The 72089-nt window shown below is 37.4% G+C and overlaps 1 protein-coding gene across 3 annotated transcripts; it reads left to right on the plus strand.

Annotated features, from left to right (window-relative positions):
- Positions 1-715: 715 nt before the first annotated feature.
- CD2 (CD2 molecule) lies at positions 716-48355 on the plus strand. 3 transcript variants are annotated; one of them, XM_074188537.1, is made up of 6 exons: positions 716-1104; positions 1396-1698; positions 3169-3417; positions 24956-25078; positions 32484-32622; positions 43765-43850. In XM_074188537.1, exons 1-5 carry the CDS (start codon positions 1044-1046, stop codon positions 32615-32617), a joined length of 870 nt encoding a protein of 289 aa, XP_074044638.1. In that variant the 5' UTR covers positions 716-1043; the 3' UTR covers positions 32618-32622; positions 43765-43850. The 3 variants fall into 3 exon arrangements, with proteins under 3 accessions (XP_074044638.1, XP_074044637.1, XP_074044636.1); XM_074188535.1 differs by lacking the exon at positions 32484-32622 and having other exon boundaries at positions 718-1104; positions 43765-48354; XM_074188536.1 differs by lacking the exons at positions 24956-25078; positions 32484-32622 and having other exon boundaries at positions 43765-48355.
- Positions 48356-72089: the final 23734 nt, after the last annotated feature.

Consider the following 72089-nt stretch of genomic DNA (forward strand, 5'->3'; position numbering starts at 1 on the left):
TTACTGTACCTTATTCTGAGGAGTCCATAGGCTTCATCACACTACCAAAGGGGCCATGGATTATTTAAGAACTTCTCCAAGCACACATATTAAGAGAATCCAACATTGCAAAGTATGTATGTGAAGAAGTAAAGAATAACTTAAATAACTAGAGGGATTAATATAGCGCTTTGGGATGTGATGTACAAAGAAAACAAAAATTTTCTACTCAAATTTTTAAAAAATGTTGCTGTAGGGATCAAGCAAAATCATGGGTAGAAAGCATTCTGCAAACTCTACATAAATATTGGTCATTAGTAAAACCCTTCACAGTGGGGCAGCTAGGTGGCACAATGGATAGAGCACTGGCCCCAGAGTCCAGAGTACCTGGGTTCAAATCCGACCTCAGACACTTAAAAATTACCTAGCTGTGTGGCCTTGGGCAAGCCACTTAACCCCATTTGCTTTGCAAAAACCTAAAAAAAAAAAAAAACTTTCACAGAAACAATAGGAGACCACTTCTCTATCTTCAAAGGGTTTGTAATTGGCCTAAGGTCAGTACTTAAAGGTAAGAAACCACAAAAACAAGTAAGTATGGGTGCAATACCATAATTTCCAACACTCGAGAGCTTTTACAATAGATCAAGTCTGGTGAGGCCACAGTGCCCCCCTTTAGCTCCATTTCCTGCTTGCTGTGTGAAAAAAGGGGGGGAAGGATTAGTAAAAGGGAGTCAGAGGGGAGAATGAGTTTTGGGAACCCTTGAATACTCTAATTCCTCCCCATAATCCTGCTGTTTCACTTTACTGAAAATCTGAAGGTAGTTTTGAGTTTAGAGAATCTTTTTCTCCCCTTGGGTTCACAGAACATTTGGCATCCTTCCCCTAGTCTCCACCCTCCCATCCTTCAATCCCCACCCACCCAGTCAAATTAGAATACTGTACTTTGTGTAGCTTGAATACAGAAAAAGAGGAGGGAGCAGAGCTTGAGGTCCAACTAACTGAAGAACTGCCACTTCAATCTTTGACAATTTTTTGGTAGCCCAAGTTGGAGATACCTTCCAGAGATGAAATTTCAAAGTCATCTTTTAGTGACCTACCTGCTTCTTTTGTTCTTTTCCCCAAGAGGTAAGTGAACTGTTCCTCTTTCTTCTTGTGAGATTTTGAGAAATTGCTTTTAAAACATCCAACTTCTGAATATATGATCTAAGGGGATCTGAAACTGTTTCCCTTCTTTGTGGGAATGTCTCCTGACACATTCTGTTGTCTTCTTCTCTTTCCTGGATTAGGAGTTAGAAGACCTGCAGTCTAGACCCAACTCAATCGTTTGTTCTTTGGCTCTGAGACCTTGGGGGGATTCTGTCTCCTCAATGGCTTTCCAATATTTGGTGATTCCAGTGTCCCTTCTTTCTTTAACAGGTGTCATGGTAGAAGAGAATATGGTTTGGGGTATACTGGCTCAATCTATCTCTTTGGATATTCCTGATCTCCCAAAGGGCCAAGAAATAGATGATATACGGTGGTCAGAAGGACAGACTCTGATTGGAAAAGTAAGCTCAGATAAAGTGACTACTGGGAAAAACACAAACTATGAGATATTCATAAATGGAACCCTGAAAATTAGAGAGCTGAAGGCAGTCTCTGAGCAAAACTACACAGTGTCAGTGTATAATAAAAATGGAAAAAACCTATTGAAGAAAACATTAACTTTGAATGTGATGGGTGAGTATCCCTTTTTTCTCTCTCCTTCATTGATGGTTGCCAATCAGTAGATGTTTCTATGGCCCCTGCCTGGCTAAGGACTCAAATAAAAAAACTAGCCAGTATAGAAAGGAATAGGAGGCAGATGAGGTTCTGATTATGGACAGATGCCCTGGCTAAAATTTCATGTCATATATTTTAGGTTTCCTCCTTCCCCATTCTTACTTTGTTCTGTGGTTTTCCCCAAATTCTCAGTAATCCAAAAGCAGGCTTTTTTAACAGAAGACAACTTATTAGCTGAAGAAGGATGTTAGCAATGAAAAATGAGTGGACTTTCCTAAATATCTCCAGACCTTATGATTTCATAAGTGTAGGAAAGTAATGGTGTGATGTTTCTTATGTGAATGAAGATTGTCCACTCATTTATATTTAATAAGCTGAGTTGCCTATAAGTTGCAACTCAGTATGAATCAGAGGCAAGGCTTTTCTTTTTGGGGGCTATGTAATTGGAGTTAAGTGCCTTGCCCAGGGTCACAAAGTCTGAGGCCCAGTTAACTCAGGTCTACCTGACATCACAACCAATGCTCTATTCCCTGTACCACCTAACAAACCAGAAACAAAACTTGAATGCGGGTCTTGTCAATTCCAAAGCCAATTCTCTCTGTTAAGACACAATGGATAAAATAATCTCAATTAAAAGACTTTATAGATTACTTCTCTGTACCTTACCTATGGTAGGGGATTCCTTCTATAATCTCACTGATACATGGTCATGCAACCACTTCTTACACACTGCTGGCCATGGAAAAACTCCTACTTCATTAGACATCCATTGTTTTTTCTTTCTAGGACTTCTTGGCCACCCTTTTCCCGCTCACTCCCTTTTATCCATTTAATACCACAAGGTTACACTTCTAATCTCAAATTCCTTTGCTTTTCCCATTAACCAAAGGAAGTTATCTTAATTTTGAGTTATGTAAAAATCTTAATATAAATAGATATATATTCACATTCAAGTCAGCTTCTCTATCTTTTATGCTTTGGAAAATACTTATTCCTAAATGGTCCTACCAGACTGTAAATTTCATGAAGAAAAAACTGGTTTAACTAAATCTTTCATCTTCCATAGCACCTAGGCCAGTATTCTCAAATTTAATTCAGCAAACCTTTATTGAACACCAATTATATATGACATAGTGATTGATGCTAAGCAAAAAAAGACAAAAACAAGTGATCCCTGCCCTCATGGAACTTATACCCTACTGCAATGCAGCAGGCATTAAAATGTTTGATGAATGAAATGGAATTGGAGTGACTGTCATCCATAGGATTTTCAAACCTCACCAAGGCCTGAGAGTCACATCTCATTCCTTAACCTGGGGCCAATTTTGCTTCGAGTCCATGTGGACTACACAAGCTAGAACACATTTTCCATTCAGGGATATTCTCAAAGTAAATGGGATTTTTTTTCTTTAATTTTTCTTTTCAAAGAGGCGGTTTCAAAGCCAGAAATGACATGGAACTGCACCCTGAAAAGTATTTTTTGTGTGACTCAGAATGGGACTAATCCCGAAATGACCTTATATATCAATGGGACACATCCTTTAAAGAAGGGGACCTTGACAAAAGAAGGACTGAAACTCAAGTACACCTGGGAAGACCCACTGCCAAGAGAATTCAAATGTGTGGTGAAAAACAAAGTCAGCGAGGAGTGGGTTGTGGGCCAACCCTCCTGTTCAGGTGTGTATTTGGCAGCGGGTATGAAATGGATATATGCATAATAATCATAATAACTGACATTTATACAGTCTTAAATAGATATAAATATCTGTTTATATAGAAATATATACATATATATTTTTAAATGAGTAAAAATAGTTTCTATACTTTATCTTACTTGAGACATAACAATTCTGTGAGATAAGTACTAGAAGCATTATTATCCCCATATTACAGATTAGGAAATAGAGACTCCGAGATAAAGGGTTAGTAGATATTAGAGGCAGATTTTTGTGCCCAGGCCTTTCTGACTTTGAGGCAAGGCTACAGCACTAAGACTTCTATAGTCTTCTATCCTCTATGCCAGGCTGACTTGGTATTTTTTTTCCCCTTTGATCTAGAACTGTCTCCTGATGAAAAAACTTTATCTAAGTAGATCAACAGTTATTCTGTATCTTAGTCTTTGTTTTTTAATTCAATTTTATTTTATTTTCACTTCTCTAGATCCTTCTCCCCCCCACTGAGGAAGTGAGAAAAACAAAATAATAAATGTATATAGTTAATCAAAATAAATTCCTTCATTAACTATATAAAAAGAACAGAAAAGAAGAAAAATACACCTTATTCTTCATTATGAATCCATGTAGATTGTAGAATGTTTCATCATGAATTCCTTGCATTTGTGGTTGATGCCTCTCAGTTGATCAGAGTTCCTAAAACTTTTGAAGTTATTTGTCTTTACAGCATGGTGTTTCTTATGATCTTTTTAAATTTAATTTTTATCCCTCTTATTTCATTTTTTTCTCAATTATGTAAAAATTTTAATTATTTGGGGTTTCAAGTTTTCTCCCTTTCTTCTTCCCCTCACCACTTGAGAAGGTAAGGCAATTTGGTATATATTAAACATGTGAAGTCATGTTTCCATATTAGCTATATTATGAAAGATATAGACCAAAAGTCTCCAAGAAAATTAAAATGAACAAAATATGCTTTCTTCTGTATTCAGACTCCATCAGCTTATAGGGGTGCCTAGGTGGCACAGTGGATAGAGTACTGGTCCTGGAGTCAGGAGGATCTGAGTTCAAATCTGGCCTCAGATACTTAATAATCACCTAGCTGTGTGACCTTGGGCAAGTCACTTATCCCCACTGCTTTTTTTTTAGGTTTTTTTTTTTTGTAAAGTAAATGGGGTTAAGTGGCTTGCCCAAAGCCACACAGCTGGGTAATTATTAAGTGTCTGAGATCAGATTTGAACCCAGGTACTCCTGACTCCAGGGCCAGTGCTTTATCTACTGCACCACCTAGGCACCCCTCCCCACTGCTTTTAACCATATAAAAAAGACCAGACTCCATCAGTTCTTTCTCTGGAAATAGGATTTTTTTTTATCATAAGTCCTTTAGAATCATCTTGGATAATTGTATTGTTGACAATAGCTACATCATTTACAACTGATCATCTTACACTATTGCTATTACTGTGGATCATGTTCTCCTGGTTCTGCTCATTTCATTTTGTACCAGTACTTAAAAGTCTTTCCAGATTTTTTTCCAAAACCATCCTGCTCATCGATTCTTATAGTACAATAGTATTCCACCATACTCATATATCACATCTTATTCAACGTCCCTCAATTGATGGGCGCTCCCTCAATTTTTAATTCTTTGCCACCACAAAAAGAGCTGCTATAAATATTTTTGTACAATGGATGCTTTTTTCTTTTCCTCAATCTCTTTGGAATACAGACCTAACGGTGTATTGTTTCGTCAAAGTGTATGCATAGTTTTTAATAACTCTTTGGGATAGTTCCAATTTGTCCCCTAGAATGCTTAAATCAGTTCACAACTCCAACAAGAATACATGTGTCCCAATTTTTCAAAATCCCCTCTGACATTTGTTATTTTCCTTTTCTGTCATATTAACCAATCTGATAGGTGTTAGGTGGTATCTCAGAGTTGTTTTAATTAGCACTTCTCTAATCAGTAGTGATTTAAAGCATTTCATATGAGGATAGATAGCTTTGATTTCTTCTTTTGAAAACTGCCTGTTTATATCCTTGAATTATTTGTCAAAATTTGACTCAGTTCCCTATATATTTGAGAAATGGACCTTTATCAGAGTAACTTGCTATAAAAATTTCCCCTAGTTTCTCTGCTTTTCATTTTCATTTTGGCTGTACTGGTTTTTTTCTGCAAAACCTTTGTTATTTTAATGTAATCTATAATATCCATTTATCTCGATAATCTTGTTTGATAACAAATTTCTCCCTTATCCATATATTTGACAGGAAAAATTTTCCATGCTCCCCTAATTTATGTTATTTCCCATTATATCTAAATTACATACCCATTTTCACTTATCTTAGTATACCCTAAAGATGATGATCTATAATTTCTGTCAAACTCATTAGTTTTCTCAAAATTTTTTGTCAGAGTGAATTGTTCCAAGGTTAGAGCTCTGAGTTTATCAAACACTACATTTCTATGTTCATGTACTCCTATGTGTTGTATATCTAATCTATTCCACCAATCCACCATTTTATTTCTTAGTCATTATCAAGTTGTTTAGGTGATTACTGTTTTATAATGCAATTTGTGAATTGGTACTAGTAGGCCACCTTCCTTCATATTTAGTTATTAATTTTTCTTGATATTCTTGATCTTTTGTTCTTACAGACGAATTTTGTTAGCATTAAGAAATAATTCTGGGTAGTTTTTTCCCTTTTGTTTTGTTTTTTGGTAAGGCAATGGGGTTAAGTGACTTTCCCAAGGTCACACAGCTAAGTATTAAGTGTCTGAGGCTGGATTTGAACTCAGGTTTTCTTGACTCTATGGCTGGTGTTCTATCCACTTTGCCACCTAATTGCCCCAATTTTTTTGTTAGTTTAATTGGTTTGATACTGAATAAGTAAATTTATTTAGGTAGAATTGTCATTTTTTATGATGTTGATTTGGCCTAACAATGAGCAATTAACATTTCTTCAATTTTTTGGATCTGATTTTGTTTGAAAAGTACTTTGTTCATATAGTTCCTGGGTTTGTCTTGGCAGGTGGACTCCCATGTATTTTATAGTGTCTGCAGTTATTCTAAGTGGAATTTCTCTTTCCATCTCTTCCTACTGGATTCTATGGGCACTACATTAGAAATTTTGATGATTTGTGTGAGTTTTTTTATGTGCTGCAAATTTGCTGAAGTTGTTCATAATTTCAACTACTTTTTTTGTTGATTGTCTAGGAGTCTCTAAGAACACCATCATATCATCTGCAAAGAATGATCAATTTGTTTTGCCATTGTCAAATCTAATTTCTTCAATTTCTTTTCTTCTCTTATTACTCTAGCTGGTATTTCTAGGACAATAATGAATAATAATTGTAAAAATGGGCATCCTTGTTTAACTCCTTATCTTATTGGAAAGATATTGTTGGGGCGGCTAGGTGGCAGTGGATAAAGCACTGGCCCTGGAGTCAGGAGTACCTGGGTTCAAATCCGGTCTCAGACACTTAATAATTACCTAGCTGTGTGGCCTTGGGCAAGCCACTTAACCCCGTTTGCCTTGCAAAAACCTAAAAAAAAAAAAAAAAAAAAGAAAGGAAAGATATTGTTTGCTGGTGGTTTTAGATAGATCCTATTTTAATGAAAACTCCATTTATTAATGTTTTTAGTGTTTTTTAATAGGAATGAGCATTGTATTTTGTCAAAGACTTTTTGTATCTATTGATGCAATTATATTATTTTTGCTCTTGATATGGTCAATTATGCTTATAATTTTTCCGATATTGAATGAGTCCTACATTCCTGATATAAATTCCACCGGCTATGATCTTTGGGATATGTTTCTGCAATTTTATAGTTGGTATTTTATTTAAAATTTTCACATCTATATCCATTAGGGAAATTGAGCTATAATTTTTCTTCTCTGTTTTGGTTCTTCCTAATTTAGGAATCAGTACCATATTTGATTGATAAAATGAATTTGGTAGGATTCCTTTTTTGCCTGTTTTTCCCAAATAGTTTACATCATATTGGAATAAACTTGTTCTTTAAATTTTTGGTAGAGATTATTTGGAAATCCATCTGGTCCTTAGGAAATTCTTTTATGGCTTGTTCAATTTTTTTTTTCCAAGATAGGGTTATTTAAGCATTCCATTAACTCTTCTGTTAATCTAGGTAATTTATATTTTTGTAAACATTCATCCATTCACTGAGATGATCAGATTTTTGACATATGGTTGGGCAAAAACTTCTAATGATTGCCTTGATTCCATCTTCAATGGTAGAGAATTCACCCTTTTCATTTTTGATACTGGTAATTTGTTTTTCTTACTTTTAAAAATCAAATTAACCAAGGAGTTATCTATTTTGCTTTTAAAAAATAAAATCAGTTTCTAATTTTATTTATTGGTTTTTTTTACTTTCAATTTTATTAATCTCTGCTTTGATTTTCAGAATTTTCAATTTGGTCTTTAATTAAAGATTTTTGATTTGGTCTTTTCCTACTTTTTAAAAGTGCATGCCCAATTCATTGAGTTGTTCTTTCTCTATTCTTCTTCAAAGATATAAATTCCCTCTTAAGTTCTGTTTTGACTGCTTCCCATAAGTTTTGGTATGTTGTCTCATTGTTGTCATTCTCTTCATAAAGCTACTGTTTCCATTTATTCTTTATTATTAGATTGTTACGTTTTCAATAAATTTATTTTTGTTTTGTTTTTTGCAAGTCAATGGGGTCCTACAGCTAGGTAAATATTAACTGTCTGAGGCTGGATTTGAACTTAGGTCCTCCTGACTCTAGGTTTGGTGCTCTATCCATTGTGCAACCTAGTAGTCCCTCCAATAAAATTTTAGCCTATAGTTCCCTGACCCTTTATTGAATGCAATTTTTATTACATTATGGTCTTAAAAATGCGTATAATAGTTTTTCTTTTTTGTATTTGATTGCAAAGACTTTTTGACATAATGTCACGAACCACTGAGAAAAAAGTAAACTCCTTTCTATTCCCATTCACTTTTCTCAAGGGGTATATTGTTTCTACCTTTTGTAACATCCTATTCATTTGGGGTGGCTAGGTGGCGCAGCAGATAAAGCACCGACCCCGGAGTCAGGAGTACCTGGGTTCAAATCCGATCTCAGACACTTAATAATTACCTAGCTGTGTGGTCTTGGGCAAACCACTTAACCCCCATTTGCCTTACAAAAGAAAAACCTAAAAAAAATTCCATTCATCGCTTTGGCTTTTTAATTTACTTTGTGATTAAATTTATTTAGTTCTGAGTGGGAAAAGTTAAGGCTCCTCCTGTAACTCATTTAAATTTTTCTTTAAGAATTTGGATATTTTCCATCTGGTGCATTTTTGTTTTATATTGCTATTACTTCATTGTCTATGGTACATTTTAGCAAAATGTTGTTTCCCTTTTTTTCTTTCTTAATTAGTTCTATTTTTGCTTTTACTTTGTCTGAGATCATGATTGCTACTTCTGATTTTCTTTAAACTTCATCTGAAGTATAATAGATTCTGCTCCAGTCTTTTACTTTTGATGCCTTTCTGTTTTACATGTGTTTCTTGTAAAAACATATTGTTGGATTTTTAATTTTTAATCTGTTTTGTGGGTGACTTATACCATTCATGTTCATAGTTATGATTACTGTGTATCTCCCTCCATTCTATTTTTTTCCCCTGCTTATCCTTCTCTCTATTTGTCTCTGTGGATCTCTCTGTCACTCATTCCCTTCTTTATGCCTCTTTATGCTTCTGACCACAGTCTCACTTAATCTGCTCTCCCTTCTATCAGCCCTGCATCCTTCTCATCTCCTTCCCCTTCTACTCGTCTGTAGTCTAAGATAGCTTTCTATTCCCAACTGAAAGGGCCTGCCATTCACTGCTCTCCTGGCCTATGTTCTAGTCTTTATCTACAAAGAAGTCTTCCTCTCCTGCAGCCACAAGGGTTGACACTCCTCTTGACCCTGAAACTGCGATCAGGTCCCTTGCTCTCTTGCAGCCACTAGTGATAGTGTTCCTTTTTGGTCTTGGCACTGTGACCAGGGTCGCTGTTTCCTTGCAGCCACTCCTCTTCACCCTTGAACTTCATCCTGGAACTGTGTCTGGGCAATGCAATAGGTTCCTATACCCAGCTCCTGCAAAAGATCCCCTATAATCTTTTGACCAATTCTCTAACTCCCTTACCACCTGTAGGCTGAGAGCTCTGAATGCTGCTGATACCACTTTTGCAGGTGTCTCTAAGGTCTGCTATTAGCATTGCCAGGGCATGGTGCCACCTTCCTTAGACTACCATCCAATATAACAGACCCTTCTTGTTGACCTTCTAAGTTATCTTGGTCTGGAAATTTGTTTCAACCCATCTTTTAATTGATTCTGCCACTCCAGAATTCTATTTGAGGTACTATTTGAAAGTAATTTATAGAGGAATTAGGGAGAGTTCAAGTGAGTTCTTGTCTCTACTCTGTCATCTTGACTCCACCCTCTTATCCTTCCAGTCTTTTTTTGGTTTGTTTGTTTTTTCCAAGGCAATGGTTAGGTTAAGTGACTTGCCCAAGGTCACATAACTAAGTATGTATTAAGTGCCTGAGGGCAGATTTGAACTCAGGTCCTCCTGACTCCAGGACTGGTGCTCTATCCACTGCTCCACCTAGCTGCCTGTCTTTTATGGTCTTGAAGAGTTGTCTGGCATATCAGGAGTATGAGTGACTTGCCCAGGGTCACAAAACTGGTTTGAGTCAGAGGTAAGATTTGAACTCAGGTCTTCCTGACTCTGAGACAAGTCCACTATCCACTATATCATGTTACCTTTATGCGCCCTAAGATGACATGTCCATACCTCTGGAGATGTTAGTTCCAGTTAATCAACTGATCAATAGAATACATACCCATTAGATGCTAGACACTGCTCTAGGGGCAGGGGAAAAAAAGAAAAAATAAAATAATCCCTGTCCTCAGGAAGTTTATATTCTACCAAAGATGAGTGATAGATTTAGGCAGGACCATATTGCCTAGAATATAAGGTAAAATGTTTAGGGAAAGTTGCAAGGAAAATGGCTCATGTTGATAGAGCTACAAATGTTGGAAATTCCCCACAGCACTCAAACTGATAAGAAATCGAAGAGATATCTTTCCCCAATCACACTCATTTTCTCTCGGAAAGAAATGATGAGTAATTAAAAAACATCTCTTGGGCAAGTAATGCCAACTCATACTGGAAGCAGGGATGGAACTCAACTGCTTCCTACTGTCTGTCTTTATTGATTGTGCCAATTGAAAGCCTTACTTTCTAACCCCTTCCCTATCTACTTTAACCAGAGTGTACTAAAAGATTTTAGTGAAGTTTTAAACAATCTCGCTGTGACTTTTGGGACAGGCTATATTGCAGCAGGGGTGGTCAGGCTAAAATGGAGTTCAGTTCCAGGAGGCTTCTCAATATACTTGATGTGAATATGGGATGTGGACTTCAGTAAGAAGGATGTCCCTCCCTCCATTGGCCATAGTGACTTGCTGCCAGTTCAAGGGATAAAAAACTTTTGATATGGGGAAAGCAGAATTCTTTGCTAGTTCTTTCTTCTAGACCCAAAGGGGAGTCATTCATTTTGAAATGATTCAGGAATTGCTGCTTCCTTCAAGCCCCACTCTCACCCCACAGGTCTGATGAAGTTTTAATCACTGAGTAGCCGTTGATCAATATGTTTCTCCTGCCAGGTGCTCCAACACCCATGTATCTAACTCCATAGGGTGTGGGTCCTTGAGGCAGAAGGTCCTAGGCTCTAATCCCATCAAGGAGATGAGACTTGAGGAGATTTATCAGATTGGGTTTTCATGATTACATTTGTACAAATTTCTTGTGTATGTCTGTCTTTGTATTTGGCAGCTAAGTGGCTCAGTAGATAGCATGTGTCTGGAGTCAGGAAGACCTGATGCCAAACCTGGACTTGGATGTTACTAGCTGTGGGGCCTTAGCAAAGTCATTTAACCCTGTTTACCTCAATTTCCTCCCCTGTAAAGTGAGATGAAGAAGAAAATGGTAAACCACATTTGAATCTTTGCCAAGAAAAGTCATGAAGAGTCAGACCTGACTAAAATAACCAATTAATAAACAATTTACTTGGATATTGGTTTCTTCTCCCCAAGCAAAAGAGTCAGGATCCAAAAAGAAATGATGAATGTGAATGAGAGAGTTTGGGGGAGACTGTTGGCTGTAAGTGGAGCTGTGCTCCTTTCACACTGAGTTGCTAAGGGGATGTGATAAGAGGAGGTCAGACTGACACCGCTTCCCAGCCAAGCTGCATTGCAAAGAATTGGTCATTTTTGCAAGATGAGTCAGAAAAAGCCTTTTGTCTCAACCTGAAGTCCATGTAGAGAGAATACAAGCTATAATGGACAGAGGACTGGGCAGGAAGGAAAGACATGAATGCTCATTCTTGTTTTATCCTTAACAGTGCTGTGACCTTGAATAATAATGGTATAACTGACATATGCATATATATATATATGCATGTATATGATGCTCTAAAATTTATAAGATACTTTATGAACATTATCTCATTTGAGTCTCTCAATTCTGGGAGGGAAGGAGGTATTCATAGTTACTATTATTTTCATTTTTCAGATGAAGAAACTGAAAATGAGCAAGGTAAGGTGATTTGTCGGGGGTCTTCCAAGCTACTAGGTGTCAGAGGCGGTATTTGAACACAAGTCTCCTGGACTCCACATCCAACATGCCACCCTCTCTCTCCAATTCATTCATCTCAGTAGGCTTCAGTTTTTTAAATAATTAAACTCAAACAATGGCCAAGGCGTAGCATACTTGCCTTGGTCTAGGTTTTAGGGTCCTCTCTGAGCTGCCAATAAGAGGGCAGGGAGGCAGCCCAGTGAAAATCTTAAGAATTTAATGAAGTTCACATCATCAACATCTAACTCTTTTGTCCCCTTTGTCCCTAAGATGGAGTGAAGATTACCTCTCAGATCTGTGACTTCCTTTCATCTTCATTCAACTCTTATTTTGTCATCTCATCCCGGCAAGGAAGTGACTCTGGGTTCTCAAAAGCTGTGCCAGAAAGATGAGAACTCGGGCCTCTTCCTACATCATGGAAAGACGCAGCATCTAGGCTCAATAAGGGACTGTGTCTATGTAGACCATGTAATAGATAGATGTAGACCAGTCTAGCTCAATGGAGAGGGTCAAAGACTCAGAGGTTTGCTACAGCGATAAGAATACTAAACATTGGAAGATGTTTATTTCCTGTGTAGCCTTTGTCAAATTATTTAACTTTGTTGGGCCTAAATTTTTTTTAATGTGTAAAGTAAGAAGGTGGTACTATACCATCTTTGAGGCCCCTTCCAGCTTTCCATTTTTAATCCTATAATTGTCTCCCTGAGGGTGAATTGGGGGGGGGGGGGGTCTTTAATTTATGAAGATTATCTACTTAGGAAGGGAAAGAAAGAGTAGGAAGGGGAGGGAAAGGAGGAAGGACTTGAATTCTCCCTCCATTGTGTTTCAATAGAGATAGAGATAGAGATAGATAGAGAGAGATAGAGATAGAGATAGAGATAGAGATAGAGATAGAGATAGAGATAGAGATAGATAGGGATAGAGATAGAGATAGAGATAGAGATAGATATTGTGTGTGTGTGTGTGTGTGTGTGTGTGTGTGTGTGTGTGTGTGTGTGTATGTGTATATAGTTTCCTTCCAGAGGTTGCCCTTTATGTTCGTTTAAATATTAGATCTTTTGGAGAGCTGGAAGTTTGGGGGCTGAGTTATAGTGTCCTTCTTTATTTTCCCAGGGCTCCAACAACTCCTTAAGGATGGGCCTGGGTGGAGCTTGTTGTTACTGTTGCTGTTGTCCTTCCTACCACAACATTAAGTGAATTGGATTTATGTGAAGGGGTACTCTCCTCTGGAACCATCTGGCCAGATATGGATCAAGATGATTGGAGTTGATTTGAGGCCAGATGCAGTAGGAGACCTTGTCCTTTTTAAGTTAAGATCCTTCCCAGGTTTCAGTTTGAGTGAGGCAACACCCACTGTGTGATCGAGGATAGATAAAAAATAAGACACTCTTGTCTTGGGCAGTGGGGGAAGGAACATAAAAGAAATAATCCCTACTTTCATGTGGTTTGTGGCACAGAGCTGGGAGGGGCCTTGGAGATTATCTCCTCCAAACCGGTCCCAAGGAAGGCAATTGGGACCCTAGGATGATTGGACCATTTGTTCAAGGTCACAGGACTGGGAGGGAAACAGAGCCAGAACTAGGTGACAGAACCTTCAACTTTCATTTCCATGTTCTTTCAATTTCATCAACTGTCTCTGTCTCTAATTAGGGAGGCAGTGTATTAGCACATGAAATAAGAGATCATTTACATAGCATCAAGTCAGCAAGTGTAAAATCATGTACCAGAATGCAAAGTAAGCATATATGTTTAGAAGGGATACGTACACCATGAGAAGTAGTCAAGAGTGAAAAATGTGTGTGTGTACAAGAATTGGAACTTAATTTTCAAATTATAGATTTAGAGCTAGAATAGACCTGTGAGGCTATCCAGCCTAGCCCCCCCTCCCCCATTTTGTAAATGAGGAAACTGAGTCACAGGGAGGTTTTAGTGAGTTGGCCAAAGTTAAACAAATACTAGATATGAGAAGTGAAATTTGAACACATATTCTCCACATATGAGACCAGGGTTCCATCTACTATGCCTTGCCACCTTCTGGCTTTTTTTCTTTTTTCCTTCCTCCCTTCCCTCCCCTTCCTACTCTTTCTTTCTTTCCCTTCCTTCCTTCCTTCCTTCCTTTCTTCCTTCCTTCCTTCCTTCCTTCCTTCCTTCCTTCCTTCCTTCCTTTCTTTCTTTCTTTCTTCTTTCTTTCTTTCTTTCTTCCTTCCTTTCTTCCTTTCTTCCTTTCTTCCTTTCTCTTCCTTCCTTCCTCTCTTCTTTCCTTCTCACCCTCTCTTTTTTCCTTCCTTTCCTTCTTTATTTCTTTATTCATCTAGTCATTTTTTATTCATCCATTTATTTGTTTATTCTAAATCTGACACCAAATAAGATACATGTCTTCGCACACATATTAGAGGCTTGAACACAAAGCTACAAATCTCTATGATGGAGAGCTTTCAATCCTATTTTTATGTGCCTTTGGTTTTAAGAAAGTGTGTATAATGTTCTGGTGGCTACCTCTCAAGATAATCAAGAGGAACTAAAGAAACAGCTAACAACTGGAAGGGTGACCACTGAGAGGAGGGAATTACAATACAGAGTCAGCTTGACAAAATTAGATTCCTCCAGTTTGTAACAGTAATATCTGAGAGAGGACATGCTGAAAATAGAGAAAATCATGGATGCTATGCATATGTGAACATGGATTTATTGAGACCAAATCCCATAATTCTTTTTTGTTGTTCTTCTTCCTTTATTTTCTTTTTTAAAAATTATATAAATATTTTATTTGTTTCCCAATTAAGTACAATAGTAGTTTCTACCAATCATTTTAATAAGGTTTTGAATTTTTATTATTTCCCCCTCCTTCCCTTTCTCCCCCCTTCCCCTCAACAGAAGGGAATCTGATAAAGTATTTACATTTGTTTCCATGATATGCATAGATCAAAATTAAATGTGTTGAGAGGAAAAAAAACATATCCATAAGGAAGAAAGAAAATATTAGAGATAGCAAAATTATTTAATACATAAGATGACTTCTTAAAAATTGAAGGTAATATTCTTTGGTCTTCCTTTAAACTCCACAGTTCCTTCTCTGGATACAAATGGTATTCTCTATCATGGTTCCCCTAAAATTGTCCCTGATCATTGCACTGATGGAGTGAGCATGCCTATCATGGTTGATCATCATCCCATGCTGTTGTTAAGCTCTGTTCATCTCATTCAGCGTCAATTCATGCAAATCTTTCCAGGTTTTTCTGAAATCCCAGCCCTCTTGATTTCTTATAGAGCAATTGTGTTCTATCACCTACATATACCACAGTTTGTTCAGCCATTCTCCAATTGATGGACATTTCCTTGATTTCCAATTATTTGTCACTACAAAAGAGCTGCTCTGAATATTTTTGTACATGTGGGTTTTTAACCTTTTTTTTAATGACTCTTCAGGATACAGACCCAGTAGTAGTATTGCTGGATCAAAGGGTGTGCACATTTTTATTGCCCTTTGGACACATTTCCAAATTACTCTCCAGAAAGGTTGGATCAGTTCACAGTTCCACCAACAATGCATTAGTGTCCCAGGTTTCCCACATCTCTTCCAACATTGATCATTATCCTTTCTGCTTTCTGGTCATATTGGCCAATCTGAGAGGTGTGAGGTGGTAGCTCAAAGAGCTTCAATTTGCATTTCTCTAATCAATAATGATTTAGAGCAGTTTTTCATATGATTATAGATAACTTTTATTTCCTCATCTGAAAATTGCCTTTACATATCCTTTGACTGTTAATTGGGGAAGGTTTTTTTTTTTTATAAATTTGACCTAGTTCTCTCTATATATTTTAGAAATGAGTCCTTTGTCAAAAATACAAGTTGTAAAAATCATTTCCCAATTTACTACATTCCTTTTGATCTTGGTTACAGTGATTTTGTTTATGCAAAAGCTTTTCAATTTAATGTAATAAAAATTATCCCGTTTGTTTTTTATACTGTTCCCTCTCTTCCTTAGTCATAAATTGCTCCCCTTTCCATAGACCTGACAGGTAAACTATTTCTTGTTCTCCTAGTTTGCTTATAATATTGTCGTTTATGTCTAAATCATGCACCCATTTTGATCTTATCTTGGTATAGGGTGTGAGATGTTGGTCTCATTTTAGTTTCTGCAATTCTGTCTTCCAGTTTTCTCAGTTGTTTTCATCGAAGAATGGATTCTTATCCCAGAAGTTGGACTCTTCGGGTTTATCAAACAGCAGACTACTATAGTTGTTTCCTGTTGTCTCTTTTGTGCCTAGTCTATTCCATTGAACCACTACTTTGTTTCTTAGTCATTACCAGACAGATCTGATGACTGATGCTTTATAATATAATTTTAGATCTGGTAAGGCTAAGCTGCCTTCTTTTGAATTTTTTTCTTTAAATCCCTCAATATTCTTGACTTGCTATTTCTCTATATGAATTTAGTTACTAGTTTTTCTAGCTCACCAAAGTAATTCTTTAGAAGTTTGGAATAGCACTAAATAAATAGTTTAATTTAGATAGAACTGTCATTTTTATTATGTTAGCTCGGCCTATCCATAAGCAATTGATATTTGTCAAGTTATTTAGATCTGATTGTATTTGTGTGAAAAGTGTTTTGTAGTTGTTTTCAGTATTTTCAGTCTGCCTTGGCAGGTAGACTCCCAAATATTTTATGCTGTCTGACATTATTTTAAATGGGATTTCTCTTTCTAATTCTTGCTGCTGTATCTTGTTGGTAATATATGGAAATGCTGAGGATTTATGTGGGTTTATTTTTTGTTCTATGACTTTGCTATATTGTCAGTAGTTTCTGGTTGTTTTTTAGATGATTTTTTTAGGGTTCTTTAGGCATACCATCATATCATCTGCAAAGAGTGAGAGTTTTGCTTCTTCCTTCCCAATACTAATTCCTTTAATTTCTTTTTCTTTTCTTATTGCTAAAGCTAACAGTTCCAATAAAATATTGAATGGTAGTGATGATAATGGACATCTTTTTTCACCCCTGATATTATTGGGAATGCTTCTAGCTTATCCCTATTGCATATAATGCTTGTTGATGGTTTCATATAGATACTGCTTATCATTTTAAGGAACAATCCACTTATTCCTATGCTCTCTAGTATTTTTAGTAGGAAGGATGCTGTATTTTTTCAAAGGTTTTTTAAGCATCTATTGAGATTATTATATGATTTGTTATTGATATAGTCAATTATGCTGACAGTTTTCCTAATACTGAACCAACTTTGTATTCCTGGAATCAATTCTGCTTGGTCATAGTGTAGTATCTTAGACTTGCTGTAATCACTTTGCTAAAATTGTATTTAGGATTTTCTCATCCATATTCATTAGGGAAATTGGTCTATCATTTTTTTTCTCTGTTTTGATTCTTCCTGGTTTAGTAATCAGCACCATATTGGTGTTATAGAAGGAATTAGGCAGAGTTCTATCTTCACCTATTTTCCATATAGTTTATATAGAATTGGAACCAATTGTTCCCTGAATATTTGAGAATTCACTTGTGAATCCATCTGGCCCTGGAGATTTTTTCTTAAGGAGTTCATTAATGCCTTATTGAATTTCTTTGTCTGAGATAGGGTTATTTTGTTATTTAATTTCCTCTTCATTTAACCTGGGAAGTTTATATTTTTGTAAATATTCATCTATTTCACTTAGATTATCAAATTTATTGGCATACAGTTGGTCAAAATGGTTCCAAATTATTACTTTATTTCCTCCTCATTGGTGGTGAATTCACCTTTTCATTTTTGACACTAGTACATTAGTTGCCTTCTTTCATTTTTTTAATCAAATTAACCAAAGGTTTGTCTATTTTATTGGGTTTTTTCATAAAATCTATTCTTGGTTTATCAGTTCAGCTTTTAATTTTATTAATTTCTCTTTTAACTTTTAGAATTTCTAATTTGGTATTTAATTGGGAATCTTTAATTTTTCTTTCTCTAACTTTTTTTAGTAGCATGCTCAGTTCATTGATTTCTTCTTTCTCTATTTTATTCATATAAGTATTTAGAGATATAATATATCCCCTAATAATGACTTTGGATGTATCCCATAATTTTTAGTATGTTGTCTCATTATTATCATTGTCTTTGATGAAATCTTTAAATCTTCCTATGATTTGTTGTTTCATCCGTTTATTCTTTAAAATGAAGTTATTGAGTTTCCAATTAATTTTAGTTCTATCTCTTTGTGGCTCATTATTACACATGATTTTTATTGCATTATGGTATGAAAAGAATATATTCAATGTTTCTGCCTTTTTTGAACTTGATTATGAGGTTTTTATGTCCTAATGCATGGTCAATTTGTGCCATGGACTACAGAAAAAAGAGGTATATTCCTTTCTACCCCCATTTTTTCTTCTCCAAAGTTCTATCATGTCTAAGTTTTCTAACATTCTATTTACCTCCTTAACTTCCTTTTTGTTTATTTAAATGTTAGATTTATCTAATTCTGAGAGAGGGAGGTTGAGGACTCCCACTAGTAGAGTTTTTCTGTCTATGTCTTCCTGTAACTCATTCATCTTCTCTAAGAATTTAGATGCTATATGGCTTGGTGCATACATATTTAGTATTGAAATTACTTCATTGTCCACAGTATTTTTTAGGAAGATATAGTTTCCTTCTTTATCTCTTTTAAGGAGATCTATTTTTGAAGCTGCTTTCTTTGTCTGAGATAAGGATTGCTACCCCTGCCTTTTTCACTTTGGCTGAAGAATAATTTGTTCTGTTCTCTCTCTCTCTCTCTCTCTCTATACACACACACACACACACACACACACACACACACACACACACACACACATATATATCTGCTTCAAATGCACTTCTTGTAAGCAGTATAATGTAGGATTCTGGCTTTTAATTCACTCTACTATCTGCTTCCATTTTATGGGAAAGTTCATTCCATTCACATTCAAAGTTATAATTAGTAACTCTTTATTGCTCTCCATGATATCTTTCCTTCATTTGTATTTTTCCCCTTATCCTTATCCCCCTGTATTTTGTTTCTGAATACCATCTCCTTTGTGTATTTACCCCTTTCTATCCAAGTCCCCTCCCTTTTCTTTGCCTCTTCCTTTCTTCCCTTCCTTCTGTCAATTCCTCCTTTCCTCCCCACTCTCACTTTCCCCTCTTAATACTTAAAAGATAAGTTTCTAAACTCAACTGAGTGTGTGTGTGTGTGTGTGTGTGTGTGTGTGTGTGTGCTAATCCCTCTATGAGCCAAATCTGATGAAAGTAAGATTCAGGTAATTCTCACCTCCTCCCTTCTTTCCCTCTATTGAATAGTCCTTTGCACCTCTTCATGTGATGTAATTTACCCCATTCAATCTCCCCCCTCTCTTTCAGTTCTTTATTGTCTCCCCTTTTTAAGGAGATATTATTTTATATCATTCCATTACAGTCACAGATGAGTCATAAGTGTTCATTAGCTCTGGCTAAGTATATTCCCTCTAACAGCAATACAATTCTCAAGAGTTATGAGAATCTTCCTCCCATGTGGGGATGTAGCCAGTTTCATCTTATTGTATAACAGTTTTTTAATTTGTTTACCTTTCATATATATATCTCTTGAGTTTTCTGTTTGAACACTAAATTTTCTGTTTAGAATAGAATCTTTTCACCAGGAAAAGTTGGAAGCCTCTTATTTCCTTAAATGTCCATCTTTTCCCCTGGAGGAGAAGTCTCAGTTTTTCTGGATAGTGAATTCTTGGCTTCATTCCAAGCTTCCTTGCTCTTCAGAATGTCATATTCCAGGTCGTTCGATCCCTTAATGTTGATGCAGCCAGGTCCTATGTAATCCTGACTGTGGCTGCTTGGTATTTGAATTGTTTCTTTCTGGTTGCTTGCAGGATTTCAATATTTCTTGGTGTTTTTATTTTAGGATCCCTTTCAGGAGGGAATTGATGTATTCCTTCAATGACTATTTTGCCCTTTGTATCTAGGATACCAGGGAAGTTCTCCTTCACTATATCCTGAAATATGACGTCCTGGCTTTTTTTCTCTTCAGGGTTTTCAGGAAGTCCCATGATTCTTAAATTGTCTTTCCTGGATCTTTCTTCCAGGTCTGTTGCCGATGAGGTATTTTACATTTTCTTCTACTTTTTCATTTTTTTATTTTGTTTGATAGATTCTTGGTGTCTCATGACGTCATTAGTTTCCATAGATTCCAGTCTTTTTTTTTTAGAGAAAATTTTCTTCCTTTACCTTTTGCACCTTGTTTCCAATTGGTCAATTTTATTTTTGAAGGCATTGTCTTTTTCCATTTTCCCAATTTTGTTTTTGAGACAATTATTTTATTTTTGTACTTGTCCAATTGTATTTTCAAAGGATTTGTTACTCAGATTAGTGTAGTAGAAGGTACACAGGACTTGGGGCCAGAAACTTATCTGAATCTCAACCCTGCCATTTACTAATTGTATGACATTAGATGTCTTCACCTCTCTCAGCCTCAGTTTGATCTGTAAAATAGGTACAACAGTGCTCACCACTTCACAAAGTTGCTTTGTAACTATGATGCACCATGTAACTGGGAATTGTTGTTATATACTGAGCTTTCAAGGTGGTCATTAGTATAGACAGCCCTATTCTTCTAGGACATGATGCTTGGTGCATCTGTGAATGACAGAAAACTGAGCTATCTTGGCCATGAACTGATTCAGTGTGGTGATACCTTTGTTTCTGAATGTGTACTTTTTAATGTATGTATCTGTATCCTTCGCATGCAAGATGAATTTATTAGAGAAAAAGAACCTGAGCCCTTTTCAAGTCCTCCCTGACCCACCCATTTAAAGGATATGTGTTGGGGCGGCTAGGTGGTGCAGTGGCTAAAGCACTGGCCCTGGAGTCAGGAGTACCTGGCTTCAAATCTGCTCTCAGACACTTAATAATTACCTAGCTGTGTGGCCTTGGGCAAGCTACTTAACCCCATCTGCCTTGAAAAAAAAACCTAAAAAAAAAAATAAAGGATATGTGTTTTGGCTTATACCTAGACATTTTGACTACATGTAGTTAACCATGGCATCTATAACCACACAGAGAAGAATTCTTTCCCTTCCCCTCAAACTGCTATTTGTTTCATTGATCAGTCTATCTATGTAAAACGGAAAGGGAATTAGCATTTATTAAGCAATAGAATATTATTAAGGGGCGGGGAGGGGGGGGTTGTACAGCTAGGTGACACAGTGGATAGAGAACCAACCCTGGAGTTCCAATTCACCTTCAGACACTTGATACTTACCAGTTGTATGTCCTTGGGCAAGTAACTTAATCTCATTCCTTGCAAAAAAAAAAAGGGAAAAAAGAATATTATTAAGTATGTGCCAAGCAGTTTACAAATATTATCTCATTGATCCTCACAACAATCCTGTGAGGTAGAGACTGTTATGATCCTTGTTTTACAGATGAGAAAACTGAGACAGACACAAGTTGAGTGACCTGCCCAGTCTAATAACTGTCTGGGGTCAGACTTGAACTCTGGTACTTCTGACTCCAAGACCAGGTGTCTTTCCACTTTCACCTAAGTGCCATTAGCTAAGAAGTGAAGAAAGAGCTCATTATCAGCAACTTTAAAACTATTCTTGTCCAAATTATGCTTCAATATTCCACTGATTTGTGATTTCAATCCAAGATCAGTTTAAAGTATTGTTACTGAGTTTGATCCAAGGTGAGATTATAGTACACAGGAAAGAGCTCAGGGGGCAAGGATTCAAATCCCATCTTGTATATTTATGATATATTTTATGTGATTAGTGGACTTGAAGTCAAGAAGGTCCTTATTTAAATACTGCCTCAGATATTACTGGCTGTTTGACTCTGGTTAGGTCACCTCAACTGTTTCCTCATTTATAAAATATGGATAAGGATAGCATCTACTTCCCAGGATTATTGTGAAAGTCAAATTAGACAGCAAGTCTGATATGGTGCTTTGAAAAAAGTGATGTAATTTTAAGCTATATATTTTTTTCCATTTTTAGATCCTAAGCTTATTTGGGGAGGGCCAAATTGAGAGGCATACAAACATACGACTTCTTTAGGGCAGTTGGGATAGAAAAAATTCTCAATGAACATGGCAAAACTTTGTAATGAATATTCTTAGCTTGTGGTACTAAGGGCATGTTTTAGTCTTGTCTACAAGCAATCAGAAATATTTGATTACCATGTACTAGAAACTATGTTAAATTGGTGATAAAAATATAGGACACATGAGATCTAAGGCATCCTTAACCTAAACTTTACAACAACTGATGATGTGGGTTCCCAGAGTTCTCCCTATCACAGTTCTAATGGTACCTCGGAGGAGCCCCCTCCATTGTGATTCCATCTAAGATTATTGGTGGAGAATTTTTTAGTTTACCAGTCTTAAATAGCTTTTAGAAAAGGAGATTTACTCAACTGGTACAATAACAGTTGTTTTAAAACAGCCCCCCAAATGTCTGTGACACATTCTCCCCAAAGTACATAGAGTCCATGGGGAAAGTGGTCTCACTTTCCCATGAAAGCACATCTTCAAAAGGAATAACTCACAGTTCCTGTTTGAAGTTCATTTCCCCCTTAATGAAGTATTCATTTAGCTCCCCTTCTGTAGTGAATCTGGGTTTGTCCATCCTTGGCAGATAGTAGGGATATCTATCAAGGGCACCAATGGAAAAAGGTCCAACATTTCCCAGACACTACAAAGCTTTCAAAGTCCTACTCAAATGAAGGTTGGCGAAAGAGAAGTGACCAAGGCCAACTCTGAAGCCTCTCTTTCCTTCCTTCCTTGCCTCCTACCACCAGGTGATTCTTCATCAAGGGTGTGCTAGAAAGCCATACTTGTTTTTCTGGAATGATTCCAGTTCTCAAGCTGGTTAATGTAGAGACTTATAGTGGTCAAGTTTCTTTGGTTTATCCAAACATTATTCTCATGTAATATCACTACAATTTGAAGAACTTTTCCCACACTTTCTCTAAAGTCTATGCTTGATGGATTGAACATCTTATTTTCAGTGGGGAAGGGCTGAGTAAATCAATCCCCTCACATCTACACAAAGAAAGGATAAAAACAGTCTCTGAACTCAAGGACGATACATTTTAATACTGAAATACCATGTGAATAACTAGATCAGTTAAACTATGAGTAGATGAAAGTAATCTCGGAAGGAAAATTTTCCATTAGTAACTGGGGCAGGAGGTGGGTGGATGGGAAAAGGAAACAAGAAACTTTCCTACAGAAGGTGAGATTTCAACTCAGTCCTGAAAGGATAAGTGACTTATCCGTAGTCATACAGCCATTGCGTGCCAGATACAGGAAACCCAGGTCTTCTCAACTTAAGGGCTTAGGTTCTCTTATATCATAATGATTCTCTAGGGTTTTGTATTATTAAACTGTATTCTTAAAACATTTATTTTTTCTTTTAGCCTTATTGTTTAATTGTATCTTAGTTTATTTGAATTGCTCTCCTATCTCCACATTTTAAGTTAAACTCATAGTAGTACCTGACCATCATATCAAACCAGAAACATGGTACAGTAGAAATTCTAGATTTATAAGTAGGAGTTTTAGTTCAAACTAGGTCAGTTTTGGTCACAACCTTGCCACTTACTACCTGTGTGATGGTTTTTTTCCCCCTCTCCAATTTTCAGTTTCCTCATCTGTAAAATTAGGGGTTTAGACTAAATGATCCTTAAAATGTCTCCTATCTTTAAGTTTGTCATTCTTTGATTAGCAGGCAGCAGTTAGCAGTTACCATTGCTTTCCTTCAGCTCCCCATACTTTGACTAAATTGCTTTCAGGTCTGCTCCTGAGTTCCAGGTTCACACTGGGAAAGTCTAAGAATCTGGGTTTATATAGAACTCTTGGTCTCCATGAGGGTGCAGCAACCATGGACCAAACCATCTCTGTATTCTTTAAAACCAGAACCACAGTAACCAAATGACTTGACTTGACAGGCATACTTTAAAGGGCTTGGAGGATGTGGCTTCAGTTTATGGTGGATTCAAACTAACCTAGCCCCCCGACTCAACTCTATTCAAAGGATCCTCAATGTTTTAGTCCAATTTCACCAAGCTTTAGGGATTAGCCTTGCTTTCTTCTTCCCAGTGGACAACCTAAGACATAATACAGCTTATAGGCAAAAGGCAAGTGAGCATAGAAAAACAAAGCCGTAATTAATAAGCCGCTGTAGTTCCTATTCGGAGGGGGATATCTCTTTTTAAGGAAAATCCTTTAAGAAATCTGATTTCTATTCCTTTGACTTTCCCTCTGGAGTCCATTACATTTCCTGCAAAAGAGTAAGCAAATTTCTTTATCTTATTGATTTTTTGTGGAAACATTCAGCTGAAGAAGCTATTTCTGTTTTGATGCCCTGATGGGTCAGATTTCATGATACATTATTAGACTGATAGTTGTATTGGTTGTAAAATGATACTTCTAAGGTCAAGGTTATGAGTTCAATCTCTGTTCCTCCCCATAGTTTTGATCTAATTTGCAGTCATGTTTTTTTCCCCTCCTGACCCCTGTTGGCTATCACACAAATAGAAGGGTGGGGATAATTCATTGCCACACCTCATCCCTACTGGAAAACAACTCTTGGAAATACACTCATTACTTGTTGAGCAGCTTGGCATATTTATATAAAAAACATGTTATTAGTCTGAAAGAGAGAACAATGACCCAGAGAGATTCCTAGGGTTCTTGACTATCAAGATGCTTTCTAATATTAATTCATCTCTTATGTGATTTAGTGAATTTGAAACCACTTTTTCTCATTGACTTACCTGAGGAAGAATTAACATGCCTTTAACCTGGATAACCAAAAGGTGACTTTTGTCCCTGTCCACCTATCACCAGTGAACTGTCTCCCCCCCACCTCCTTTTTTTTTAATCTCTTACAGTAAGAGTCCTGGACATTTATCACATCCTGAGTATTTGTGGAGGTGGAGTAATCCTGTTAATCTTTTTGACTCTTCTCATTTCCTGTTGCCTGAGGAGGAAAAGACAAAGTAACCAGACAAATGGTAAGTTTTGTTCAATCCTGCTGCTGAATACCAACTTGGGTTAGCAGGTTCCCCAGATGAGAAGAGATGATAAAGAAAAGATTGGTGAGCTGGGCAACTTTGACTGGTGGGGCTGGCGACCTGTGGTTGTGTGGAAGATTTTACAGTTTGCTTAATTGTGAAAATTAAGTATGTATCAGTGGTACTGTGGCAGATTCAAAAAATGGAGCTCAAGTGAGCCCCAGAATACTAGCTGACTCCAAGCCACAGAGAAAAGTTACATGGAGATTTAAACATTTTAAAAATATTTTTACTTTTCAATTGAATTTTCTTTTATTTTTAGTTTTGAATATTCTCTCCAACTTTTCCTTCCTCTACCCATTGAGAATATAAAAAAATAAAAACTTGTTGCAAATATGTTTAGTTAAACAAAACATATTCTAGGCAGGAAAGAAAAGGAAAGAAAAAACAAATTCTTCAATCTTCAGGATTAAATGAAATAATATGTCTAAAGCAGCTAGCAGTGTCTAGCACATAGTAGGCATTTAATGATAGTTCCCTTCCTCTTCCTTCCTGCACTCTGAGTCCATTAGCTCTCCATCAGGAGGTGGGTACCATATCTGATCATAAGTACTCTTGATTTATGGTTAGTCATTGTATTGATCAAAGTAACTTTGATTCATTCCGTTATTTATTTTATTCAAACATACCTTTTATGAGTAATATACCATAGAAGATACAATAATAAATAAGATAGAGTGTTTTGTTCTTTGAAGGGCTTACAATCCGGGCAGGAAGTGTTGGGGAAAGTAACAAGCAACTTCCTGATACATGTGATGATAAAAAAAAAGTACATAAGAAAATACTAAGCACTGAGAGACTGGATGAGGTAATGATTCCTTCTATTTAGGAGACCTGGGAAAGGCATCCTGAAAGAAATGGCCTTTGAATTGGGATTTGAACATGGGTCAGATGTCAGCAAGCAAAGAGGGGAGGGAACATGCCAGACGAGGTATTGACAGCATGAGTAAAAACACAGAGGTGGAAAGGCCTAGGGACATAGTAAATAGCCTATTTTCATTGGATTATAGAGTGCTTGAAGGGAGAGAATTGGGAAATAAGACTTAAAGGTTGCTGGGTTCAGTTCTGAATGCCAGACTTTCTATAGTATTTACAGATAGAGCTTTATATGTGTAGAGAAACTAGTCCCCGGAGACATATCTCTCTTCTCTTGCCATACTGTTTGCCTAGGTTAATTTATCAGTTTGGATGAATTCAATTATCATCTCTATGTAGATTACTCCCAGATCTATATATTTGGATCTAGATTGAGTCTCTTTCCTATATAAGTGATTACCTCTTAGGCATCTTCAATTGGATGTCTGATTCAGTCGTTCAAATTTTTCAATTGTGTCCAACTCATCATGAGCCCATTTGGGGATTTCTTGGCAAAGATACTTGAGTGGTCTGTCATTTTCTTCTCCAGTTCATTTTACAGATGAGAAAACTGAGGCAAACAAGATAAAGGGACTTCCCCGGGCTCACACAAAACTAGTAAAGTATTGGAGGCTGGATTTGAATTCAGATCCTTGTGACTCCAGATCCAGTACTCTATCTACTGTGCCACCTGGTTGCTCTGGAGTTCTTGTAGACATTTTTAATTCAAAATGTTCAAAGAATTCATTGTCTTCTCTCTCAAACCTATTCATCCTCCAGGTTTCTCTATTTCTGTTAAGGCTTTTATAGTCCTCTCTGTCACCTATGCTCAATTGATCCTTCACTCTCCATCCCCTATTATATCCAATCTCTTTTCAAATCTTGTAGATTCTACCTGACCTCTTTCTTTTTCTGTCCAGTCACAGCACTACTAATCCAATCCTGATCCCCATTCTTCCCCACTGCCAAAGTAATCTCATGAAATTCAAGTAGCAACAACAATAAAAAATAGCATTTATATCATGTGATCCTCACAACAACTTTGGAAGTTAGGTGCTATTTTATTGATGGAGGAAACTGAGGTATAGTGAGGTTAAGGGACTTGACCAAGATTACATAGCTGGTGTCTGAGGTCAGATATGAAGTTTACACCTTAAAATTTACAAAGCACTTTATATATGTTATATGTGCATATACATATATATATATATATATATATATGTTTTATATATATGTAATTATATCTCATTTGATTCTCACAACCACCCTACAAACAGTGTGCTACGATTATTTTACAGAGAGGAGGCTGAGGGAGGTTAGGTGATTTGCCCAGGGTCATGTTGTTTGTAAATGTCTAAAGCAGGACTCAAATTCAGATCTTGTTGACTATAAATCCAAAATTCCAGGCACTGACCAGAGAGTCCCCCTTTCAAAAACAGGGTTTCGCTTACAAAATCCAATCCTCCATCTTCTCATTTAAAAGACTTCATCATTTGAATTTAGTCCATGTTACTCCCCTACCCAAATTCTACATTCTGGCCAACCTGTTTACTGAGCGTTCTCTAGTTTTGGTATTCCATCTGCCATTTCTATGGAATTCATTCATTTCTTTCTCTTCTTTCTATCTTCAAACCCCTTTTTTTTCATTCAAGGATCAGCTCACATGATATGTCTGATGAGGAAGCTATCCTAGGCTCCCCAGCTGTCATTGCTCTGTCCTTCCTCAAATTATTTTCCATTTATCTGGGTACATGTTGTACCCCCCTCCCCCATAAAAGGCAAGGACAGATCTGTCCTTCAGGACAGATACTATATTTTTTGAGTCCACAAGGTTTGCAGTATATGTAGTGATGAAATAGAATGAATGAATGAATTAAAAAAAATATTATTAAATATCTATTATTTACAAAGTATTTTGTTAAAAGCTAGGGATATAAATACAAAAAGTGAAAGAGTGACTAACCTCAAGGAGTATTCTAATAGGAGACAACATACACACACGTGTGTGTGTGAATATATATAAATGCAAATATAGATGTATATGCAATGTATATATAAACAAAATATTATATATGTAAAGGATTAGGAATTTTAATTGAGTCACAGAGATATGAGGAGATAGATATGATAGTCAATTGGCACACCTTTACTAGAAATAATGGTAAACTTGGTTTAATTTCTTTGGTCAGAGCTATAGGCAAGAAAGAGATGGGGGGAAGAAGGGTTGTTAGTATTGTTCTGTTGAGACCAATCTGGAGTTTTCTTGGATAAGATTCTAGAGTGGTTTGTCATTTCCTTCTCCAGTTCTTTTTGAGGGTGTAGAAACTGAGGTAACCAGGGTTATATGACCTGTCCAGGATCCCATAGTGAGTACATATGCCTGAGGCTGGAATTGAACTCAAGTCTTCCTGAATCCAGGTCTTCTCTGTCCACTGATCCACCTAACTGCCCTTGGAGGCAAGGAGGGGTTCAGCAGGGCAAATGGCAAGAGGAGGGCCTTGATGGGATGTGTGAATCATGGTCTGGTCTGGACCTGATGATAATGTAAACTCTAAACTGCTCATTCCTAAATGTATCAAAATGATTATAATAAAAATTGAAATCTAAGAACATAAAATATTCTAGAATTTACTCTGAGCTCAGATCTCAGAGAGATCTTTTTTGGAGCTAGAAAAGGAGGGGAAGGGTTCAGGGAAATTTCGTGACATTTGATCTAAATCGATCAATGGAAGGATGAAGATTTAAAGGGAGAAATAAATATAAGAAACATTATGAACCATGAAGGAAGGAAAGCTTGGGACAGAATTCAGGGAACAGCAAATTATCTTTTTTTTTTCTGGTGCTCAGGGAACAAGAGATAAGAGAGGAGGTAGAGTGAGAAAATGCTGGAAAGGTAGGAGGTGGTGGATTTCAGTGTCTGGGAGGGTAGACTAGGAAGAAAGTCATGGTCCTTGATGTTCCCCCAACTTACATTCTCTTTGCTACCTCCAAACTTTTGTCATATTCCTGAAATGGTTTCCTCCATATAACCTTCATATAGACTTTTCTGTCTGCTGAAATACTTCTTCTTCTTTAAGGCAGAGTTTCCTTATTTGGAATCCACAGACCCCCTCCCCATCAAAGGGATCCATGAATAGATTTCAGGGGTTTATGAATTTAGATGAGAAAAATTACATCTTTTATTTTCACTGATTTCTAATTGAAATTGAGCATTTGCTTCTATTATTTATTCACATGATTCTGAGAAGGGGCCCATAGTCTTTATTATACTTCCAAAGGGCTCCATGGCAGAAGAAAAGTTATGTACCCCAACTTTAAGAAGTTTTTCTCCATGAAGTCTTCCCTGATATCTCCTCCAACTACAAGTGACTTCTTCCTTTTTGATTCTATTATATCACTTCTTTTGGACCTCTCTGGCTTACAGATTCCCAGAATGCCAAAGGATTTAGAACTCAGATGGCCTTTAGAGAGTATACATTGCAAGTTTTCAGTTTTTACATGTAGAGACCAAGATCACCTGATTTACCTAAGATCACTTAGGGAATAGAAAGTAGTACTTTCTATTTTTGAAGGTCTTCAAACAAGAACTGAATGATCATTGGTTGGATATGACATAAAGGGGATTTTTCAGGATCATAGATCTAGAGTCATGATGTCAAACTCAAATAGAAATGGGGCCACTAAACCAAACATAAGACTTCCTGGGAGAGTTGGTGCCACATATTGACTTCTTGTTGTTGTTTGTCCTTCATTCTTTTTTGTTTTACAAGGCAAATGGGGTTAAGTGGCTCGCCCAAGGCCACACGGCTAGGTAATTATTAAGTGTCTGAGACCGGATTTGAACCCAGGTACTCCTGACTCCAGGGCCAGTGCCTTATCCACTGCACCACCTAGCCACCCCTGTCCTTCATTCTTGAAGAAAACCATGACATCAGGAGAGATGATGCCATGATAAGCACATGAATTGGATTTGAATGAGGGGGTGCTGTGTTCAGTCACCAACATAATGACTTAGAAAACCACAGATTAGTATCATCTATGTTCTATTGTATTTTTATCTATTTTGTTTAATATTTGTTGATTCACATTTTAATCAGGTTCAGATCATATAGGGCTGCTTGACCCAAAGTCAGCTAACCCAACCCTCTCATTTTATAAATGAAGAAAATTCAACTCAGGGAGGTCAAAACATTTGATCAAAGGGACCAAAACAGTAAATATTCAAGGCAGGATCTCACCCTAGGTACTTGAACTTCAGAGTCAAGTATTTATTCCACTGTACTATATGGTTGAGTAGGATGGTGACCTCTGAAGACTCTTTCAATTTTGAGATCCAATGTTTGATTAACTTGGAAAAGAGCTATGGCATTGCTGTATATTTTAGGCATTTCTGTTTTTGTTCTATTCCCTACAAGACCCTAAGTTCTTTGACATCAAGGATTGTGTCTTGTGTCAACTTTGGATCCCCGGATCCCACCATAATGTGTTGTCCACATAGGGGATTCTGAATAAATCTTTAATTGAAAATTAAAAAAAAACCAAATCAAATAGAAGGTTCTTGAGCAGGAGAATATTGTATTCAGAACTCTTTCTTAGGAAGCTCAACCTGGCAATTATGTATAGACTAGATGGGAGAGGAAAGTGAGAGACAGATGGAAACTGGTGAGAATGCAAGTGATTGGACCCAGATTTGAACAGGAGAAAAATGGGTCAGGTGATAGAGAAGCTATACATCATTTTTAGTCATCCCAAATTGCTTTGTGATATCAGGCTTCATTTTTTGAATACCAATATCACAAGGTAGAGGTGTCAAACCACAGAGGTCCAATTACATTTTAATCTGATTCAACAGCACTTCAAAGTCTTGACCCCCTATGTGCCCTCAAAGCAGATTAAAATATAATTTGAGAAATGTCTAATGAAATAAAAGTACAAAAGAATATAGAAAATGTTAATATACAGTTTTCTAAACCAACTTGCAGCCCTCTGAGATGCTAATGGCTGGCTTATTGATCAACATTTCTGTATGAGTTTGACACCATTGGTCTAAGTCTATGATCATGGAACTCGACAATTTTGGAGAATCACAGTTTCAGGTGATCTGTTGGAGCATCCTTAAGATAAATAGACTTCAGGATATTATTCCCAATTTATTGAAAGAAGTAGTGACAAATCTATTCTTAGGGGAAATGCATAATGAGAAAAAGTAATTGATTGGTCATATAGTGAAACTGAGAGGTAACTGAAATTATGTACTGCTATTCACAAAATGTGAAAATATTAATAATAACTAACAATTAGAAAGGGCTTTTAGGTTTACCAAGAGTCTTACACACCACACACACACACACACACGCACACGCACACTGACTCTTCTCTCACACACACATTCAAACACATATGTATAGGCTCAAGGTGTTCCAAAAGTTCTAGTACTATCTTGAACATTGTTTAAAATGTCACCAAGGTTATATACAGTTATATCTTTGTAAACATAAGTATTCACACATCTGTGTTTATTTGTGTTTATGGATATGTATTTTATTATATGAAATATTAATATAATGATGTATACTTTTATTTTCACAAAAACCTTATGAGGTAAGTGAAAGGATTAACCCCATTTTACAGATTAAACTAAGGATGAAAAGGTTAAATGACTTGCCTGGGTATCCTGGGAGGAGTTTCATATTGGATGCAATGAATCTTGAAAGTGCATATAAGTCATTTCTTTAATACATCCCAGGTGCTTGTCCCAGGGCAAAAACAACCATCAAGGAGTTTTTATGAAATTGCAAAAGCCTAGTCTTCAATCCAAAAAGTAGTCCATATATATTCCCAAAGGGGACAATTACTCTATTTTAGGTCATTCTACCAGATGACAAAGTTAACTCACACTGTCCTGGGTTTGTCCCATAGCTTCATGCTCTCAACAATTCTGGGATGGGAGAGAAGTGCTGAGGAGAAATTGAAGCCTTCTAGGATGCACATCTCAGTGTTTGCAGTTAAAGGGGTATGTGACGGGGAGAGGCAGTGAGTAGTCAACTGAAATTTCCCAGGATGCTCATCTCAGTGTCTGGGATGAAAGGGGGTGCAGTGAGGTGATGGGGGAGAGGAAGGAGTACTTCAAGTTGTTCTGAGTCTGCATCATAGCATCCTGGTCCATACTAGGGTCACAGAGATAACAAATTATCTAAGGTAGGATTCCAATCCAGATCTTCATGCCTCCCTAAGAGGAGCCTCGGAGGAAGTCTTCAGAGGAAGGCTTCTACTGTACTGGCTAGATATGCATCGAGAACTTAAGGGAAGGTTGTGAGGAGAGGAATTCTGAGGAATGAGAAGAGGTTTTGACTGGGTCATGGATTGTTCATTCAAGTACCTCTGTGGTGGCCAGATGCTAGCATTCCATCACTGCCTGGAGTGAAGGCTCTTCTGAACCAACTGATCCAAGGAAAAGAAATAAATCAATGTTTCACTGATTCCCCCTTAGGATCTTGGTTCAGACTCTACTTCCAGGACTCTATCAAGAGTGGCCTACTTCTTCAGGAGAAAACAGATGATGAGCTGCAAAGAAGCAGAAAGATGGGAGGAGGCTTCTGTTCCCCAAGCATTGGGAGAGAATAGAAAAGGTAGGATGAGGGATGCAGTGGTTGGTCACGGATTCAGTCACCACACCAGCTGGCTTCAGTTTCTAATGATTCATTGGCAGGGAGTTGCTAGTTTGCATTCAGGGAGCTGAATTCACTAGCACTAAAAGGCAGTTAGTTCATCATAGGAATTGGCCATGAAAGTGTGAACAAGAACATAGTGACGAGAACTAATAATTCACTGCCAGAAAGGCAAATGAGGTGGTGCACTGGTTAGAGCACTGGACCAGAAATTAAAAAGAATTAAATTCAAATGCAGCCTCAGAAACTTACTAGCTGCATAACCCTGAGCTAAGTCACTGAACCCTTGACTGCCTCAGTTTCTCCAATTATAAAATGAGTATAATAGTAATAATATCTAATAGCAGTTAAAGTGGTTTAGTGGATAGAGTGCTAGGTCTGAAGCCTGGACTACTCTTAGGGACTTCAAATCTGACCTCAGGCATTTACTAGCTTTGTGACCCTGGGCAAGTCACTTAACTCTGTCTTAGTTTCCTCTTTTATAAGATGCGGCAAACCACTCTAGGATCTTTGCCAAGGAAACCTCAAATGAGGTCACAAGCATTGAGTATGACTGTAATGACTCGACAGCAACAATATCCTAGGGTTATTGTGCAGATAAAATGAAATAATATGTGTAATGTTCTTTGTAAACCTTATAGCACTGCAAAAATTCTAATTCTAATTATTATTATTATTATTATTAAGCAAGGGAAATTGTATAGCAATGTAAAAAGAGTGTGATGCTTGTCTCCCTACCATTGTCAAAGAATTGCTATGTCCCCACAGAATAGGGCAGTTAGGTGATACAGTAGAGAGAGTGTTGGGTCTGGAATCAGGAAGACAAATCTTCCTAAATTCAAATCTGACTTCAGGCATTTAGCTGTGTGACCCTGGGCAAATTACTTAATCCTGCTTGCCTCAGTTTCCTTATCTGTAAAGTGAGCTGGTGAAGGAAAAGCAAACCACTCCAGTGTCATTATCAAGAAAACCCCAAATGGAGTCACGGAGAGTCAGATATGACTGAAATGTCTGAACAACAAAAATGCATAGAATTAGTTCTCACCCTTTTATAAGAAAGGATGAAAGAAGCCAGGATAAAAATTCATAGAATAACCAAAATTATGCAGAAAACAAAACAGCATTGGAAGAACACAGAGCTCTGATCGATGCCCTGACCAATCATGACTCCAGAAGACTCTTGTTGAAGAGATCCTTCCTCCTCTTAGGAGAGAAGTGGTGTGCAGTGGTCAAATATGGCCACTTTGTTCATTTGTTTTGCTTCCTTCTTTGCCAGAAGGAAAACTTCTCCTGGGGTAAGGAATTACTGAGAAATGAGAATGATATAAAAAAGAATGTCAATAAACACTATTTTCTTTTTCAAAAAAGAGAAGCAAAATTGTTCAAGAAGAACCAAAGTCATAGAACTTGTAGCCAGAAGGGGCATCAGGGCGCCTGGCTCCATTTTATAGATCAAGGACCTGCGATTTGGTGAGGTTAAAGGGCTCGATCAAGACCTTAATGTCAGGGTTTTAATCCAAATTAGCTGACTAGTCAACTAACTCCAAAGTAGACTGAGGCAAAAACAGAAAAGGAATCTGGAGACTGAAGAAAAACCTGAAACAATCAGGAGATTAGAAGAAAGAAAAATATGACAAGCTAAATAAGGAATGAGACTCTTCCTGGATAATAGAGAACTGAATACTTTGAGGAGGAAACAGCTTCTTGCCCTGGAACATCATTCCACTCTTGAGGGCCTTCCTCTTAGTGGTCTATTTCTCTCTGTTTCCTTAACTGTTAAGATGAGTTGGAGAAGAAAACAAAAAGCATTCCAGTAACTTTGCTAAGAAAATTCCACATGGGGTGGCACAGATTTGGGCGTGATCAAAAAACGACCCAACATCTTAATTTTTTTTGGTGGATAAAGTACATTTTTCCAGACCCATATTTCAGCCATGAGTCTCATTTTATCACGTTCCAGTGGCACCTGTAATGTCAAATTTGCCTCCTTATGATAGGCATTCTAGTATTCTCTGCTTATTAGTGATATGTTCTGCAATTTTATATAGATATCTAAGACCTTGGATTTTATTTGGGGCTTCTTTCTTGGATTTAAACTCTAATGAATGAATGAATGACATTAATTTTATGCAATAGCTGCTATTTTCAATGATCTCTAGCTTGATATATATTAAAGTTTTCTCTCCTCAAACTGAAGGACATGAGAATCCCTCTGCATCCTATCTTGGTCAGATCATATTTGGCATATTGTGTTCAGTTTGGATTTGGAGGGAAGCTGGTAATATATTGGTTAGGCCTGGAGTTAGGAAGACCTGAATTCAAAATGCAACCTAAGATACTAACCATCCTGGGCAAGTCACTTAATTTCATCTGTTAAATGAGTATAGGAATTGCCAAATATCTCCCAGTAGCAAGGCTCAAATGAGGTTATTTATAAAGCACAGTGATTGGCAACTAGTAAAGATAAAATAAATATTATCCATTATCATCACCAACATCATCACCATATTTTAGAAGGGATATTGACAAATACAGGAGAATCTAGAAAAAGGCAACCAAAATGATGATGTGGACTGGAATCCATGTTATAAAAATAACCATTAAGAGAATGTAGGGGTGTCTAGAGAAGACATAAAGGGAAAGATTTTGATTTTAAGGTATATGAATTACTACCATGTGATGAAAGGACTAGATTTTTTTCTTTTAACCCCAGAAATCAGTTCTAGTCTTGTAGGAAGTGGGGGGGGTGGTTATATTAAGGTAAGACAAAACTTCCTGTTAATTAAAAAGAACTGTTCTTGTTGTTACAGTGGTATGGCTTGCTTCAGGAAGTATTGTGGTAACTTCAAACAAAGGTTAGATGACCTTTTGTGGGAGTAGTTATAGAAGAGACTACCTTTAGTTCTAAGTGAGTTAAAGGGCCTCTCAGGTCCTTTCTACTTCTTACTTTCCATATTTCACAGTCCTATAAATATCTTTGGACCTTTAAGCCTGGTTCAGTCAGCTCTAGCTGGTCATTTCAGTTATACCTGACTCTTTGTGATCCCTCTTGGAGTTTTCTTGGCAAAAATTCTGGAGTGATTTACACCATATATTTTTCCAGCTCATCTTACAGATGAGGAAACTGAGGCAACAGGGTTAAATGTCCAGAATCTCATAGGTTGTTAATATCTGCTCTATCTACTACATCATCTGGTCAGATCAAAAAAAGGAGACCCACTTCATAACAGCTAGGATTCATCATTAAGTACTTTAACCTATTATTTTATCCTTACAATAATCTTGGGAGATAACTGCTGTTTAATTCCATTTCCAGATGAGGAAACCAGGATAGCAGAGGTTATGTGGTTTGTCTGGGGATATAAAATGAATAATGGCAGATTTGAATTTAGGTCTTCCTAATTCTAGGTTCAGTGCTCCAAACACCATACTATCTAGCTATCTAGATAGGGATGGGTTTCTCAGGTTTCTCAGACTGAATCCAATCTCAAAGAAACTTCTGAATCGCCACCAGAGCAATATTCATGTTTAATATGTGGTCTAGGGCAAAGTGCGTTTGAACAAACAAAATTGTGTAGTTAATTTCTACCAAAAACTGACTAGCTGTAGGCAGAATATTTTTACACATTTTCCTTACTGTGATAAGTATCCTAATATGTAGGGAGCAGAAACAGGAAGGAGGGAGCAAAGGACAGTATACAAAATGGATTATCACTACTTGGATAATAAAAAGTTAATTGTGTTAGCTTCATTTCTTAATATGGCTTAAGGGGGGGAAAAGATAACTCACATTTCTATATTACTTCAGGATTTACAAAGCCACTCCACAAAAACTCTGAGGAAAGCATCATTATTCTCATTTTACAAATTAAGAAACTGAGGTTACCCAGCAAGTAACTGTCTGACCCCCAAGTTGAGTACTCTTGCTACTTTGTCTCTAAAATTCTAGTGAATTCAAGAAAAATTAAAGAAATGGATAATGGGATAGAAAATAAAAATTCTAAGAAAAGGATAAAGGAATTGAGGTCATTTGAACAAGGAAAAAGTATTGATATTTGCTTTTTTTTAGTAGGAACTCCTTTTAAAATTGGTATCAGAACACATCTTGAAGGGATGATTATGAAGAACCACCCCCAAAAACAAATTATGCATAACAAAACATTATCTTTCTTGATGGTTATTAACTAGCATTCCAGGGGATTCCATAAATATGGTTTACCTTTGTTGTCATTCAGTCATTTGCCATCATGTCTGACTCTTTGTGATCCTATTTTGAGTGTTTCTTGGAAAAAGATCCTGGAGGGGTTTGCCATTTTCTTTTCTAACTCATTGTACAGATGAGGAAACAGAGGCAAACAGGATTAAGTGACTTGCTTAGCGTCACCAACTAGTAAGTGTCTGGGGCCAGATTTGAACTCACAAAGGTGACTCAGGAAGACTAATGTCACCCAGATGCCCAAAGTTTATCTAGAATTTCACAACACATTTGATAATCCTACACTATTTTATGGAATAGATGGGATCTAGGCACAACACCATCAGATGGATTCCAATTTGCAGAAAGACCAGGAACAAAGAGTAGTTGCTAACAATCTGGCAGGAAGTCTCCCTATGAGTGCCAAAGGGGTCTGAACTTGACCTTGCACTACTTACAATTCTGTTAGTGATTTAGATAAAGGCCTAGATGACAAGATTGTCAGATTTTCAAATGACACAAAGCCGAGAAGAATGGCTAACATATTAGGCAATGGATCCAGCATCCTTAAAGACCATAACTGGTTATAACATTGGAAAAAAATCTAAAAAGATGAAATTCAGTAAGAGTAAATGTTAAGCTTATACTTTAAAAAAAAAGCTTTGCATGCATAATATGGGGGAAGAATGATTAGACAGCAATTTATCTGAAGAAAATATCAGGGGGTTTTATGGACTGCAAGTTCAATATGAGTCAGGACTGTGATGTGGCAACCAAAAAAGTTAATGCAATCTGCAACTGCAAGATAGAGTCATAGCTTCTAGGAACAAGGTGGCAATAGCTCCCTGGAACATTGACCATTTATAACCACACCAAGAGAGCTTTGTCTACTTACCATTGAGGAAGGCCATTGATAAGCTAGAATGCTTAAAGAAAAGGATAACAAAGATGGTGAAAGTCTCAAATCCCCATGAGAGGACCTGGTTGAAGCCATTGGAGGTATACAGCCTTCTGAAATGAAGGTTCAAAGGAGATAAGATTATTGTGTTCAAAGAATTGAGGAGCTATCAGTCAATTTCGTCTAAAAGGGAGGAAACAGGAACAATGAGTGGAAATTTCAATAAGGCTGATTTAGGCTTGATAACAGTAGAAAGCACCTTCACAATTTTGTTTATACTGTTGTTCAATCATTTTTTAATCATGTCTGACTCTTTGTGACCCCACTTGGAGTTTGCCTGGCAAAAGATATTATAGTGGTATGTCATTTCCCTCTCCAGCTCATTTTACAGATGAGGAAACTGAGGCAAACAGAGTGAAGTGACTTGCCCAGGGTCACACAACTAGTAAATGAGAATTTGATTGAAGTTGAATTTGAATGCAAGGAGATGTATGCCCAGCACTCTGTGTATTATGGCACAACACAGATCCTTCTTCACAGTTGTCTTTAAGTGGAATGGGAGACTCTGGGAGGTAGTTGGTTTCTCCTTATTAAAAGATTATGAGCAAGATTTCAAGTTTGATGATGTCCTGACTCCAGGTCTTAGCACTGGCTGTCTCTCATGCTTGAGGTGCTCTCCCTCCTCATCTACCTCTTGGCCTCCCTGATATCCCTGCTAAAACCCTCCTTTCTACAGGAAGTTTTTCTTGACCTCTTAATTTTAATGCCTTCACTCTGTTGCTCCTTTCCAATTTATTTGGTCCATATCTTTCTTGTTCTTTTCTTTCTTTGGAATTTATTTTGTATTTTATTTTCCCCTTACATGCAAAAATAATTTTTAACAATTATTCTTAAAACTTTGAATGCCAAATTCTCTCCCTTCCTTCCTCCCCACCCCTCTCACTGAGAAGGCAAGCAATTAGAATATAATAGAATAGTCATTCAAAATGTTTCCATATTAGCCATATGAAAGAAAACATAGATGGGGAAAAAGGACTCAAGAAAAATAAAGTAAAAAAGTAAAAGAAGTATGCTTCAATCTGTATTCAAATTGGGGATGGATTTTTTTTTAAGTTCTTTAGAATTGTCTTGAATCATTGTATTGCTGAGAATAGTTGTCAGTCACAACCTATCATCTTACAATATCATTGTTACTTTGTACACAGTACATTCCACTTTGCATCAGTTCATGTAACTCTTTCCAGGTTTTCTGAATTCTTCCTGCTCATCATTTCTTAAAGCAGAATAGAGTTGCATCAAAGTCACAAGTCCATAATTTGTTCAATCATTCCCCAATTGATTGGCAACTCCTTAATTTCCAAGATATTTTAACACCAGTAAATAGCTGCTATGAATAGTTGGGTTTTTTAAATCTTTTTTTTGGAATGCAGAACTAGGAGTGGTATTGCTGGGTCAAAGAGTATGTGTGGTTTTATAGTCCTTTGGGCATAGTTCCAAATTGCTCTACAGAATGGTTGAATCAGATCAGAAGTCTCCACCAACAATGCATTTGTCTCTTTTTTCTCCATATCTTCCCCAATATTTGTCATTTTCCTTTTCTGTCCTGTTAGTCAATCTGAAAGACAAGAAGTATTATCTCAAAATTCTTCCAATTTGCATTTCTCCAAGCAGTGGTGAGTTAAAGCATTTTTTCATGTGGCTATAGATACCTTTGAGTACTTCAACTGAAAACTGTTCAGATCTTTTGATCATTCATCAATTGGAGAATGACTCTTATTTTTATAATTTTGACTTGGGCCTCTATATGTTTGAAAAATGAGGCCTTTATCAGAGAAACTTGCTTCAATTTTTTTCCCTGTTACTAACTATATTTCCCTCCATCCTATTCTCCCCTACTGTTTATTCTATTCTCCCTCTCCATTTACCCTGTCCCTTCTTAAAAGTGTTTTGCTTCTGATTACTCCCTCCCCAAATCTACCCTCCCTTCTATCACTCCCCCTCCCCCACTTCCCTTATCCCTTTCCCCTCCTACTTTCCTGTAGGGTAAGATAGATTCCTATTCCCAAATGAGTGTATATGTTATTCCCTCTTTGAATCAGTTCTGATGAGAGTAAAGTTCATTACCTTCCCTTTAGCTCCTTACTCTTCTACTCCACTGTAAAAGCTTTTTTTCCCTGCCTCTTTTATGTGAGATAATTTACCCTATTCTATCTCTCTCTTTTCCTTCCTTCCTTCCTTTTCCCCCTCTTTCTTTCATTATCTCCTCTCCTTCAGCCCAGATAGTGCTCTTCCAAAGCAAGATATCTTGTGGTTTATGGGCTAGATTTCTTTCTTAAGGACAATATCTTAAATCCAAATCCCTGTGGCTCTCATTGATTGGCCAATAATAGGTTCAGTCCAAGCCTCACTTGTCCAATGTTTAGACTCTGATGACTCAGAGTAAGTATTAATTGTTTTTGTTTTGGTCAGAAACCCTGAGGTTTATTCACCTCCAAGATGGATTTTTTTTTGACTAGGTAAAAGAGGCCATTCCTTGACTCATTTCTTTCTTGACTAGCCTTAATCACTGAATGGGTGTTGCCTTAGATAAGATGAAATCTAGAAAAGACTTAAGCTTTAAAAAGCCAAGGTCTCCCACTGCAACCAGGGTTATCTCCAGTTGACTTGATTCCTATCTGGTCACTGGACCCAGATGACCTTGAAGAAAGTAAGACTGGTGACTTTACCTTCCCTCACTTAAATTCAAGTTATGTAGGTCATGGTATCACCTTTCTGATGTCAGGATACTCTTTGAGAACAAAGGGCATAAAACAAGTATGACTATATAAAATATATATCATGTAAATAGAAGATCACCTGAAAAGGGAAGGTATAAGCAAATGGGATTTTGACAAGAATTCCCCTATAAAAACATGGGTTTTGAGGTGAGTGTTAAAGAAAACTAGAGAACCTAGGAGGCAGAAGTGAAAAAGGAGAGCATTCCAAAAATGAGGGTCAGCTAGTAAAAGAAATTCAAGATATGAAGTATATAGTATTTGAAGAATAGCAAAGCAATATAACTGATATGTACCATCTGTATCCAGATAAAGAACTGTGGAGTTTGAACAAAGTTCAAGGACTATTCCCTTTAATTTAGGGGAAAAAAACTGATGTCTTATTGTCTGATCTTGTTATCTCTTATACTTTTTGTTTGTTCCTTAAGGATATGATTTCTCACTCATCACACTCAATTTGGATCAATGTATATACCGTGGAAACAATGTAAAGACTGGCAAATTGCTTTCTGTGGGGGGGGGGGGTGGGGGAAGGAAGTAAGATTGGGGGGAAAATTGTAAAACTCAAAATAAATAAAATCTTTAATTTAAAAAATATAACTGATTTGCAGAGTATATAGAGAGAGGAAGTAAGAAAACTGGAGAGGTAGGAAGTTTGTGAAGAGATTTAAAAGTCAAGGTTTTATTGTGTAGTCATGCCATTTCCTTCTCTGGATTATTTTACAGATGAGAAAAATGAGACTAGATTTGGACTAAGGTTTTCCTGGCTTTCCTGGTGTTTTATCTACTGTATCACTTAGTTGCCCAAAAGCCAGAGGATTTTATACCTGACTCTGAAAGTGGTGAAGAAATGCTCTAATTTAATGGTGGGCTAATGACATGGTCAGACCTGTACTTTTAGAAAGATCACCTAGGGTGGCATAGTGGATAAAGCACGGGCCTTGGAGTCAGGAGTACCTGGGTTCAAATCTGGTCTCAGACGCTTAATAATTACTTAGCTGTGTGGCCTTGGGCAAGCCACTTAACCCCATTTGCCTTGCAAAAAAACTAAAAAAAAAAGATCACCTTGATAACTGAGTGAAGACAGATTCAAATGGGAAGAGATTTGAGGCAGGGAGACCAACTAGCAGGTTCTGGGAGATGATTGGGACCCCCATCACAGTGCTTGTTGTGTGAATCAAGACAGGGACATGAGAAGACCTGGCAGAAACTTGGAATTTGTGGGATATGTGTGAATGAGAAATCAAGGATGATACTGAGTTTCTGAACCTGGGTGACTGAGAGGATGGCAAAGCCCTTGATAGTAATAGGGAAGTTTGGAAGGGAGGAGGATTTTGGTGGGGGAAGATGAATGAATTTTGTTTTGTATCTGTTGAGGATGTGATATCTCTGGGACATCCAGCTCTAATTGGTTAATTAGTAAATCCTAGCACAGAGGGTTGGATAAAAGATCTGGGGGGTGGGGGTGGCTAAGTGTCATAGTGGATAAAGCACCAGTCCTTGAGTCAGGAGTACCTGGGTTTAAATCCGGTCTCAGACACTTAATAATTACCTAGCTGTGTGGCCTTGGGCAAGCCTCTTAAGCCCGTTTGCCTTGCCAAAAATCTAAAAAAAAAAAAAAAAAAAAAAAAAAAAAGATCTGGGAATCTTTAAAGAGAAAAGGGCAGAGGAAGGGTCTCTTAATTTTAGGCCTCAGAACTTAGAGATGATTTCTGACCTTCAGAGGATTGAGTGAGGAGAAAACTCTTATGAGTCAATCAAGACTACCCTTCACAAATATCCTAGAAGGCTATTATAGAGATTTGGTAAAAGGTCAATTTGTCACAGTCTCTTTGTACTTTGTATTTCTCTGTCCCTCAATCACCTTATTCACATAATGAAACAGAGGACTAGATTACCTCTGAGGCTTTCTCCAACTCTAAAAATCTTAAGATCCCATTTCATTCTAGTTCAAGGGTGCTTATTCTTCTTCATATGTCATAGACCCTTTTGGCATTCTCTTAAAGCCATGAATCCCTTCTCAGAATAATGTTTTTAAATGCATAAAATAAAACACATGGGATTACAAAGGAGATAGCTTCATTAAAATATAGTCATCAAAATATGATTCTAGAATATGAATACTATTAGATGATAGAACACTGAATTACAACAGAAACAGTTTTTATTTTTTCTTGCATGATAGCCTTTTCCATTCTGTTAAACTATTTGTAAGCCTTCATTGTGTGCTTTCAAGTGTGGCTAAATTATTACAACTTGTTCTCTGTAGCTCTTTTCCATTCCCCTTCACTCTCATAGGCCACCCCACCCCAGGTGAGAGGGGATGTGGATTTTCAGAGCCTTAGAATTCAGCATTATATTTAAATAAAACCACTTTAGGGAACTTCCTGTATTCATGCAGAGTGTATTGCCCCAAGGCTTTTCCATAACCAGGAATAAAAACCACTGGTTCTTTAGGGAACTGCTTATTGGCATTCATTCTGTGGATAATCCACTGTAACTGAGTAGTAAAGAGAGGGGTTGCTCTCTTCTGACAGTTGGCTAGTAAAATCAACATGGTGTTATTAAATCTTAAAATTTGAGAGCAAGCTGATTGATAAAAAGTCATTTGCTATTTAGTGATATCAATATACAGCCAGTTTGATGAAGTTATTTTAACTTGACTTGTACTTCTGACTTTGCACTTTGTTTACTGGAACATTAACTTCCAAACAAGTTTAGGTGAAAATATGCTGCTGACTTACTGAGTTTGTTCTTTTAAGAAATTTTTCCTCCTAAGTGACTTTTGTCACATTTTAGAACAGACCAAAACTAGTGAATGTGTCACATTATATACATTTGTCTTAGAACTGAAGTTAAGCATTTGTTTTTCTTACTTTGAAAACTGTGAATATAAGTATGATAATGGCATACACTATAAAACTTTGATAACATTTAAAGAAATTTTAATTTCTCACTGACTTATTTGTGAATCGCATATATATATATATACTTGTATTGAAATATTGCATCTGTATTTATGAATGTAATAAAAATATTTTCATGAAAAAAAATATGATTCTAGGCTAAAAACCTTTGCCCTAGGTAGTCTGACAGCATTGTTCCTAGAAACAGCTAGAAATAACATCATAATAATTTTCTCGTGCAATCTTCCAACTTGCATCCCTCAAGGTCTTATATCACATTTAGACCACTTCTTTAAAAGCTTAAAATGTATTTTTTTTTTACAATTACAGATCAGAATCTGGAGTGTAATAGTACCAGAGTAAATATGGAAGAGAGAAGTAGAAAGCTTCATCAGAGTCCAGGCCACCATCCCCAACAATCTGGTGGTCGCCACCCTCAGCAACCAGGAGGTCACCGTCCCCAGGCACCTGGTCACCATCTACAGGTACCTGGTCACTGTCCCCCAGTACCTGGTCATCGTCCTCGGCCGCAGCCAAAAAGGCATCCTCCAAATATTCAGCAACAATCTGGCCCTCCCTTGCCCAGGCCTAGAAATCAGCAAAGGTCTCCTCACCAGGAAAAGGAATATCGATAAATATTTCTTCTAGGAGAAGATTCTCTTTGCTCCATCTGTGAAGAGTTGTAAAAAGATCCTTCCGAAAAAAGAGTACTGCAGTTTTCCCTATTCATGATACAAATTCCTATGTGTGTTTTCTACAGTTGGGTTACTACTTTTATTAAGTTATTGCAGATCATGGATAATGAGGGCTTATCTACCCTTTTATAAGGGACAGAGACAGAATATCAAATAATGGAAACCAAAGGAGTAATATGGTCTTGTGGTAGTCTTACTTTGGTGTCAAAGAGTAAAAAAAACGATTGAGGTAGCAACAGCTAATCCTATGCATCATTGATATGGAGGTGGAAGGAACCCCAGAAGACCAAGCAACAATTTTTGCCATTAGAATTCATTCATGCTTTCTTGTTCAATCCAACAAATTTGAAGCTTTACTAGGTACTTGGGTGATAAAAATAAACTAAAACAATGGTCTTTGTCCTTAGGGAACTTACATTTTTCCGAATTGATACAACATATAGACAAGCAAGTACATGGTCATTGAGGAGGGAAGAGAGAATACCAAAAGTTAAAGAAAGGGTCATAGACTCTTTTGTGTCATGGAATTTTTTGTAAGTCTGTTCGAGTCTTCTCAGAATGATAATTTTAAAAAGAATAGTATAAAACAAATAGGAATGCAAAAAGAATCAATAATATTGGAATGGTTATTAAGATGAAAAATTTCATAGTCCCCCAAATTACAAACCTTGAACTAAGAGTATTGAAAACACTTCACTTAAGAGATAATACAGGAACTGAGCCTTGTAGGAAAGTAGGGAATAATGAATATTGTTTAAAAAAAAGTTTTACTGGGTCATGTGGATGTTGTGAGTCCATATAACTAAATGAGAAAAGCCTCCTCTTGAAGTGTCTGTGTTTGTCTACTCTTTTGTAAGGGAGAGAAAAATCATTGCTATGATGATCTCTCTCTACTCCTTGTCAGTCAGAGCCCAATGTTAAAATATTAGAATAAAACTGAGATGGACCACGTCTATGGAACAGGAGAAGAATCAAAGTGGGGTCCTTAAGTCCAGGCAGCATAGACCTCACACATATGTCCCCCTTTCACATACATTCCCCCAAGTTCTAGAAAAGGAAGTATTGGCTCCCAGCTTGACTTGATGGATAAACCACAGCAAACTGTTTAGATTTGGTTCCCTGAGCTGCCCACAATCTTCCTCAATAACCAGTAGTGCCCCTCCCAATAGCTTCCCTGCATAAATATTCTAGGAAGTGAGAAATCATCATTTTCAGGGAATCTGAAGGATGTTTAACCCAACACCCTCTTTTTACTGATGAGGAAACTGAGGTCTAGAGAGATGAAATCATTTGCCCGAAGTCACACTGGCAGAAAACTATAAAACTGAAAGGGATCTGAGCTTGCCACTATACAACATCTTAAAGACCATCTGGTCCAACTGCCTCATTTTACAGGTGAGGAAACCAAGTCTCAGATAGGTTGATTTGTCTAGATTCCCACAGGCGGTAACCAGTATGGCTGAGAATCAACCCTAAGTCTTCTGATTCTAAATATTTTTCCATTGTACCACATCGTTACTTTTGAACCATTCCAAGTCTACTCTGATCTGGAGGTCAATAGCAAGAAGACAATTAGATTGCATATATATATATATATACATATATATAGATATAGATATAGATATAGATATATGTAAATACATATATGCACAATAGCAGGGATGAGAAAAACATGGATCCATCAAATGACTTAAATGGATCAGTACCAAAAGGTCACCACATAGGCTGGCACATGTCCTCTGAATGCCTATGTTCAGCTCATTCCCATCTGGGACTTGATATTCAGGTACCTTGGATCAGGGAGGAGAGAAGAAACAGGAAAGAACAAGAATTGTCAGTTAAAGTTCTAAAGTGGAGACAATAAAGTAGGTTCTTTGAAACAGGAGTGTGATATTTGTGGCTCATCTCTCTCTCTGAGTTTCTCAGACTTGTTCAGCCTTGCCAGGAAACACTGAGGTCTAAACCACAAACTCTGTGCACTTAAAACTTCCTGTAAGAGCCCTAGGGCGTGTATCAAACACTCTGCCCACTTAATATGAGTCTCCAGTTTGAACATCTGGAGTCAATCATTAAAAAAAGTTAAAACCCCACATTTATTCACTTGGGATGCAAAGAAGACAACCAACAAGATAACAACATTAAATCAAACATCTACTTGGCTGGAGGACCTACTCTCCCTTTCCTCCATTTAGGCAATGCAGAAGAACCCTCCCTCTCCCTTGAGCCCCAACCCCACTTTTTTCAAGAAGTCTTCTGTAACCTGTCAACATGAAGTAATCTCTCTCTCTCTCTCTCCCTCTGAACACCTGGTTATCTACATACATACCTTTAGTATATTAATGTATATAGCACATAGTCACTGCTGAATAAATGGTTATTGATTAATTGATTCACTATTTCACAGTCAACCTTTCCTTCTCATGAAACTGTAACTTCTCAAGGGCACAGAGTATCATTGATGATTGTTCTTGCCCATATTGCCCAGCCTCATAAATATAAATGTTTATTGTAAGGATTTGAAGTGAGCAAACACTGTTCATATGAAACAAAAAGTTTAAAATATCATGTCTGTCAGTTTTGAAGTCACAGCATCATACTAAATCCTGAGGTTGCTGCCTTGTTGCAGTTTCCTTTGCAAAGGGTCAGCCCCACCCAAGCATTTTTGATTCTCTCCAAATTTCAATAGAAAAAAAGATCTTTGGGAGTAGGATCCACAATTGCTCTAATCTTAGTGTCTTCCCATTTTTCACTGCCTAACACAGTACAGTACCTTGCCCAAAACAAAGACTTGGCAAATGTCGGTGGTCTTTGTTGACACTAGTCATCTCCCGTGCTAGTCCATGGGTCACAATCTGCCAATTGAGAACAACTGATTAGACTCAGAGTTTGACCATTTTGATTTTGGAACACTAAAAGAAAAGAAGAATCGAAAATAAACCATTCTGACAACGAAGTACCATTCAAATGATGTCAGCCATATTTTGAAAAAATTTCATAATTTGTTGAGACTTGTCAACCTGACTGCAAAGGCACTGGAGTGAGGAAGAACAAAAAGAGGACTAGTTTCTATAATTGGCTGCCTGACTCCCTACCTCCTTAATTTCTACCCTAGATGCAGAACTTTCAGATTTAATATTGATTAGTTAGTTGTTGTTCAATCGTTTTTCAATCATGTCTGACCCTTTGTGGCCCCATTTGAGGTTTTCTTGGCAAAGATACTGGAGTGGTTTGCCGTTTCCTTCTCCAGTCTATTCATTTACAGATGAGGAAACTGAGGCAAACAGGATGAAGTGACTTGCCCAGGGTCACACAGCTAGCCAGTATTCCGAAGCTGAATTTGAATTCAGCAAGATGAGTCTTCTTGATTCCGAGCCTAGTCAGAGCATGTGGTCGTCTAACTACCCGATAAGAGTTAAGCTCTGTGGTAAATACTGGGGTTAGAAATGAAAAGCCAAAACATTCCCTCTCCTCTAAGATCTTATATTCTAAGAAAGGGAAACAGTATACCTACAGAAGCCAAGATCAAGGAGAGGCATTTTTGTCCAGAATGTTAAAGGACACTATGAGATTTTTAAACACACACACACACACACACACACACACACACACACACACACTCACACCACACCACACTTCATAAAATGACATGACAAAAGACAAGGGAAGACTGGGTATGAGAAAATAAATTTGGCAAAAGAATGAAAATTAGTAAATAAAAACTTAAAATGAAAGGATTCAAGGCTTTCTCAGAGTTTTCAACTCTGACAGTCTATTAAGACAGTAAATAATGGGATAGAAGCATGGAAGATTCAAACCCAGATCTCTTTTCAAGTCCAATGCTTCACTATCATCTAAGAATTCTTTACCGAAAATAGAAACATGGTAAACGGGGACTCCCAGAGTTGTATACTCAGATATATACATTTATTAATTAGTCTGATCAGTTCTCACCAGCATCTAGCCCTATTTCAGATTGACAAATCAACAAGAATTTATTAAGCACAAACTATTTTCCAGTTCTGTAAGTAAGTATCTACGATATTCCAGATACTGTGCTAAGGAGGGGGGACACAAAGAAAGGTAAAAGAGTTCCTGTTCTCAAGGAGCTCATAGTCTAATGGAGGAGACAACATGCAAAGCAGTTATATAAAAAAGATACATATGGGATAAAAGCAATAAGATTAAGGAGGATGGGGACAATCATCTTACAAAAGGTGGGACTTTAGATTAGACTTAGAGGTGAGAAAGAAGAAGATTCCAAGTCTGGGCTAGCACCTGGGGAAATGGGGGGGGGGGGGAAATCTTACACCATGAGGGCAATATAGTGAGATCGTAGACATTGGTAAGATGTCACTTTTATTAAGGAAGGTCCAAAATGAATCCAAGATTCAGAAAAACTGTCCAAGCAGGGACAAGAGAGATGATCACTAGAGATACAATGGGTAGGGAAATTTGGATATATGTCAGGAATCATACTTTTATTGTGAAGCAGGGCCAAGTGGGTTCAGCATTATCAATGACTTGATGCCAAGACAGTGAGCACTTGCCATAAAACGTCTTATGTATAACCTGCCTACCTGAGGCCAGCACTGGTTCTGGAACAATAAGAAGACTGCCACTATCATCTCTTTCATTCTAAAAGCAATGGATAAATAGAATTTATATAGTAAAATTTCAAATTAGTTTTATTGGTAGCCATGTTATACCAATGGCTTATACTGATTTTCAGTTCGTTAAAATCCCTTGGTGGGTTTTCGTAAATAATTGAATAACCTAGCCTCCCCCATTCTATACTGAAGTTGATTTTTTGAACTCAAGCACCGGAATTTACATTTACAAATATTAAATTGCCATTAAATTAATAACAAAACAGATAGTGACCAGACCTGGAGCCAGGAAGAGGAGCCTTCCTGAATTCAAAGTTGGCCTCAAACATTTACTAACTGTGTGATCCTGGGCAAGTCATTTAACCCTCTTTGCCCAGTTTCCTCATCTATAAAATGAACTAGAGAAGAAAAGTGGCAAACCACTCCAGTATCTCTGCCAAGAAAACCCCAAGAGGGGTCATGAAGAGTCAAACATGATTGAACAACAAACAGGACACAATGATGTATATTCATTCTTTTAAAAGAGTATTAGTTTTAGAATTGGGAAACCCGAAGTCCTAGCCCCAACTGTCTCCAAAATAGTTGTTTGGTTTTGGATTAAGTAATACCATCTTTCTAGGTTTCAGTTTTCTTTTGTGGAAAATGAGGATCCACACCTTCATTTTGTAGAGGAGGAAAATGAAACTCAGAGAGGGCAATTCAGCTTAAAAACCTTTAGTGGAGAGTAGATTTATTTAATAATCCTCAATTCTTCCTCTCACAATATTCAGTAGGATCAGTTAAGAACAGCAATAGTAATATTGACTGCTCCCCTATCACTTAAAGATGCAGGCTTAATGGATCTTTGACAGAGGTAGAAATACCATTTCAATATCCAGGAGCAATGTCCATGTGTATTCCCTTTTTGTCTCTTTGGCTTCAACTGTATTACCTCCCCTAGGTTGTTAATAACTGGACAGAGAAATACGCCTGTGATTGTCACAGGACAATCTGTTCCCTTTACCTTTATAGAGATGGATGATGGAGGAATCCTTGAATTCTTAGGGGATAACCTCTTCATGCCATATAACCTGGAAAATGTCAGTCAGTTTTTGGTTGAGCAATGGACCCCCCACCTTGTAGATCTCAGCTGCAATAGAATCAGCACCAGGTGCTTTGTCACTTGAAAGGAGCCTAATGACATTCAAAACCTCTTCTTCAGTTGGAATTTCAGTTAGGGACTAATTGACTTCAACTTTAAGATTCTTGCCAGAGTCCCTTCTCAACAGACTGATCCTTCACCTGGAAGTTGGTCACCTTCCTGAGAACCAGTGTGACTTCAGAAAGGGTAGAGGGACAAATGATATGGTGTTTGATGTCTGACAACTCCAGGAAAAAATGGCAAGAGCAGAACAGAGGTCTGTATACAACATTTGTAGATTTGACCAAGATCATCAATCACAATTTTTTTTATAGAAAATTATGTTCAAGTTCATCAGTATTGTACATCAATCTCATGATGGCATGTTTGTCTGGGTTCTGGATAGTGGATGATGCTCTCGAGATTTCCCAGTCACCATTGGAGTAAAACAAGGATGTGTCCTTGCTCCCAAAATTTTTAGCATGATGTTTTCAGCCATATTATCAGAAGCCTTTCCTGAGGATGAAGATAGCCTCAAGGTTAGCTATCGCACTGATGGCAATTTTTTTTAACTTGAAAAGGCTACAAGCCAAGACTGCAGTGGTACTGGTGTGTGATCTTCTGTTTGCAGATGATTATGCCCTCAATGCAGCCTCTGAGGCTGAGATGCAACAAAGTATGGATCTATTCTCTGCTGTTTGTGCTAATTTTAGTGTAATAATTAATACCAAGAAAACACAAGTTGGATCGGCTAGGTGGTGCAGTGAATAGAGCACTGGCCTTGGAGTCAGGAGTACCTGGGTTCAAATCCGACCTCAGACACTTAATAATTACCTAGGCATGTGGCCTTGGGCAAGCCACTTAACCCCATTGCCTTGAAAAATTAAAAAAAAAAACACAAATGCTCCATCAGCCAGTACTACACCATCCATATGTGGAACCATTGATTACAGCAAATGGAGACGTTTTGAGGACTATGGACAAATTCACTTACCTTGGCAGAGTACTTTCCAGGGAGGTACACATTGACAATGAGGTCAGCACATGTATTGCCAGAGCTAACTCAGTATTTGGGAAGCTCCGGAAGAAAGTGTGGGAGAGAAGAGGCATTAAACTGACTACCAAACTGAAGGTCTCCAGAGCTGTTGTGTTGACCTCATGGCTATATGCCTGTGAAACCTAGACAGTCTATTGGAACCTTGTCAGGAAACTGAATTGCTTCCATTTAAATGGTTTTGGGAAGATTCTGAAGATCAACTGACAGTAGAAGACACCAGACACTGAGATCCCTTCTTGAGCTAACCTGCCAAGCATTCCAAACATTTATACAGAGAGTGCAACTATGATGGGCTAGATGCTTTGTTAGAATAGATGTAGGCTTGCCAAGAAAAACCCTGTTTTATGGAGAACTCACACAGGACAAGCACTCACGGGGGGTCAGAACAAGTAATACCAAGATACTCTGAAGGTCTCATTGAAGAACTTTAGAATTGATTGTACAGCTTGGGAGACATTGGCACAGGATCAGCCAGCATGGCGTGCCCTCCTCAGTGAGGGGGCTGTACTCTATAAGGAAGGTGGAATGGAAGCAGCTCAAAGGAAATGTGACATTCGTAAATTTAGAGTACCCACCCCAAGTGATCACATGGACCATTTGTGCCCAACTATGGTAGAGCACTCTGAGCTCACATTGGTCTTATGAGCCTAATTGGACACACTAATTTGTCTCAAACATAGTGATGTCATTTTGGTCTTCCACTGTAATGAAGGACAAGAACCAACCAATAACGATACCAAGAAGAGGAAAGGGCATGCATTTTCTGGGCTGGTGAGTATCAATAACTTTCCAAGAGAAGAACTAAGAAGTCAAGGTTAAGCCACAAATACTGAGGCAGAGGGAAGAGTTTCTCCATAGGCCAGGTGCTGCAAGGATGGATTCATACTCATAATTTTCAGAATTTTGAATAATGAAAATCCTTCAGCACACTCTGAAGAGACTACTATAATAACCAATAAGAAGAAGAAATATTCTGTTGACTTTATATGCATAGCCTGCAAATGTCAATCTCCATTTACCAGGGCCTAGAGCCAATTTGTCAATGCTGGCAGGTCAGAGTGATATCCTCAGAAATGTGACCACCCCTCTATCTCTCTACTACCTTCTCTCTCAAGGTCTGGGGAGGGTAACCCTGGCAAGTGTGGAGGAATAGTACTTGCCACTGTAGCTTCTGAGTTCCCACGTATGTGCTTCAATTTACACAAAATCAAATTCAGTGACATGATTGCTTCAATCATTAGATATGGGACATCGACTATAAGTGAGAATGCAAACACAAGAAAAACCATATTTACTCTATAGAAGGCAAAATTAAAAATAATTTGAACATGATACATTCATAAACTTGGGCCATACTGTCCCACCAAATCCCATAGTGTCAGAGAGCATGTCCAATGTAACAGCTCTCTTTTTGTGATGCTCCTATTCTCTGCAAAGAAACAAGGAGTGATTCCCTGTCAGCTTCTCTCTTCAGATGACTGATTCTTCTATTCTATGGTTTCTCATCTTTAATCTCCATCTAGTCACCTGGGCCTATTCATGAGAAGTGATCCATTTCTAATGGGTTTAAAAACACAAAAATCTACAATTCTGTCAGATATACTACAAACAACAAACATTTTTGGCAAAGGCCTTAGACAGTTCTATGATTTATATTTCTCAGTCTTATCCTTCAAAACGTTTGAAAACAGTCAGATATAAATGAACTGTGGGACAACAACACCTTGTAGTCATTCCCAAATTAAGTTCAGAGTTTTGACTCTGAGACTCTTTTTTCTAGTCCTCGTAGAACAGCTGATGTCTTCTTACAAGGATATTTATTTGATGAGCTGTGTTTCTTTTAAATCTGATTTTTTTCAGTGTTTCACATATAAATGCTCTTTTTTCCTGTCTCTTTCAGCAACCAAACTGTCCATATAACAAAGAGGCAGTATTTTGCATAAATAATGCTGATCTTTGTTACCACCATCATAGGGGAACCCTGGAGATCATGGTTAAAGTGATAAGACCTGTAATCATCTGAATCAAATCATGACCACCCATATTCCTGCTGCCCTGGATAAGGTGAAGCATCTCCTAGAAAGAAAGAAGTATCTCCTGAGTAGCTGGGGAGCTCAAAGAAGTTATAACCCCCTTTTCCTTTAGGAAAGAGGCTTCTGGTCTAGTTTGTATCATCATCCTCATTGTTTTCACCCTTATTGAAAATTTCACCTCATTTCTGAGCATGAAATAATTCCCCATGAGAGGCTCTTCTACTACCAAGAAATAGCAATACAACATACTTAAAAGAGAAAGAAGGATATAGGGGAGAATAAGAATATCCTTCCATTTTCCTCTTTTCCTCTTTTTCACCATTCCATATGATCACTAATTTCCTTTTTCTTCTACTCATTTCTTTTGCCTTCCTATCCTGCTTCCTCCTAAAGAACTTAATGAGACTTTCTTTTACATGTTCATCTATTCGAAGACTTTCAAGGTCAGGCTTCTCATTAGCAGGACATTTTACTTATATTAAATCCTTTTGCATACTACGCATAATAATAGACTAAAGGTCTGTAAGAAGGACTTTGACCTAGGGTTCCAATACTTAACATGCTTATTCTCCAGGAGGTACCATGCCAACAATCACCTACTCCATAGTATCTACCATTACTGTTCCCAGTCTTAAGCTTTCCCCTCCAGGGGCATTGTTATGTGGTGTAATTGCTCCACTGAATCTTCCCTTAAACCAGGTTCCCATCACTAGATAGTTCCAAACTAAACATAATACTTCAGATACATTTTAATTAGGGACCAGCACCTCCCTCATCCTGGATATTTCTCCATTTAAGCAACCAAGTTCACATGATCTTTTTTGGCAGCCATATTATACCATTATCTCTTTGAGTTTCCATTTAAATTCCCATCTCTTTTTTCCCCCATATAAAATATTGGATAACCATGCCTCCCCCATCTTGTTTCTATGAAGTTGACTTTTTGAACTCAAGTATTGACACTAAAATGACATTTATTGACACTAAAATGTACCTTTTAAATTTGATCTTTCATTCTTAAAACCATAGGTTCATAGATTTAGAATTAGAAGGTATCTTAGTCCACCAAAACCAGCCCCTTCCTTTTACAAAAGAGGCAATGAAACCCCCAAACAGTTAAGTGATTTATTCAAAGTCATATTGGTAGTAAGTGACAGAGCTAGAAACAGAACCTCAATCCTCTGACTCCAAAACCCAGCCATCTTTCTTCCATACCATGCTATCTAGCAAAGGCCTACCTCTTACTTATTGGATCCTCAAGTCACCTGCAGATTTGATTAGCATGCTATTTAAGACTATATCTAAATCACTGATAACAAAAATTTGAACAGTGTAGGGTTAAGAACACAATTCTTGGGGCATTCCAGTAAAAGTCCTCTCTCTAAGTTGACTTCCATTAACATCAACTCCTTAACACTGACTACTGACATCGAGGCCCATAGTTCAATCTTTATAATAGTAAAATCATAGCACTTTAGAGTTGAAAGGGACCTCAATGATCATCTAGGGCAATCCAAGCCCCCCAAAAGGATCCCTACTTCAACATACCTGAGTTGTCTTCTAGTATCTGAGGACCACCAGTAAGAGAGAATTCACTACTTCTCAAGTCAACCCATTCCACTTTCTAGGTCTGCCCATTAGGAAATCTTCCCTGACTTCGGTTCTCCACTAGACTTTTTATAACTTTCCTCTATCCCTCTCACCCCCAGTTCTGCTCCCTGGGGACCAAAAAATACCAAGTCTAATCTCTCTTCTATGTGACATCCTCTCAATTACTTGAAAACAACTATCATTTCTCCTCTGGCTTTCTTCTTCCTGCTAGACATCTCCATTTCCTTCAACCTATCTTCTTGTAAAATTACCTTATGATTATTTTCTATATGTTCCTATGTTGCCTCCCTGATAAGATATAAACTCCAATCTACCATATTGTGCTGCTGTTAAGAAGTCATTTTTCATTTGTGTATTATTCCCTGAGACTTGATGCTGGGGTTTTCTTGGCAAAGTTACTGGAGAGGTTTGCCATTGAACAGCAGCTCAATTTACAGATAAGGATCTGAGATAAACAGGGTTAAGTGTTTTGCCTAGGTTCAAACAGCTAGTAAGTGTCTGAGGCTGAATTTGGACTCATGGAGAGTCTTCCTACCTCTAGGCTCAGCACTCTATCTCCTGGATCTTGGCATATCATATAGTAGGCACTCAATACTCTTTGACTGATTGATTGCTATGGGAAGGACTCCAAGCCCATCACTATTCAGATGGATGTCCTGTAGACTTTCTCCATCTTAACAATCTCCTTCCCAAAATGTAATGCCCATAGCTTATAACAGAACTATAGAGATGGTCCAGAATACAGTAGGTCTGGCTCCTTCTTATTCCTGGGAAATAGGCCTTTCAGTGAACACAGATAGCATGAAAGAGTTTCTCAAATCCTCTGTAGAATATTGGGTATACTATGTCTATAGAATTTCTCTAATCTGGCAACTGTGTCAAATAAAAAGAAAATGTAGCCTGGCATGTCATGTTCTTTAAGTCACACTGGATTTTAGCAGTCATCACTTCCCATTCTAACTGTTCAAAAGTCATTCCTGTTAAAATAAAAAAAAAATTCTAGAATTTTGCCAAGAATTAAAGCCATACTCACTGACCTTTTTTCAGTGTTCAAATTCTACTTATTTTTTAAAATTTTGAGACAACATTTGTCTGTCTTTCTTATCATGACATTTTTTTTTCCACTGTCTTTTCTCAGTCACTCAAAGATCACTCGTGGTGGTGAGGTAATCTCATCTATCCCTTCAAAGAAGGAAGAGAACCACTTTCAGGTGTGATGCCGTGATGATAAAGAATCATAAAAAGACAATAATATTATTCAATTGTAATTTTGTCTCTGTTTTCATTGCCAAGAAGAATCATGCTTGGCTTGGTAAAGACAGAATATTAATAGTTAATGGAGGGGGGGCAGCTAGGTGGTGCAGTGGCTAGAGCACCGGCCCAGGAGTCAGGAGTACCTGAGTTAAAACCTGACCTCAGACACTTAACTACCTAGCTGTGTGGCCTTGGGCAAGCCATTTAACCCCACTGCCTTGCAAAAACAAAAAAAAATAGTTAATAGGGATCTGAAATTCGGGATAAGTCAATTAGCCAATTGGCCCATATGCTGAATGTATGCTGTGAGAGATACATAGAAGTCCCTGTCTTCAAGGGCTCATAGTCTGATGGGGAGTCAACATGCAAACACCTATATACTAAAAAGTTATGGACAGGGTAAATAGGAACTAATCAGAAAAAGGAAAGCACTTATAGAATAAAAGATTAGGAAAAACTCTTGGAAGAAGGTAAGACTTTAAACAGAGACTCGAATGAATCAGAAAGAAAGGCTGGGACTATGAGTGATTCTCTCAAAGATTAAAGAATATGTCCCTTCACCAAAGCTTTTGGGCCAACTCACTCTTCATGTAGACATGAAGTGTTGAGTCAGCATTCTCTGCACCAATTAAGAGAATTTCATGAAAAATATTCCAGCCTTGGCTGGAAACCAGGGTCACACATATATTATCAGGTTTTTAAAAATGTCTTAATCATTTTTTGCTGATTTATAAATTTCTTTTTCTTAAAAAATAATTCTATGTTAAAAGGTATGGAGAGGAAAATGCAGGGGAATATTTCAGTTATTGAAAAACAAAATATATTAATACAATTTTATTAAAAAACAAATGAAGTAGAGTTAAGAGGGAGTAAATTCTAGCAAGGGGGACAGTTCGTCAAAAGCAAAGAAGTGACAATGTTAAGTTGAGGAACAAAGTAGGCAGTATAGTTGGATTGTGTTCTTGAGTTCTATTAGTCATGTCCAACTCTTTGTGACTCCATTTAGGGATCTCTTGGCAGAGATACTGGAATGGTTTGCCATTTCCTTCTCCAACTCATTTTAGAAATAAGGACTGGAGCAATGGGGTTAAGTAACTTGTCCAGGGTCACCCTGAGGCTTGATTTGAACTCAAGTCCTCCTGAATCCAAGGTTAATATGCTATCCACTGTGCCATGTCAGTAAAACAAGGTTATAAGATGTGATAAGGAGCCAGGTCATGGCCCCTTGATTGCCAAACAAAAGAATTTATGATTGAAAAAAAATATTTTGGTACTTGAGTGGAGGATGGATTGGAGTAAGGAGAAAGTGGAGGCTGGGAGACCAAGTAAGAGGCTAGTACATTAACCTAGGTCAGAGGGGATGAGGACCTGAACTAGGCAGGTGACTATGAGAGGAGAGGAGACCTAAATAAAAGATGTTGTGAAGGTAGAAATACAGCCAGAATTTCCATGAGAGGAATATATCTGTTTACTGTACTGGTTACCAGATATAAGCGAAACAGTAACTGAGAGCTCTGTGAAGTGTTCCCAGCCACCAATGTCCTAGAATCAGGAGTGACAAGAAGGTGCAAAATAATGAGTAACGATGTGCAGAATAATAAGAAACCCCCAAAACCTTGCTTATTCTGCTTTCAGAGAAGTCAATTTCCATGACCTCCCCTAGTCTATAAATAGGCTGACAAGGCAAACCATTCACCAAAACGCCCAATACTGCTATTCTTGTTTCTATTGAAGACACCCACTCTCCCACTAATGCTGGGAACTCCTCTCAGCTGCAGGGCATTGTAATCATCTCTGGTGTATTGGCACTTAAGGGGCCAGGTTATCGGTGATCCTAAACATGGCAGCAGAATAACCACCTATCGCCCCTGTGGCCTTCTCTGCTACTGGAGTTGTACTTGACTACCATGAGCCAAGAGAAAAATACTTACACCCTAATCCTCCTATTCAACTTCAAATAACAATTAAGTTATCCAGCTGTATCTTACTCTGTAGAATATTAAATATTTTTTAAAATAGTTGGATAGTGTCTTGTCCCAGTATTATGTTAATCTGGACCCTATCTAAAAACCCAACAATGGGATGAGGAGACTAATAACACTCCTCTAGGTGCCATGCTTAAACATTCACAGAGTAACCTAGGCAGTGTAAGTGTTATCCCATTTTGCAGATGTGGAAAGTGAGTCTCAGCAGAGGTAGGAGAGTTCACAACTCACTCTTCTGTGGTGATATGCTGTTGTTTCTAATGTGAAAATCATACTCAGTTTGATCAATATATACTCAATTAATTTCTTTTAATGTATATCACTTATTGTATTAGTACATTAAGTAGAATTGGATTGAGTTTGAATAAATTCTGACAGTTAATGTTGTCCATATAAGAGTTATGGTTAATTATTTCACTATGTGTTGAGGAACATTATCCTTGAATCAAACATGGGAGTTTCTTCCTTTCACTATTGCCTATAGAATTTGGAGTTCCACTCCCTTTCCTTGACCAATCATGTAACTTTCCCCTTTTTTGAACTGATCAATCAAAAAATTATTTCATCTCATGCTGTTTTTAGTATTCTCAATTATTTATTATTCTCATTACACAGAAAGGAGTCCATGACTACAGAAGCAAGTCTTGGATCCAATTTCTTAGGGATCACTACTTTCCCTACTAAATTGAAAATACTCAGAGAATCAGTGTCCTTTTGCTGCGCGTCGAATTAGGATTCGGGGTTAATGCTAAACTGATTCTAGCAATTCCCAGGGATTTCTAAATTCTTAGCTAAAGCTTTCTAAAATCCAGAAAACCATTTCATTGGGACTCAGCTATAACTAGGAAATTTAAAATCAGTGGCAAATTCAGTCAAGTGGAGGCAGAGGACAAAGAGAATTGTCTGTCTTGAGTTGGGCTATGTCAGTACCAGGAGATTAAGGGCACTGTCTCCCAGATTATCTAACCAAATGAGAAGAAAAGGTTCGACAGTTTGGGGTAAAGGATTGGGGATGCTGAACCTGTGAGGGAAAGAAGATCTTTAGAAGTATGACCAACAAAGGATCATAGGGTGTGGGGACAATGGACAATCATTGCCAGGAAATGTACCTCACCTCTCCCAGTTGCCCTGGATAAGAGCCTGCATCTTGGTTCCTATCATTTCTCACTGTTTCAATGAATACTTCCACAGGTTTAGAATATTTTAAGTATTTTAATGTTCTTAAATCTACCAAACTTTAAGAAATATAAGCTTTCGCCTAGGACAGAGACAAAAATTTCTGCTCTTGGTCATGTCAGTAAGTATTTTTAAGTGTACTAGGCAGTGCTAAGTACTGCAATGATGCAAAGAAAGACAAAGCTAAAACTAAAGCAAAACCCAAACAAACAAAAAACCACTAGCAAAAAAAAAAATCAAAAAATAAACAAGCAAACAAAAACCAAACCAATCTCTGCTTGCAAAAAAAAAGAAAAGAGCTCAAGGTCTAATGGGGGAGACAATACGAAAACCACAAAAGTACAAAGATTATGTGTACATATATAGGATAAATTGAGCTACTCAACAGCCAATAAGCATTATTATTATTAAGGGGGATTGGGAAAGGCTGCTTCTAGAATCTAGATGTAAATTGAAGGAAACTGGGAGGTAGAAAATGAGGAATAAGAGAATTCCAGGAACTAAAATTCACTGAGGAATGGAGGGTGAAAATACTTAGAATTTAGAGAGTGTGTAAGGAGCAAAAAGGACACTGATGGATCACCTAGTGTGTGGAAAAGAGTGAAGTGTAAGAAGATTGGCAAGGTAGCCAGGTTTGGAAAAGAGTGAAGTGTAAGAAGATTGGCAAGGTAGCTAGGTTTGAAGGGCTTTAAAGGATGAACTGTATTTTAAATTGTAACCTGGAAATAACAGGGAACCATTGGGGCTTATTGAATAGGGGATAGGATAATTAGTCTTGACTTTAGGAAAAATCAGATTGAATTCTGAACGGAGAAAGATGGGGAAAAGTTATGTACATAATTACAAACCTAAAATGACATACACCATTATTACAGTAAAAATATATGAAAAGAATATTTAAGTAAAACTGAATACTATGTAACTATAAGGACCAAACATGGTCTCAAAGAAGAGATCTTAAAATGCACCTTCTGCCTTCTTTTGAAGAAAGAGGGAATACAGGTAAAGAATGTTGTATCTAATAGACATGAGCTGAAATGTGGGCTAGTTTTGTTTCTCTGTTTTTCTGTTATTAGGAGGGAGAGGTGTTGATTTGTGTGTTTGTGTGTGTGTGTGTGTGTGTGTGTGTTGTGTGTGTGTCTGTGTCTGTGTTGCGGGATGGGTGGTGTTGCATATTTGAAAATAACTGATGAAGAAAAAACATCAATAAAACTTAGAAAAAATCCTTCCATTTTGCAAATAGCCTCTTGTTAGTGTTTCTTTTTAATTTATTCTCAGCTTAAGAAATAAAACAAATATTTCCATATTGTAATAGAATAGGGAAAAAAGATGATTGCACATGAAACTTCAAATCTATTGTGTACAATCATTGTTTTAAAATATATAATAAAGTTATTATGCAACTTTCTTTTTTTCTTTTTTCCTCTTCCCCCGCAAACCCTAGAGATGGCTACCATTAGACACAAATATGCGTGTTAATGTTCTGCAGATTGAAAATGGTAACCTTTAGAAGTTTGACCTTAATAAAGAATTAAATTAAATATGCTGTTAACCTCCAGGGTTTGTCCTAATAATGGACAAATGTTAGCCTCCAGAGTTTAGTCTCAAAAAAGAATAAACAGAATTAGGTTAAAATACATGCTTATTAAATTTCTCTAAGCTTGCTGATTATGCATATGGGGAGTGGCTAGAAAACTAGATCCCAAAATGGAGTTTTGAAGAGGGATTCTTATACAATTCCTCTATCAAAAAGTGGATCTGAAAAAGCTTTTTTCTGGCTTGTTCATTGAGAGAGACCCTCAACTCAAAACAAATGGGTATCACACATTCCTGTTAGGACAGGAAGAATGGGTCTTTTGTGCCTTATCATTTTTACTAAAGACCTCCAAAAAGCATGTAAATCTTCCTCCCCCTAAGATGCTGGCGCCATCCAGTGACTGTTGATGCTAAAGGGAGATTCATATTTATTATTGGAGAGGAAAATGAGCAGACAAAATTTATATTATTTTCAGTGACACCAACAAGAATAATCAGGCTTAGGTGATCATTTGGCAGACAGTGTAAATGAGAGAGCATTAGAAACTTTCTTCTAATGTTTTGTGTTTTAAGTTTATATTACACACTGGTTTTCTCTTTCTTTGATTTTATAAACAATTCTTATCCTTTTCTGTCCTTATGACTTGTTCATACTCCCTGCAACTACTATATATATATATATATATATATATATATATATATATATATATATATATATATATATTTATATCAAAGAAGTCTTCTTCCAAACTCTAAGTTCAGCACTCTATCCATCATTCCTACATTGTCCCTTGTGTTTCCAAAAAAAAAAATTCAAATAATCTATCAAAAAAATTTGAGGAAACCCAATTTCAGAGTGTTATGAGTCACCTATAAAGAACCATTAGGTCATTATTCACATCTCTAACATGAAGTGATATCCCTAGGATAAGATCACTTATCCAGCTTTATGGAGAGAACAATTTCAGCATAGTTATGTTCTACTATGAAGGGACAATCCTGACAATCCTGCTAACATGGGGGAATAGAGTGCTTTCATCATCTATTCAGCTCATTTTGAGGTTTAGAGATTTGCTTAAATGCTGAGCAACTGAAATCAAACAGTGGCATGTCTCTGTCACTGTAGCAGAGTAGTTCCAGAGTCAATGTTGAAGGCAGAAAGACCTTAATTCAAGTATTGCCTTTGATGAAAATTGCCTGTGGAACCCTTGGAAATTCACTTAATCTTTCAGTGTTTTACTCTTTCTACTTGACCCCAACCTGGGCTATTGACAGTTCTTCTGACCTGTGTCTTGCCATTGGACTCTGATGTTAGAAGAGAAGATGTTTTTTTATTGCAAATTTGACAAACATTAAAAATCATATTACCGGGGCAGCTAGGTGGTACAGTGGATAGATCACCAGCCCCGGAGTCAGGAGTACCTGAGTTCAAATCCTACCTCAGACACTTAATAATTACCTAGCTGTGTGGCCTTGGGCAAGCCACTTAACCCCACTGCCTTGCAAAAAAAACACCTAAAAAAAATCATATTACCATATACAAAAGAATAGACTAAAAGAATTATATCTCGTATTACATTTTTAAAGAGGAAGCAACAAAAAGAATTAGTATTTAGGAACTGATTCTTGATGAACTAGAAATGTTGAGATCTTTGGGGTTCTAGTAACCAAGTTTATGCTAGAGAAAAAAAGAAGGCATTTGCTTAGGAATTTGGAAGAGCAGATACTAGGAAATTCAGAATAAGGATAACTAAAATCCCATAATCTAAAATTGCATAGAGGAAGTAAGCCTAAGAGGGAGAAGAAGCTATCAAAAATCAAATTCTGAAGCTTGAAAGAGAAAGATCAAAGTCAGTTCCTAAATACTAATTCCCTTTGTTGCTTCTTCTCTTTTAGAAAATGCAACAATGACCAAATCCAATGCTCTCATGGAGAAGAAAAACCATAACTATCTAAAGAGACCACTATGGTTTCCTATTGATCATGTAGATTCTTTTTTTGGGGTGGTGGGGGAGAGGGGAAGTCTCTTTATTTTTATTTTTTTACTTTATATTATTACAATAATTTTATTATGAGAGTAAAAATAAACCCCCTCGACCCCCCTCCCCCGCAAGAAGATGAGAAACCTCAAGAATAGTGAGAGAAAGAAAAAAAATGTAATTCAGTCTGTGTTCAGATTCTAATGGCTCTGTCTCTAGGGTGAGTTGCCTTCTTTTTCATAAGTCCACCAGAGAAGCTGCTTCAATATTTCTCCCAAAGTTGCTATTGCAAACTATATTTCCCTCCATTCTATTCCTCCCCACTCTTATTTATTCTATTCTCTCTCTCCTTTCATCCTGTCCCTGACCAAAAGTGTGTTGTACCTGAGTACCCTCTCCCACAATCTTCCCTCTCTTCTATCACCTATTCCCCTTTTCCTTCATCTCATTTCTCCTTATCCCATCCCTTTCTTCTCATTTTTCTCTAGGGTAAGATAGATTTCTATACCCTATTAAGTGTGTGTGTGTGTGTGTGTGTGTGTGTGTGTGTGTGTGTGTGTGTGTTATTTCCTCTCTGAGCCATTTCTGATGAGAATGAAGACTCACTCATTCCCCCTCATCTTCCCCATTCCACTCCATTGTAAAAGCTTTTTCTTGACTCTTATTTGAAATATCTTAGCCCCTTCTTCCTCTCTTTTCTCTTCCTCCCAGTGCTTTCCTTTATCACCCATTCACTCTATTTTTTTTACTATATTATGCCATTATGTTCCACTCTTTCCTGTGTCCTGTCTATATATGCTCCTTCTAACTGCTCTTATAAATGAGAAAGTTCATATGAGTTATCAGTATCTTCTTCCCATGCAGGAATACAAACAGTTCACTAGAGTCCTGTACTTGAAGATCAAACTTTCTGTTCAACTCTGGTTGTTTCAATTGGAAACTCCCCTATTTCATTGAAAGTCCATCTTTTCACCTGAAAGAGGATGTTCAGTTTTGCTGGATAGTTGATTCTCAGTTGTAAGCCAAGATCTTTCCAGAATATCATATTCATATACTAATAATGATACTAATAATATAAACAATAACTATAAATCATTTAAAAATAATAAATACTAATAGTTAGCATTTATATATTTTGTTTGTTTGTTTGTTTTTGCAAGGCAATGGAGTTAAGTGACTTGCCCAAGGTCACACAGCTAGACAATAATTAAGTGTCTGAGGCTGGATTTGAACTCAGGTCCTCCTGACTCCAGGGCTGGTGCTCTATCCACTGTGCTACATAGCTTCCCCCTACGTAGCTGCCCCCTTGACTCTTTTGTGTGAAATATCTTAACCCATTCTATCTCTCCTTTCCCTTTCTCCCAGGACTTTCCTTTATCACCCATTGACTCCATCTTTATACTATATTATACCATTATGTTCAATTCCCTTCTGTGCCTTGTCCATATATGCTCCTTCTAACTTCTCTTATAAATGAGAAGGTTCATATGAGTATTGTCAGTATTATGTTTCCATGCAGGAATATACACAGTTCAACATCATTAAGTTCCTCATAATTAAGTTCCTTCTCATCTACCCTCTCTATGCTTCACCTGAGTTTTGTCCTTGGAGATCAAACTTTTCTGTTCAGCTCTGGTCATTTCAACAGGAAAGTCTGAAAGTTAGAAAGTACCCTGTCCATCTTTTTTCCCCTGAAAGAGGATGTTCAGTTTGTAAACCAAGCTCTTTTGCCTTCCAGAATATCATATGCCAAGCCTTACTTGCCCTTACTGTGGATGCTGTCGAATCCTGTGTAATCCTAACAATAGGGTCATGGTAATTGAATTGTTTCTTTCTGGATCCTTGTAGTATTTTCTTTTTTGGCTTGGGAGTTTTTGAATTTAGCTAAATTATTCCTGGGAGTTTTTCTTTTGGGATCTCTTTCAGGAAGTGATCGGTGGATTCCCTCAATTTCTATTTTACCCTCTGCTTCTAGGATCTCAGAGCAATTTTGCTGTATTATTTCTTGAAAATGAAGTCTAGGCTCTTTTCCTGGCTGTGATTTTCAGGTAGCCCAATAATTTTGAAATTATTTCTTCTGGATTTGTTTTTGAGGTTGGTTATTTTTCCAGTGAGATATTTCACATTTTCTTTTAATTTTTGGCTTTTTTGGGAAGAGTTTTATTTCTTCCTGATTTCTCATAAAGTCATCAACTTCCTTAGTTCCATTCTGCATTTGAAGGAGTTATTTTTTTCAGAGAGCTTTTTTATCTCCTTTTCCAGCTGGCCAATTCTGATTTTTTAAAGACATTCTTCTCCTCATTTGCCTTTTATTTTGATTTTTCCATTTGGCCTAAACTGGTTTTTAACATATTATTTTCTTCAGTATTTTTTGTATTTTGTTCACCAAACTGCTGATTCGGTTTTCATAATTTATCTTTATCACTCTCATTTCTCCTCCAAATTTTTCCTCCACCTCCCTTAATTGATTTTCAAAGTCTTTTTTTGAACTCATCTATAGCCTGAGCCCACTTTCTATTTCTCTTAGAGGTTTTGGATATAGAAACTTCAAGTTTGTCATCTGAATCTTCCATGAGACCAAAGTAATTTTCTATGATCAGATGCTTCTTTTTCTTTTGTTTGCTCATTTCTTCAGTCTAAGATTAATTTACAGCACTTCCAAGGCTTTGGGATTTTTTTTTGGGGGGGGGGGACGTCCCACTGGGACCTTTATTTCTTCAAGGTCTTATGCCCTCTTGCCTGTGCTTTGATATGTAGATGACCACAAATGCTCCCTTCTGCCATCAAGTTGTGAGGAGGGTCGCTGCTTGGCTATCTTAGTATGGAAGTCCAAACTGCAACCCAGATCCGAGTGTAGGCAAATAGCAGAGTCCTGTCCCAGGGAGAGCAGAGACATTTATATAATCTCTCCCAACCCCCTTACTGTCTGTGGGTTGTGTTCTGGAGGTGCAGGCTGGCTTCCCTGCTTCCCACTGCAGGTTCTCACTGCAGGGCTGTTCTGAGGTCAGTGCTCCCACACTCAGGTGCAACAGAGTTCTCTCACTGCTCCTTCAAGCTGTTCCTGGTGATCCCTGGGCTGCACTGCTGTGGCCGCAGCTTTTTTACAATCCTGGTCCTAGTGAAACACATCTTTCCCTCCGAACTTCTAAGTTGTCATAGACAGGGAAATTGTATCACTCAGTCTTTTTTTTTTTAGATTTTTCAGGGCAGTGGGTTTAAGTGGCTTGCCCAAAGCCACACAGCTAGGTAATTATTAAGTGTCTGAGGTCAGATTTGAGCCTAGGTACTCCTGACTCCAAGGCCGGTGCTCTATTCACTGCGTCACCTAGCCGCCCCATCACTCAGTCTTTTTGTGGGTTATGCCCCTCTAAATTTTGGCTAGAGTCAAAATTTGATGGCTTTTGGAGGTTTTGGGGGGAAGGAATTCCAAGGAAATTCTGCCTTCATGCTGCCTCTTGGCTCCACCCTCCAACTATGTAGATTCTTAAGAATGTATGTATAGGGGCAGTTAGGGGGTACAGTGGATAGAGCACTGGCCCTGGAGTCAGGAGTACCTGAGTTCAAATCCGGCCTCAGACATTTAATAATTACTTAGCTGTGTGGCCTTGGGCAAGCCACTTAACCCCATTTGCCTTGCAAAAACCTTAAAAAATAAAGAATATACATATAGAGATATAAATGTTTGCAAGTAATGTAGAATGAATATGGTAAGTGAAGTCAGTTGTACAAGTATCATTACACCCATGTTATAAATGAGAAAACCAAGGCTCAGCTAAATGAAATAAATTTATCAAAGTCACACAGATAGTATGAATTAGTTATTGGATCAGACCCTAGCTCTTCTGGCTCAAAGTCTTGTACTTTTCCAATTATACCATCTTAATGCATCTATTTATCTCTCTATCTCTATCTATCCATCCATCTATCCAACCATCCATCCATCCATCCATCCATCCATCCATCCATCTATCCATCCCCATTCAACCACTCATTTATCTGTCTGGCTATCTATCTGTCTATATAGATGTGTATGTGCATATACACTTATACAATCATACACATACATATTTCCATATGTAGAGTATAGATTTGATATATATATAGCATATAATACCATTATCTCTGAGAATTAGTAAAGATTATATTAATTTTTAAATCAGCATATATGTGTACATGAGAATTGATAAAGAATATATTAATTTTTATGTATGCATATATTTATATATGTGTATACACACACACACACACACACACACACACACACACAAGCAGGAATATGCTAGTATATGTTTAAGAACCAGCTTGGGCAGGGCGGGGAGAACTGTATATGCATCACATTTCTAAATTTAAATCTACATTGTTAACATTTTCTCCAACACTTTCTCATTGAGAGATAATCAACAAAATAATAAATCAAGAACAATTGCCAATTTCCTAAGTTCAAATGCTCAGACAAAAAAAGTTCTAGATTAATATATACAATGAATGTTTTGCCTTTATATTACAGTTACTCTGCTAGTCACAAATCCTATGAACAGATGGGAGAAGGATGGAAACCAAAACCAAATCAAATCAAACCAAACAAAACTCCAAAATCCCATGGGTTTAAGAGAATATATAGTAGGTTAAGGCCAGTCCCAAATGCTATTGGTGTTGCTGTTAGGCCTTCAGTCTCAAAAAGGTCCAAAGACATCAAGAAGGTGATGTCTTCATTTGCAATTGAAATGAAAGAGGACTATGCAAAGTCACCAGTCTTACTTTTTCTTCCCAAGACATCTGGGTCTAGTGGCTAGATATGGATCGGGACAATTGGAGATGACCCTGGACACAGTGAGAGATCTTGACCTTTTTGAATTGAGGTCTTTTCCAGCTCTCAACTGTCAGAAGCAGACTGTGACTAAGTGATTAAAGCTAGGTAATAAATGAGGCAAAGAATAATCTCTTTTACTTTGTCAAAAAAAAAAGGGGGCAATCTGGGAGGGGAAGACACTCAGGATTTCAGGACAAAACTGAAAACAACTGCTATTTACATTCACTTGGACTCATCAAAACTCAAAGGCCAAGTGAAGTTCAGGTTGGGGCCTACTGTTATGTGTGTCTATGTGGATTAATATTATATATATGCATATATAATTGTATGTGTATAATATATGTGACTATATATGTGTGTGTATATATAATACAAGTATTTATTAAGCCTAGATCTATAGATTTCAAGGGGGAAGTCCTGGGTTCAAAATCTGCTTCCAATGTCTACTACTTCTACTACCTTAGACAAGTCACTTAATCTCCTGGTCTCAGTTTCCTCATCTGTAAAATTGAAGGAGGGATGGACTTGATGGCCATCCCCCTTGCTCTAGAGGAGCTAAACCCCTATAGAATCAGGAAGACTTGGGTTCCTATGTTCAAATCCAGCCTCAGATACTTACTAGCTGTGTGACCCTGGGCAAATCAATGAATTCTGCTCTAGAGTTAAACCTCTGTGTTCCAGACTCTGGGAATATGAGTAGAAAGAATGAAATAATCTCTGTTCTCAAAGAACTTATTTTCCAACCTTAATAATTGCTAAAATTTGGGTATCTTTACAGATATCATTATATTCAGACTTTACAATAACTCTGTGAAATAAGTAGTATGGGTGTTATAATTATAGCTATTGTTTTTGCAAGTAAAGGAAACCTTGGTCATGTGACCACCAAGGGTCAGAGGAGGGATTCACATAAAGTTCTCCACTAAATCTCCTCCAAGCCCTATATACGTAATAAGGGGAGGAGTAGGTCATAGGGAACATATAGGATTGTAAGAGGACAGTCCCTAGGCTATTGTGTGAATAGAATTTCAAAATGGGGTATAGGGGAGGAGAACCTATGCTAAGAGAAAGATAGAATTACCAACTACATTGCAATTAAGAGATGCTTAATGATGGCAGCTGGGCTGCACAGGCATCTAGAGTATAACAGTCACTGCTTCATGTATAAAAGAAGAATTTATACTGGTGACCTGGTCCCTAGTATCCTTCCTGACCCTATAAAAAGCCAAGGCATCTTCCCAAATTCTGAAATCTGGTGGATTGTTTCTCTACTATATGATGGTTTCATTTGCTAAAATCTAAGAAAACTCTTCATGAAGAAAAAAAGAAATTCCCTGGGAGGTCTTGGCCCTCAATTCAGCTGAATCAGAACTACCAACACATATCCATTCCCTATGTTTGACAATATGTTTGCTTGTAAGATAAGCAAAATTATTCTTTTATAATCCCCTTTCTTCTATTGGGTCTGTCATTTATACCACCCACTACTTGAGGTTAGCATGGCTGCCAGTAGGCCACCCATGAAAGAAAATGATGGTTTAGGTTTACTTGACCTGACTCAAATGTCATCTGAAACCCCAAGAGAGTGTCATGAAAACCTAGAGAGAAGCAAATATCCAGGAGAGGAGGTTAATTGACTTTGTTAAAGGCCACCACGAGTTCAAAACATGAGAACTGAGAAAAGGATATTAGATTTGACAATTAAGAGATCATTGTTACTTTGGAGAGACAAGTTTCAGTTGAATGATAAGTATAGAAGCCAGATGATTAAAGAAAAGATCACCAGGAGAGGAAGTAGAGGCACCAGTTCTAGATGGTCTTCTCAAGAAGTTTAGCCACAAAAGAGATGAGAGATATGTATGATAATAGTTAATGAGAATGGACCAATCACCAACACAAGCAAAACCCACTTTGGAAACTTTGTCATGCTACATAAATGTTAGCTGCTAGTTAGTCTCAAACATAATCATTTAGTCTCACAACCTTAGATGGAAGTGTGAAGTTCTTTTTGTCTCTTCTAACCCCAAATCAATTCTACTGCTCCCTAGTCCATCTCTCCTCTATTCTATTCCATGGTGGCTTTTGAAACTCTTTATTCATTTAAATAGATTCTTCAACATTTTGAATTTTAAGCAAACATTTCTCCTTTACTTTAACTGAAATCTGACTTTCCCTGAAAGTACAGGATTCCTCTCCACTTGAGTGTGCTTGTCTCCCTCTTCCTCTGAAACAAAAAGGAGAGCTTGGTCTATTCCTTTCTCTTATTGGTCAGTCATTTTTCACTACTGTTCAATTCTTCCTGACCTCATTTGGGATTTTCTTGGTAAAGGTGCTAGAGTGGTTTGCCATTTTCTTTTCCATTCCATTTTACAGATGAGGAAACTGAGGCAAACAGTTACGTGATTTACTCAAGATCATACAGCTAGTAAATGTCTGAGGTTGGATTTGAATATAGGAAGTCAAGTTTTTCTGATTCCAGATCTGATACTCTATACACTGTGCCACCTAACTGCCTACTACTTTCTCTATTTTGCCACTTTTAGATTGTTTCTCTGTGATCTTCTCTAAATATTCTTTCCTTCTTCAAAGTTCATGTTATCTAGTCACGTTCTTCCCATCCTTGATATTCCAGGTCACTTTCCTAACTTTTTAAATGAGTTCAGTACTTAGTTCAGGGTCTTCTTCATCCTATTTTCTGTCATCAATTTCATCACTTTCAAATTCATCTTGATGACTTTTTTTTATTCCGGGTTCCATTTTAGTGTTTATATAAAACACTTTAATGTACACTACTTGAGAAATACACATTGTTCTTGCAGAGTATTTGGCATGAACGCTAGCATTTTGTTTGCCATTTTTGTTTCGTCCAGGTGTTGGACAAGCAGACACCTCTGTGCTGCGTGGGTAACTTGATGTCTCCTCTAACATCCTTAACCATACAGCTTAATAGTCTGTTCAATGCCAGTAGCTTCCTTCTCTGCCTCAATTCACTCCATCACTGCTAAGATCTCAAACTCAGTAATTAAATTATTCAACAACAACCTCTTATTCTTCCAGCTCACCAACCCTCTTGCTTACACTACCAACCTTTTCTCCTTACCTCATTTCTAATCCTGTAACCCCTCCATGCTCTGGTCCCTTTCCTCTTCTCTTGTATCACTTCTCTCCTTACCTATCCTTGAAGTTGATGTTCCAATATAATTTCTCATTACTTTGAAATCTTTTACATTTCTAATCTTTCACTGTTTTGGACCTGTGAATCCTCCCTGGGTAATCAATACTATCCAATTTCTCCTTTTCTGTTCCAGAACTGCTAAGAATCACTGAAGGAAAGACATGAACCCAGTAAGGTTTTACCCAATAGAGACTGATGTTGCATAACCTCAGTTAGTCCCTAACCAGTTGTTCAACAATCTCTCTATTGTACTCCCTTTGATGCTTTCTCTCATTCATTCCCCATAGAGACTATTCTACCCTTTTCCTATCTCCCAAAGCTCACCACCACATTGCCACACCCTGCATCTATAGTACATCACTTAACCCCCTACTTAATGATGCCATCTGGCAGAATCTCCCTATATTCCCATCCACCCCACAACTTCATGGGTTTCTCAGTCTCATTTTTCTCTTCCATCTGATTACAGGAAGATATATTCCTATTCTTCACTTAGGATAGTACCTCTGCCCGTGACCTTGCTCCATTTTTGTTTTGGGTTAACGTCTGTCTAAGAACCACTGGACCTTGCCAAATGACATCTGAACTTAGAGCTGAAATCTCCTATATGTTTTGTCTTTCCCTATTAAGATCATAGGCTCACAGATTTGGAGTTGGAAGGGACCCCAGATATCATTTAATTCACACTTCTCATTTTATAGATAAGGAAACTACTGTTCAGTGAGATAAAATGACTTGTCTGTGATCACATAGCTCAGATGGAATTTGAACCAGGTCTTCCTGACTCCAATTACAGCACTATACCCCCTGCAACAGAATAACTTAGGTGGCTGAGCCTAGAGTCAGGAATACTCGTCTTTCTTCAAATTTAGCTTCAGACATTTACTAGCTGAGTTAATCACTTAACCCTGTTGGTCTCAGCTTCCTCATCTATAGAATGTCTCAGAAAGGAAATAGCGAACCACTACAGTTTCTCTGCCAAAAAAATTCCACATGGGGTCACAAAGAGACAGATGCCACTGAAATGACTGAACAATAAACCCACTGCATCATACTGTCTCTCATTGGACTATAGGTTCTCTGAGCATAGGATCTGTCTTACTTTTCTATCTGTACCCTAGACTTAGCAAGGTGCTCTATACTTAACAGACACTAAAAAAATTGCTCTATTATTCATGCATTTTCTCATAAGTACTCTAGGATCTTACTTCTGGAGTGATATCTTCTCATTCATACTTCTTCAATCTCTCCCTCTCCAATGGCCTTTTTTCATCTGCCTGCAAACATGCTCACATCTCCTTGATCCTAAAAAGTCTTTGCATCACCCTTCTAGCCCAACCAATTATGATCTCATTTCTCTCCCCTTGCTAACAAATTGCAAAAAAGAAAAAAATCTCCATTTACAACCTAATCTTATGCTTTTTCTCCCCCCCCCAAGAGTTTGTATTTCTTATTTTTAACTTATGGAATAAAACAAATAATCATAACAATATAATAAAAAAGATGATTATACATGAAACTATAAATCTATTTTGTAAAATTTGCTCTTACTTTTAAATATATAATAGTTATCATATGAATTTCTTTTTTTCTTCTCCCCTCCCCTACCCTAGAGAT

Source organism: Macrotis lagotis, chromosome 5 (genome assembly GCF_037893015.1).
Source record: "Macrotis lagotis isolate mMagLag1 chromosome 5, bilby.v1.9.chrom.fasta, whole genome shotgun sequence".
Taxonomy (NCBI): domain Eukaryota; kingdom Metazoa; phylum Chordata; class Mammalia; order Peramelemorphia; family Peramelidae; genus Macrotis; species Macrotis lagotis.

Bases quoted from the DNA above. Each gene is read 5' to 3' on its own strand.
- CD2 (XM_074188535.1), top strand. From the start codon at position 1,044: ATGAAATTTCAAAGTCATCTTTTAGTGACCTACCTGCTTCTTTTGTTC. The intron at 1,699-3,168 runs GTGAGTATCCCT...TTCTTTTCAAAG, and splicing joins ATTAACTTTGAATGTGATGG to AGGCGGTTTCAAAGCCAGAA. The intron at 3,418-24,955 runs GTGTGTATTTGG...AATCTCTTACAG, and splicing joins GGGCCAACCCTCCTGTTCAG to TAAGAGTCCTGGACATTTAT.